Consider the following 72,089-nt stretch of genomic DNA (forward strand, 5'->3'; position numbering starts at 1 on the left):
CCACGTCCGCGAGTAAACGTGCCTTCGAATCTTTGCCATGTGACACAGGAGGCCTGCAGAAATTAGCACAAACTGAAATTACATAAACTTAGAAGAAATTACAGGCGGCGCAGCTATCGCAAAGCTCGAGGCGTATACATCAAAATGCGACGTTAGGCCTGACGTAGTACTACCAGGAGCCTTAGGGCGCGTAGAGGAAGCAGATTCTCGCCGTACGTCGTCCTGTGGGCGACGGCTGTCGACGTTCAACTGAGAATATGACGTTAAGCTTAAGTACTTCGCCTTCTCGCACGATTGCGTCACATCCTTCCTCTGCTACACATCAACCTTTAGCGCAGGAGGCGTAACAGTCCTGTCGCCTAGCTTCCTATGAAAGCGTTTTAAATTCTTTACATTTCACGAACAATCATAATCATCGTCAGTGAATGTTGGTTTTCCCGAAGTGCGTTTTCTCGTAAGGCCATCAGCACGGAGAAGCTGAAAGCTTCGCTTTAACAAATAAATCAAGGAACCTCTTCTCGCCGAAAACAGGGACGCAACGCTAAGCGTCACCTTACTGCTAACCGCAAAACAAAAACGAAAAGCCGTCTGCGGAAATTAAAACGATATGATCCAAACGAAAACGCAAAAACCAAGGATCGACCGAAACAAAACCGTTTCATTTTGATGAGCTTTATCCGAACCAAAAGGTTTAGTTTGCGTAACTGTCGATCACTCTGCTGTTATTAACGGGTATGTTTACGTTTTAATGGCTACCCGCTCTTCGCAGAGCGAACCATGGCCGGCCTGCCCACGAAACGCTAAAAGGTCGATTCCCTGATGAGAGAGATCGACCGCCCCTGCGATGCGGCGGGATTCGAGTGACGACGCTTATTGGCTCCAATTTTGCTGTGATAAAGCGCCACACTTGTGCGCACGCTGCTGCTCCAGCTGCGAACGGGAGCTCCAACAATCTAGCTGTGGGCTCTAACAGAGGCAAAGTCAACATTTTATACTTGGACAATCCGACCGAGTGCGTACCTGCCAAAGACTTAAAAAGCATCATTATCATCCTCATCATAAACGTCGTCGTCATTAAATCAAGTGGATAAATTTGACCATGCCGCTATGCATTTAGACATACGTTACCACCAACGCCGCAAGTCAGCCCATACAAATTAGGCTTGAAAATGCCACCTCCACTTCTCTCCCAACCCAGTTATGCCAGATACGACAGTGCAATTGTTGCAAATGGTGTTCCATAAACTCCATCGCGCACTGTTAGATGCTAACGTAAGGGCGACGTAAACTTCAAAAAGGCTTTTCTTTAGGTCTGATTCGCCAAGTGCTTAGGATCTTCGAATTCTTATCTCTGATTATACGGCATAAAATGGGGGGTTTTGTTATTCTAAAGACTGCGTTGCTGAAATCGCGACGTTCTGTTTTCCTTTGGGAGCACATCCGGCACTTTGTGTACGCACCCTGCGCCACTGACTGGTTGACTTCTAACACTCCTATTCCTTTTATCAGCTGTTAAAAGATCGCCGCTGTTCGGCCTCTGTAACCTCATAAGACAACCTCTGATTTTGGCGTGAATGTTCCATGTTAGAGTCGTGGAGTGCTGTTTTTTAAACAACCGTGATTTCTTTTGTGTGTGTGAAATGTTTAGCTTCTTCGATTAGGTTGGTTTTGGGATGGCGTGCGGCATATCAAAAAGGTAATTGACGTTCTGGTTGGGCAAAGCACCGAGAGTCTCTTCCTTTACCTATTTTGAAACTGTTGCTGTTGTAGATCTTTTAATGGCTGCGATGGCGCCACACCTTGCGGGAAGGGGGAAGGGCAAAAGGTGGGTGGTGTGGGACGTTGCAGCAAGTAGACGCCTTAGAGAGCAGACTGTGATATCACAACGAGTTGAAAGAGGGTCTCGTTTTGCGTTCGTGACACTCAAAATAACGATGATGTAGACATAACTTAATTCTTAGCTTAATGATGATTTCCACTTAGGCATGGTGCCCGAGAATTTCTATATCCAACGATTCCGCCTCAAGGGGTGGTTGTCTTGTCGTTCATATAAAGAATGCTGTATTTGCTTAACCACCGAGACACGAAGGCTGTCATTACCACGACTGGTTTAGTAAGAGATCATACTGGTCGAGCACGGGAAAGTGACCGCCATCAAAAGGGTATGTATTGATTTGATTGTGGGGTTTAACGCGCCGACGCAACGCAGGCGATGAGGCGCGCCGTAGTGGAGGGCTCCGGATTAATTTTGACCACCTGGGGATCTTTAACGTGCGCCGAAATCTCGTACACACGGGCGTTTTTGCTTTTCGCCTCCATCAGAAAAGCGGCCGCCGCGGCCGGGAATCGAACTCGCGATCTCGTGCTCAGCAGCGCAACGCCTTAGCCACTGAGCCACCGCGGCGGGTCAAAAAGGGTATGTATCGCACATTCCGCATTCAAGTATTGAATGATTGCTGCTGCTCTAAAAAGCAGTTGCTAATGTTCTCACAAGGCAGTAAGTAAACATGGCAGGGAACGTAGAGGAAAGGGGATTGGTGGTGTTTCAAATGCCAGGCTATAACGAGAAAGGCTGTGTGAGCATTTGTATCAAAGTGGTTTCCTCCGTTTAGGCGCCAATTTCCAGATTATGGGTATGCCACCGCTTTCGCTGTGCGCCGCACAATAACGCTCCACGAGCGGTCCAAACGGATTCACCTCCGCAGCTCTCGCTAACGGGACGTCTCGTCCTGCTCAGCTGAAGCGGTCTCCAGTCACGGGCACACTACTGTGAGCGTCTGCGATCCTCGTGTGCACGCAGCACACTCCGGAAGCACAACAATGGCAACCGGTGAGTTCTGTTCCCGGCGCGAATGCTTTGCAAGCGGGTGCGAGTTGAAGGGGCGATGCGCTCATGCCCGCTAGCCATAACAATACCAAATGGCAATGTGGGAAAACGTAAAGCCGCGGCTTGTTTCTGTTATAAGAGAGGGGTGTGCGCGTCAGAGAAGTGTCTTCACTTGAACTTCGTTTGACGAGTACTGTGTTTCGGAAGTGGGCAGGGCAGTTCTCGAATTCAGATATTAGCGGTTAACTACCTCGAACTAGCACATTTTTATGCTTGTGGTGCAAGTTACCGCACACTTCTGAGCTGTGGTCTGTAACAGTTAAGTAATCCGCATTGACACAGGGGAAAAAAGACTGCTTAAGTGTGTCTGGTAGGATAAGGCTGTCTCTGGATGACAATAATTGTTAAATTTAAAAGTTCCTCTGCGTGGGCTCTTCTTTTGTACCGGATCGTCCGGGCCCTTTAGCGAGCAGGTGTGATGATGAGTAACAATGTTGTGTTTTTTTTTTCCATTCACGGTCGGTGCTACACTAAATAAAAAAAGTTGTTGTAATATAATTACGCGCGGTGCTTTCCAGCTGATGCCATTGATGAAAGGCTGAATATAGACACGCATGGTTTAAATGATGGCATTAAAATTATTCTGAAGTGGTTCGTGGCAAGCGGCGTTTTATGGAATGAAGGATCTTGTTAAATATCGAGCACGTATAAAAGGGGCGCGGAATGGGGAAAGACGATGTCAAATTTGTTAATGGGGAGCATGGCGATTTGAATACCGCTGCTGAGAACGGGGTTCACATGAAAATCCACTTGTCTATGTTAAGGCGTTAGTTGCTGGGACGTGGCTAGTTAAGCCTTTCTTAGCTAAAGTAAAGACATAATTTGCTCGAAATGAAGTCGTTAATTACGCCTGACAGTATTCGCATTTGTTGGTTACACCGTGCGGGACATAAAAGCGGTCGCTCATAGGAAAAATTCTATTGAATATTTATCGAGCTTGTGCGATATTGTGGGCGCACAACATTTTATCTATCCTGAAAAGACGCATTAAAGTATCGATAGGGTCGTTGTTCCAAATTTATTCGCATGATTATTCTAGAGATCTTGTCACCATTATTTATCACTAAAAACGAAGCGTAATGCGTAGAGGCCATTTAATATTCCTGTGATTTCGCAATTCGCATATGGCCTTCGTATTTTCTCTTTCTCATTTCCCTGTGGCGGTGCACATGTAAGTCACATGCTTTGCGTCAACTCATGAATTCTAAAAAGAGTATTGACCGACGCTGCAGTGCGTAATTTTGAGTGGCGCGAAAACAAAGTCCGCCGAGTGTAAATACGTGCAGTCGTTAGAATCGCCCCGCAGTCTCGTTTTTTCACTCTTCGTCCCTGTTTGGAGAGCGTTTTCAACACAAAGCTCTCCACGAACGCTCGAAGAGAGCGTAAATACAGGAGCGTTCGTGTTGTCCATTTTTTACTTGCCGGGTTCGGTCTTGCGCTGTGCAAAATTAGTGCGTTCCGGCTGCCCAAATTTCTGCCTTGGCTTAAGTAATTTCGCTTCCTTCTGTTTTGATATATCTATTAACGTTTCTAGGCATTGGTCATGGGCTTTTGGGTGTGTTTTCGGAGCGCACAGTTGCAGCGCGGAAGCAGGTGGTTGTTTCTATTTGCATTCGCGTGGTGGCGTGGTAGAATCATAGTCATAGCACCGAGAGCGAGGTCCTAAATTACCGCCCTCGTGTTTGAGTTAGCAAGTCTTCCGTCCACGTGACAGTGGTCATGTGACAAGGTCCAGTGGCTAATGAAATTTGCGGTAGCGAAATGATGCTAAGCCGTCGTGACAGAGAGAGTGCCTGCACACATGTGTGCCGTTTGACATGCTAAGTTATGAGGAGTATTTTAAGCAAAGTCTTCTACCTCTACCAGCCAATGATTCCTTCTTGGCGTGCCGGTCAAGAAACTCCGAACGCGGATGGGGAGGGTAGGGCGTTTTCATTCCTGGGCGCAGTGTAGATGGCCGGGCGATAGGGCGCTATTACCCAGCATTCCCCGCGCGCAGCTGTCTGCTCGCACCGGCGGGCGCGTCGGAGGGACGGCTTTGTCTGCTTTAGCGGCGGCTGTTTTCGGCCTGTTCTGGCGTGCTTCGCGTCCATTACGCGATTCCTTCGTACGGCATAACTTGTTCGACGGCACCTTCAGGGTAACCCGGACCCGACGGAATTAAAGGGACACTGAAGTGATATGTAAACATTGCGGGATTACTAGCGCAAATTGTAGTCCGGAGTCCCCAGGCCATGTTTCGACGACTCTGGGCGCGTTTACGTGATTTTATTTAGTAGAAAAATTAATTCGAAAATGCTGTCCTCCTCTCTTTACGCTCGCCCATTTTCTGTGGCGTTTTCATGTGACGTCGGGAGGAGCCGAGCTCGCAATTGGCTGCGCTACTGCACGGCTCCCCGGCCTTCAGACAAAGTCAGTCGGCCCAGCGTTTCGCCCGCCGGCCGCCAACAGGTCGTCGCAATTCATTCGCTCAGTTGAAACGAAGCCAGGACACGTTTGTGAATGGAAGAATGTGTCTTTCTTTACTTGGTTAGTTTGTAGACTGTATCTAGCTCCAAGTCAAGGTCGCTTCACACAAGCGCTGCACAAGCGCACATGCGACGCTTCGCTGACTGGTACGCCAGTAGGAAAATATAAGGCCTCTTGAAGGCGGAAGAAGAGTCAGCGAAGTCAATATAGGTACTAAGGAAATAAAATCAACTGATATTTTTACCGTACAGCGTAAAACTAGGGTGCGGGAAGAACTTTTTTGCGCTGGGCGAACAAGCACAGCGGCCAGCAGCACGACTACGCATCTGCGAACGCTTTTCCGTCTAAGAAATGCAATTGCTAGACGTGAGATATTGTGGAAACTTGGGGGATGCTTACTGCACGAGCGCAAAACAACAAATAGTCACCTAAGCTGCTTGGAATGCTAGAACTAAATAAAAGTGTAAACTGGTTATACATTATATACCTTATATTTCCGCGGTTGGCAGCGCTCGCCTGTGGCCACTGTACGTGGATTTTTTATGGAGGTGGTGTGGTCATACCGTTTTCTTTCTGTGCGTTTTTCTTTAGAGTACTTAAGCGGGGTGAGTCGGAAGAAACTGTACAAAGATATCGTCGAGAGTGTATTGCCAGTGCCAATATACCGCAGAAAGTGTAATCTAAGGCCTGAGAGAGATGTACTTAAGCGAGTGAAAAGAATGACGGTCCCAGGTGGGGTGAAATCTTTCTTTTTAAACTCCATACTGGAACACTGGAAGTAAAGACCTGGATGGAGGAAAAGGGATGGTTTGTGCCATGGGGTGTGCACTGTTTTCTGTATCGAAAGCCAGAAACAATTGAGCACGTGTTCTTGGACTGTTGGGGAGCGGTGTTCTTTTGGGACATCCTACAGCGAACACTCAAAAAAGATTTGCCTGTCGATGCTTACGGTATTAGGTTTTTGAATGTTGAAAATGAGGACGGTGTGCCGCTTGACACAATTATGCTGTATGGACTACATAGCTTCTGGAGAAACAGGATGGCGGTACGCTACTCCGACCCAGATGCCAGGCTCATCAGACACTACTTCAAAGAGTCAATGGGTTCCTTTGTACAGATACAAAAACTTCAGCCCTCTAAACCAGAGTGGCTACCCACAATTGAAGCATTGTTGGTAATGAAAGAATATTGAAATCACCCCGCTTGCCCAAGAAGGGCTGCAGTTCTAGTGTTTGTATTGAGTATTTAGTGTACAGATTATCAGTTACGTGTGTCTTTGTTTTGTCATCCTGTCAAAGAAGGCAATAAAGAAAGAAAGAGTGGTTTGGAGCGCTAGGTATGTCATAGCAAGTGTTTTGCAAGTCACAAGTTCGAATTCCCGCGGGTACGTGCTTTTTTTTTTGTAAGTTAACTTTTTCGTTTTTCGCCGATGTTTTCTATACTGAGTTCACCTTTTTTTGGGCCGCAACGTTCATTGCTCCACGAACTAGTTCACAGAACGCGCGCAGGCTGGCACTGGCGCGCTAGCGAGTTCTCGTTGGCATGCTGTTGCCATAAGCACCGACTGCTTGCGGGCAGTGGGCACAGGCCAGAATCAACAGACCCTTGGCCTGGTGCGAACACGCTTTTTACGATACAGGCATGAGTGAGGCAAGCTCCAAATATGGGGGAAAAGCGCATGGCATTTGAGCGTCTGCGGGGACGCGGAGGACGTTCATGCACTGCGTAGGCCTTGGCTAGTGAATGCTACGATTCCAAGCCGTCCTGGGAGGCTTATCGTATGCATGTTACAGCCGACAACATGGCAGAAGCACGGTACGATGGCTACTGAGATATTGAGAATGCCCATCCAACAACGCCATCGGTTGTTTTTTACAGAACCGAAACCGAAACCGAAACTTGTTTGATTGCTAACCTTGGGTATCGTCCAATCACGGTGCCCCCTCCTCCCAACGTCACAGCCTTAGTTGGTGCGGCCACCGCAAACCGCGCATGGTAGTTTTTCTTCTTTCGCGCTTTGTAAAATAATTACCGATTTGTCAACCGGATAAACGATGAAAAGTGTGCTAATTTGAGCGAGTCTACGCAGTGCAAGCAAAAACGGGAGCTTGATAAATTCACTTCAGTGTCCCTTTAAGGGGTTGTACGGAAAAGATAAGTAAGGATTGGTTTGCAGCGCGGGAAAACCAAATGTAGAGACCACATACAGGCATTTGGCCACTGGAGAAACGCTGCCTTTCGCGCACTGCTTCCCACGAATGGGACTCCGCTTTCTAAATTGGTCGTTCATGCACTGCGTAGGCCTTGGCTAGTGAATGCTACGATTCCAAACCGTCCTGGGAGGCTTATCGTATGCATGTTACAGCCGACAACATGGCAGAAGCACGGTACGATGACTACTGAGATATTGAGAATGCCCATCCAACAACGCCATCGGTTGTGTTTTACAGAACCGAAACCGAAACCGAAACTTGTTTGATTGCTAACCTTGGGTATCGTTCAATCACGGTGCCCCCTCCTCCCAACGTCACAGCCTTAGTTGGTGCGGCCGCCGCAAACCGCGCATGGTAGTTTTTCTTCTTTCGCGCTTTGTATAATTACCGATTTGTCAACCGGATAAACGATGAAAAGTGTGCTAATTTGAGCGAGTCTACGCAGTGCAAGCAAAAACGGGAGCTTGACAAATTCACTTCAGTGTCCCTTTAAGGGGTTGTACGGAAAAGATAAGTAAGGATTGGTTTGCAGCGCGGGAAAACCAAATGTAGAGACCACATACAGGCATTTGGCCACTGGAGAAACGCTGCCTTTCGCGCACTGCTTCCCACGAATGGGACTCCGCTTTCTAAATTGGTGAATACCAACTCGGTTGTGTTTTAAGAGATATTACAAAATGCGAAAGCAGCAACTGTATCTGATATATAGCGATTATAAAAGTTCCTTCAGCTTCCTCGCAATTCTCAAACTTACTAAACTAACTAGTTTAAATCGGTATAAACGGGAACCACTAAATTCACATGCCTTATTGTTTTGGTGTATGCGCTTGTGTCGCGCGATGGTGTATCCCCAAACAAGCACATCAGCATGGCTGGGTTCCGCTGTCCCACGCTTTGAAAGACGCTCCTCTCTATTTTCTCTCACTTCCGTCTCACGGCCGGGCTACAGCGGTGGCGTGGTCCGCCACTCTAGCCCGACCGTGGCCAACGCTCCTGAGTTCGGGACCCCGCCCCCGCGAATTCTAGGCAACAGCTGGGAAGATCTCTGGTTTCACTATTTGTAGAGCCACGTGTGTGAATCAATGTCACGTCATATGGGCAATTGTTGTGGGTGTCGTTTAAAGCTTTGTTTTACAACCACCTTCCCAGCGTGCAATAAAGCCAAATTGTTTTCAGTATTTATCACATGTGAAATTTTAAACCTTATTTTTTAACACCTATAATTTTTAAAAACTGGTTTCATTCACCAACCGTCATGGTGACGTTGAATTCATTTTACTGTTATTCTGGCTGACGGGTTTTAGTATCTACTTGTTTGTTAACCACTTCTGTTTGGCGCTCTTTGCTCTAGCTGGCCTTCTGCGTATAATCTAAGAATTATAATCACGGCAGGAATGTCACTTTTTCTTTTCATTTGACATGAACGCGATACTCAGGAATGCCGAAATTATCTCGATGTGACCTAAAATAGCGTGACGTGAAAACGTTGCAAGATCGTAGATTATGGCATCATGAATTTGGTTTAGCGCTCGTAAAGATATGGAGAGGTTGTGGCTGTACGGAGCGGGGCGGCGGTAACAGCAGCCTATGACTAACGTAGGTTCACCGACAACGATGGTTCCAAAAAACCACTGTCGAGGTGTCTGCTCTGATTAGCAACCGGAGGCGGACTCACTTATGAGCTTACTCACTAGAACATTTGGGCTGAAACTCACGCGTGAGTTTCCATTTGAGTGAGTGTGACAGTAGTGTGGCATCACGAATTGGAACCGAAGTGAATTTGAGTACGCGCGACCCCGATTCCGTTTGATCGCGAGTGATCCCGAGACGGCATGAGACCGCTGGATACTATGTAATATTAAGTCTCTGTGAGACCTGGAGAGCTCAGCCGGCGTTCGTGTAGGTATGGGATTCAATAAATTTGCTTCAGCATGATAATGGATCGCAGTTGAGGATATTGGGTTTTTTAAAGTCGAAGTAAACCTATCATGCCAAATAAGCCAATCAGATTGCCACTGGCTAGCCTATGGCTACCAGCTGACCTTGTCTATTCTAAGTGAATGAGGTCAGTGTTAACCACAAATGATTCTGTGACCCTTAATGCTGTTATGGCTGTGAGCGTTGCGTGCCTTCCTGGACACCCCTGTAAAATTTCGGCAGTATAATGAAAATGACTAAAGGTATCGTGGCTAACAATAGTATTTGCTTAGAGTTCTTAATTTGTATTTTGCGTAAGGGGTGGCGGTTTATTTAAAGGCGTCTCTTTAAGGTTTCCGACACGATATGATTGTGCTAGGGCTGGAGACGAAAAAATTAGGCACGCGGATTCGTTTTCCTTTGTCGGTTAGTTACATGGGTTGTGTATCTGGCTTGATTGATTGGCAACTGTTTGCCTCAGCTAGGGGACAGCTATAGAAGTTGGCTCTTAATTTTCATGAGTTGTTTGGCGCGCGGCACTACGGTTACGTGCGGATGCGGCAGCATTCAAGATGGTGGTTATCTAATGGGGTGGTGCCTGACTTTCGACATATTTTTTCAGAATTTTTATGGCGATCGTGTTTTGCTCACTGCCACTTTTAAGGGGCTACACCTGCGATAATGGGCAGGTGGTCATAACAGGATACGTATCTGGCCTTTCCTCCAGATGGATCCTCCAAGAAAGTGGGGGAGAATGGTGGGAAGGAACACGGCGCCGCTTGCTTGCAGGTTCTTCGCCTGCTTCTGGTAACCGTGGATGATGTCATCCTCCTCATCAAGATTTAAAAAAAAAAGCAAGAAAAACAGCACAATCCAAGAAAAAATGACATAAGTAATTGGCCGTAAATGCATACCTAGAGGAACGCAAAATACAAGATAACGAGCACTATATCTTGCGCGAGAAACAACATTGCGCAGATTCAACATAAATAGCATACAAAAGTAAAGAGATACTGGAAATGCAAAAATTGCGAAGACACAAAATTCGCATGAAAGAGATAACAAATTGGTACAATGTTACGAAAAAAACATCACCATGGAGAAGGTTACAGAATGCGTCGCGCTGGATTAGGGGCAAGGTTATCAGGAAGGGCGTTACAAAGTTTGATGGCCAGGGGAATGGCAGATACGTGAATCGTATCTGTATGGCCAGACTGGCGGGAAAAACTGTTAACCAGACGTGAAATGTTAGTCGGAACTAAGAATTAGGATTGAGTGTGCTGCATGGTAAACATATTTGTGAAAAAGGCGTCAAAAAGAAATGTTGAGTCAATGATCTAACGGGTGCAGTGAACGATGTAGATTAATTTGTGATATACTTGAGGTGCCCTTGTAACTGCGTGAAATAATCCTTGCAGCTCTATTCTGGATTGCTTCAATCTTCTCAATCAAATATTGATATGGGGACCAGATGGGTGACGCAAATTCGAGCTGTGGTCAAACGAACGTTGTGTAAGCTAGTTTACGAATGTTAGAAGGAGCTTGACGCAAATTTCGAAGCATGAAACCTAGTAACGTAAAATCCTTGACGCAGATGATATCGATATGGTTACTCCAGGAAATGTCTTCTGAGAGTGTAACGCCAACGCATTTGCAGTGTGAAACGCGATGCAGTTGGCTGCAATCAGTGTGATAGTCGAAAATTGATTTGTCATGTCTACGGGTACAGCATACGATATTGCACTTCGATACGTTTAGTGACATTAACCGTGCGCTACATCAATTAAAAATTATGTTCAGGTCATTTGGAACAGAGAGGTGATCATTAGTACTGCAGATTGATTGGTATATAATGCACTCGCCAGCGAAAATTTGCAATTGGGTAATATGTTAGCGGGCAAGTCATTTATGTATATTAAAAAGATTAAGGGGCCAAGAATGCTTCCCTGTGGTACACCGGAGGTAACGTTACATGTGCGAGCAATTTTAATTATTAACAGGTGTAAACTGTTGTCGCATTGACAGAAAGCTGCGAAGTGTTCGAACTGGCCTTCCGCCGCGGTGGCTCAGTGGCTAAGGCGTTGCGCTGCTGAGCACGAGGTCGTGGGTTCGATTTCCGGCCGCGGCGGTCGCTTTTCTGATGGAGGCGAAAAGCAAAAATGCCCGTGCGTACGAGATTTCGCCGCACGTTAAAGATCCCCAGGTGGTCAAAATTAATCCGGAGCCCTCCACTACGGCGCGCCTCATCGCCCGCGTTGCGTCGGCTCGTTAAACCCTGCAATCAATCAATAAATCAAGGACTGGCCTTCCCAGCGCTGTCACCACTTTTGGGAATGGGCCATCTTAACGCTGTCACCGGTGTAGCGACGTTGCCTTGCTCCGTCCGCTATAGACGCCACGCAAAGCAGAGAGACGAAGTTTTCGAGCCGACGAACAGTTTAAGCAACATTTATATACAGTATGTACAAGGGTAATAAAAGCATTGCAAGGCTCGCACAGAGGCGGCAGCACCTTTCCACTCGGTTCCTCCAAAAAGTGCATCCGTAAAGTACCACTGCAAAAGTGCCGCTACCGCTGGGCCTCCGGGCCGGTTTTATACTCCCGGGTTTCTGTTGAAGCCTCGAGTGGTACGAATCGCTCCAATCAGGGCTCTCGCTCGTCGGAGTTTGGAATCTGAAGAATGGAGGCGAAGCGGTTACGTCAGCCGAGCCGCCAAAACAGGGAAAGGGAAGGCGACGCTGTCGCCGCCTCCGCGGAGCTGTCTCCAAGCATGCGGCGGCATGACGGCCAGCGGTTCTTCGCCCCATGCATGATTCGGGTGAGCCGCCGCGACGAAAAAAGGAGAGGTGACCCTGCGAAGATGCAATTTGGGCATGTCGGCCGTGGATGGTTCGGCCGAGGCGCAAATCGGCCCCGCTGTCGGCGCGTCGCCCCGTGCAGCGAATTCGGCCTGGGCGCTCGGGCACAACAGCACCCCCACCGCCAGACCATGCTCCAGGAAGGCGAGCTGCCTCCACGTGGATCGGATGCTGGGCGCGCTCGTTAGCCAGGCTCACCCAGGCTCACCTCCCCTACTCCAGAAAAAGGGCGGGTGGAAGCCCCTTTCCAGGAACAGGCACTACCTGCCATGTCCATATGACAGGTACATCGCCGTGCTGCCCAGGTGTCTCGACCAGCTTCGCCCGGCTCTTCCAGCCTCGTTTCGCAGCACCGGTCGCTCATCGTTCTGCAGCTTGAAAAGAACCGACCGACAACAGGCAACACCCAGCTGAAGCAAGCACCCTCCCTCCGTCAGAACATCAGACTCTAAAAATCGTGATCAACTCTCCTAGCTAAGTGTCTATCCCACATTTGGACCCTATACATTAGGAGGCCCATGCGGGACGCAAGACTCTTAAATCAGAACTCAAAAGATGTGTCAAAGATAACACACAACATGTAATGATAATAACTAAGGTTGATATCTTGAAATCACGTGGTGCGCAAATAATCAACTGGGACAGCAACTGAGGGCATAAATTTTGCTCCCATTTACCTGCTAAGCTAAAAGCTGTTCACATTTGTTTCCTTCACTAACGTTTTATTGTAGTTTTCGCTTCCACTGCTGCTTCTGTAACCTTTTTCGTGTACTTCACCATCGAGGGTCCCAGTGCGGTCACTGACTTCGGGACCCTTGTCTGTAAAGTTTCCTTGTAACCGTTTACTTTTGGTGAATAAACTTCAACATGACTTCACTTGAATTTAGGAGAGAAAACGGCAGACACGGAGAGGATGAAGGCAGCATTACTCAGAACGCACGGCTTAGTGCGTCTGCGCTTGCGTTCAACTGTCCTTTCTTATAGCGGACTAAAAGATTGTGCCGCTGGAGTATCATACTCCCCCTTAGCAAACGACCGCTTTTAAACATGGTAGTTAGCCAGTTTAGTGGACAGTCATCAGTTTCTACAACAAACTGGGAACCTGCTACATAACACGCCAACTTCTGCACTGCACCCGACACAGCCACATTCCTTTTCGGATGCACTCTACGCGTCGTCCCTTCCAGTTAGCTTGTGCCTTAAGTACAAAACTGGAAGTTTCCGGCCGCTCGCATTTTCTTGGCATAGTACAGCTCCCACGCCATGATCGCTTGCATCGCGCTGATTAACGAACCTTTGGAAAAGCCGGGGGCTGTTAGAACTGGCTCCCTGCTGAAGGCTCGTTTCAGCGTTTGAAACTCGTCCTCCTTCTCTGCGTCCCACTCCCCCTTTACTGGCCTCATCTTTCTGAGAACGTCACTCAGGGTCTAGCAAGTGTGGAGTAATCTTTCACGCAAGTCTGATAATATCTATTAAAACCCAGAAAATTCTTATCTCGGACTTACTAGTTGGTCGGCTATAGTTCACGACTGCGGCTACTTTAATTTCTGATCGTCTGCGTCGGCCACGCTACCACCGCATGCGTTAGATACGTCCCTTCGGCGCATCCTATGTGAGAATTCGGTGGTTTGACTGTTACGCCTGCTTCTTTGAGCCTGCTCAGCGTGATTATAATTACTCACATGCCCCTCCCATGTGCTAGAAAAGCTGGTGGTATCGTCGAGGAAAGGGAGCGCGTACTCATACAGGCCACGAAGCGCTTGATCCATTTGTTTCGAGAAACAATACTGCGTCTTTGAGACCGAAGCTCAACATGCCGGGACGGACTGTTCCGAACGGGGAAACGCACGCAGCGTTAGAACTGGCTTTTTGGCCCCGCCTCGTCTCGTCATTTATACGCGTTATATGGAAAACACTTAACTGACTCTTGCGGCGGGGGAGAATGCAAGAGCAGAATAAGGTAATTTTGCGCGAAGCACGGATGCATACGGGTGAATCTATGGTGAATATATTCAATTATTTCTTTGTATACAGGTATTTTACCACAGTGTCGATCACCTACAAAAGAACATTTGGCCCAGAGAACTGCTCTACACTGTTCTTACAACCAGCGACGAAATGATACTTTGTTTGACTTTCTTCAACCTAAAAATTCGCATAGCCTCGATGCGGATGAAATAAAAATAAAGCCTGTTAAGTACGTAATTTATATGCTAAGTCCAGGGTTAGTGCATATTTTTAATCCCAGCATTTATACGGGTGTTTCACCATTAAATATGCAAATTTTCCGTGTTACTGGCTTGTACGAAAAAAGGCGACAAACGTATTTCAAATTACCATCCTGTATCCATCCTTCCTGTTCTCCAAAGGGTTAGAACAGACCGTTTTAAAAAAATAACTGATTCCTGACAGAAACATAATATTAAATCCCTCCCAACACGGTTTTTTAAAGTTTGAAGTACATCATATAGAATAAAGAAGAATACGCCGACCACAAGAGAAAATAAAACAATGACGTTTCGGCACCCCGAACGGGAGCCTTGTTCACACTAAAAGCAGACACAGAAAGCAGAAAGCTACGAGTTTAAGTAGTTTTTTTTTGCCTTTAGAAAAATGGTGTTGTCTGATCAAAAAGGATACATACTCTGGGAGATTCAAGATAGGCAGGTAATAATGGACATTTATGGCGATTTTACACAGGCCCTTGATTACATTAGTCCTTCAATACTTTACGAAAACTTCACCACTATTGTATTCGCGGGCGACCTTTTCAATTGTTGCATAGCTTTTTGTCTAACGGATACCATTTTTTATTGAATGATTTCAGTTCAGTAAGAAAACAAAAATTCCCCCACATTTCCCCGAAGGGGAGCATGAGGAAGTGCGAATGCACGGGTGATGCTATGAGGGGGAGTTTGTTGAAATTTGGTGGCATTTGCCCGTTAGTTACATTAACACCCCCGCGTGATCACGTTCGGGCCGCGACAGCCTCGCCTTTAAACCCTCGCGCAGCGCGACGGCAGGCGAACGAAGCGGGAGAGAAGGCGAGAGCGCGCAACGGCAGGCGAGTGAAAGGGGAGAGGAGGCGAGATCGCGCAAGCGGCAGTAGCCACCGTCGCGGCAGGCGAGCGAAGGGGAGACGGAGGCGAGAGCGCGCAAACGGCAGGCGAGCGAAGGGGAGAGGAGGCGAGAGCGCGTGACGTCACGGCGAGCGGAAGGGGAGAGGAGGCGAGAGCGCACGACGTCACGTGGCGTACTACGTCATGGCGCCGTTGCTACGCACGCTCTCCCCTCCGCTCCGCGCCGTTGCTAAAGGCGAGGAGGCGCGCGCGCGATAACACCTGCGGCTGAAGACGGACGGCGGCAGAAGCGTGACTCAGGGTAGCGTAAGAAGTGCATTCGCACTTGAAAGTGATTTCAGGAGTCCAACAAGGATCTATACAGGGACCAGTGCTGTTCATTCTCGATATTATTGACACTGTACATGAAATCTATACATATAAATATAAAAATTTAGTATCTACGCAGATGACACGGCTTGTAATTGGTTATAAATGCGGGAGTTTAGATGATGCGGTCATCGTGACTTAAATCGACGAACTCTTGTAACCACGGCAAGTACGTGACTCCCTCGGTAGCAGTGAACGCGCACATTAGAAATAAAAAAGACCGCGCCAACCGCTATCCAAAACCAACTATAAGAAATTACCAGGGCACTTACACCATCCTTTCCATGAAGGGAATGCGGAAGCATTCTTGTTACGTTTTTGTACGTGTCCTCCCAATAAAATCCTCATCCTTTTTTATGGCAAGTTTTTTTTCTTTTTGCAAAAAAATCTCTGGTTGGGCTAATATGTACGGTTAGCATAAGTCTAATTTCCTGTACACGTAGTCACTGCGTGTGCAGTTCACCTGGTCAAATTACCCATGCAAAGCTCATATTGTCACCACGATGTGACACTCTTAAAAAGGTCGTGGCACTTACTAACAGAGCACTAACCAGTTCTTGTCACATCCACTAGGTACCTAGTGCTTTTACTAACTGGCCATGCTTAACCTAGTAAAACTATTATTGATTCAGCGGGTGTCCTTAGGTAATTTGTCAGGTAAGGCTAAAGGACTGTTAAAACACTTCCCCATTTTTTCTCGGTCACTGGCTGTTTAACCGGGTTGTTCTGTCAGCATCTGTTTAACCTGTTTCCAGTGATATGCCACAAATTTGGGCTTCAAAGACCTGACGTTGTAGATAGGTGGGAGGAGGAACTAGAGAAACGAGGAAAGGGGGGACGCAGTATATTACGGAAAAGGCAATTTGACCTATAAGACATGGAGAGGTAATGCAGGAGGGAGCTAATATAAAAAGTTAACAAAGTTAATTCCGTTGTTAAACACAAATCTGTCACACGGGAGGAACAATGCTTATGTTGCGCTAATAACGGAGTATATATGCATAGCTACCTTGTGCTACAGTGGATTTTCACCCGATACACCCGATAATACTACGGTAACTTCAGTGGAGAGCGGTGCGTCTGCATTCGAAAATTTAGGTTGTAGCCGAACTCTACAGTTGCCGAGACCGGCGAATAAGGTATGCTTTAGCCCCAGTCAAACCGTGTCTCAACCATCTGTATGAACTGCATCAAAATCACCACAGCCAGTCGATGAAAATGATCGCCTATAAAGAAAAACGTACATCAATATGTAAGAGGAGTAATTGAACAACGAAATCAAGTCAAGTTTACTAAATTGACTAAATGAAAGCTGAAGAAAATCGGGGCGCTTTAGAATCAAAAGAACAGGAGGAGTTAACAGTGAATAGGTTTTAACGGATCATAGAAGAACGTATCCATAAATAATCGGTTGACGCGCAAATACAAATACTAAAGTCCGCAAGGCTATATTTTATGAATAGGGAATCGCTGTGCTGCCGCGGCCATACAGAAATGAAGTTTGTGTCTGCACCTACTTGAATTACGTCCTTGTAACAAAAAGTGCCCTTGGGGTTCTCAGGTAACTATAAAAATTACAGCTGTTCCACTCAATGTGAAAGGTGCCGGAAGTTCTTTTTTTTTTAATTCGCATTTTTGCCATGCGGCATATAAAGAAAAGATAAGACATTAGGTAGAATAAAAATACCGGGTACAAAAGCACAGGTAGTCAGTAAATTGATGACCCTGTACAAGTCTAAAGGTAGGCATGGAGTCCGGTCTCATGTAAAAAGTCATTTTCCATAATGGGCTGTACCGCCGTTATCCGCTCACTGCTACCACCCGATGTAATTCAAATTTCCCGCCTTCGCAGTGCTCGCATGCCCCCGGCCTGAAACTGCGCCAGCGGGAGTTTTGTTCTTTTTGTGCTTGTTTAATTTCGTATGATGGAGCTGTTTTGCGTCCTTTCGAACGCGTAATTTTTTTCTTACGCGGCTGGAGCCTTTGTGAGTTACTTCGAACGCGCCATTTTTTTCTCACGCGACCGGAGCCTTTCAGCGGCATTTCGAACGCACCATATTTTATTTGCACGGCCGCTTTTTTCGCCTAATATGATAAACACCAACCCAACGTGCGTTCGTAAGTAAATGAACGCGGCCGCTGCCAGTTTATTACGCATATTTTGCCTCAAATGTACCTACAGTTTTCTTTGCGCTAAACAACTGGGAGATGTAGGACAACCACCAGCGGTTCCCGGGTTTCGAACGCCATGTGTATATAAACCGGCTTTCGAAGCCTCTAGTGTACGCTGCGACGACAGCGCTACAACAGAACGCCCTGTTGCTCTACTTGGGTCCAGCGAGCCAGCTGCGAGGAAAAGTCGAGCGCCAAAAGTGCTCTGCGCTTAAAAGCTAAGCTTGAGAATGTGGATCGGCTGAGATCACAGCACGACACAGACGCAGTAAACACGTACTTATAGCACTTAGGCAACAAAAACATTCAGAAAGAAAACCAATGGGATGTACGAGGAGAGCGAGTATAACTTAGTAACATTGGAAATACATCTGCTCTTGCTTTTACAACCAGCAGCGCAATGGCCTCTGGGCTTGTAGAAAAAATCAAATATTTTAGCGATAATTTTAGAATTATGCGTTATAATGTGAGCATATAAAAGTCAGCATGTGGATTTGCAGACAATTTTTAATCGTGATTTGGAATGGGAAAGTGCTGTAGTCTTGGTCAATATTTCACGGAATTTTGTTACTATCAGTGAATGTTAGCATCAAACAAGCAGCAGTCACTAAGTTCAGGGTCTAGACTAGTAACGATAGTATTTAGGTTGCATATTTTCTGGCAGGACCTACGTACCGTTCTTGTACCTTCAATCTTGTACCCTACAATCAATCAATTACGTACCGTTCTGGGAGTAACAATGTCGCTGAGGAGTTTGTAAATATAACCCGTTACTACCTTTTTACTCGAATGTTTATTAAGAGCTTAGCCCGAATCAACAACCCGCTTACTGGGTCTACCTCTCGTCAGCTAAAGCCTGCGAGCAGTCTCGGTGTCGGGAATGTACGATTGTCTCTCATTCCCGAGGACTAAAATTAATTGCCATTTGCACGCAAAGTTAGCTAATTATCATTTGATCACAAAATACCTTGGTTTAAGGAAACGTCCGGAAGACATTTGTGGTGAATCGGGTGATTTTCTACTTGTATGTTCTTTGCGCCATCGGACATGTTCTTTCCGCAACATGGACCATTTTTCGCACGAGATCTGGGCTAACAGAAACTCAAGCTTCCAATCTACGCAGTAGCTAATGCTTCCGTAGTATTAACTCTGGACTGCGGAACGAATACAGCTGAGCCGTGCAGCTAATTACCAGGACTATCCTTAAAAACGGTCAATTTAGAGCAAAAGTGCACCTCTTTTTGCGAATACAGACAATGTTGCGTTACCCTAGCTATGAAAGCGGTCGAAGCGATCGGGTAGTTTAATCTACTAACCGAGGAAAATACCGAACTTGTGAAGTGCCATGTGAAAGATACGTCATCAGTCCGTGAAACCGCTGCTTGTAACCTCACAAAAACGTCTTTCAGACTCGTTTCGCGTAACTAATGAAAAAAAAAAAAAAATTGAAGAAAACAGAAAACAAACGAATATTCCCGGACCAGCAAAACACGGCTAACTCAAATTTCCACTTTCTTATTTACTTGCCTGTGAAAACAGCGTTGGCAGCGCTATATTAGCCCGTGATGGATATGAAAGAACAATTTACACCCCCAATACTGTCGTCTTCAAGCCGATGTGTTGGAGGAACGTAAACACAGTGGATAGAGTTTTCGAAAGCCTTTTAGAATATCCGCCAGTTCCTGACACAGGGTGGTGGATATGTGAGGAACACCAGGGAGTACAATGTTTCCAGGTGTACCTGTGAAACGTCTGGTTCCAAAGGCGTGCTCTTGAGATGCCCCGCAGTATACGCTACAAATAAGAGCCACAGGGCGAATGAAACTGTACATGGATGGAAAGCTGGACACGCTAGTACTTCTCGACATACCAGATCAATATGAGCAAAAACTGAAAGCTCCTTCGTTTAGAGGATAATGGTTAAGACGCGAAGGTTCCTCGCATGCGACCTGAGTTCAAGCCATAGTCTAAAATGGAAACAGTTTCCACCATGTCGGATAGGCGCCATCGCATAGACGTTGGCTTTATAAGGTGAGGGACCCAGGTCCGATGCTGCCCACCTGAAGCGTTTATTTTTGAGGCGCTTCATGTGCCTTCGCTTATCATCATCATCAGCGTTTTGAGAAACCAATTGTGTTGTCTTTCCTGCAGTTCGTTTTTACGCGGACGAGCTACGCCAAGAACGAGGCATCAAGAGCCGTCGCTTTTAACGAAAACTTTACAAAGATATTTTTGTGTGCCGTCTGGGCATCGGCCATTCTCAGTTGTGTGCACAAAGACACGTGCACGGGTTTTCTTCTCATGCATTTGTTCCCTCTCGTTTGCTCCACGGCCAGCTTTCCTGTCCAACATGGACTGAGAGAAATCGCGGGACAGTTTGTGCCTAACCTAACCTATACATAATGCACGTTTCCGTTAGACAACGGCCAGCTGACTTGTTCATTTGAACTGCACGTCGGATATTTATTCTAGTGCTCGAAAAAAGGTTTTTTATTTTTTGGCATGGTAGTACGACACCATGGTTTGCGTTTACTTACCGCAAGTAGGGCAGTGATATTTTTGCTGCTCGAGCGGAGTTTTGCTTGTTTAGAGGTTTTGTCCTCACTCGTCATGTTATACTACGTGAAAATGTTTTCGCTGTGTAGACTGGAGGTTGTATGTGCGACGGGGCAATGATAAAATGCAGTGTTTATTCTCTCTCCAAAGCATGTAAACCCCAGGGTACTAAAAGAAAAACATTTTCGAAATACCTTATTTCCGCGCGTATAACGCGCCCCTTCATACAATCGGTACCCCCACTTTTAGCCAGCCGGAAAAAAAAACAATAGTCTCGTATTGTCCGCACACTTGTTACAGGAGAGGCTGCACCAAAGCAATTGCTCAAACAACACATCACATACTATCCATACAGAAAAAGCGTATACTTAGCAAGTAGAATACACTAACTGCATGCCGAAAGTGACACTCTAGTAATAAAATTCAGCTGTTAGACTGTGCTCATCCGTGATTTTTCTTCCTTGTCCTTGCATGCTTTTCACAATCGGTGCCTGGAAGGCTGAGTCAGTGTTACTGCGTAGAAGCTTTACGGCACAACGCGCACTCCCGTGAAGCTGGCCTAAAAAAAACACCCCGCGTATTAATCGCACCCCTACATTGCCCCTGAAATTATTGCATTTTTGGCGCGAGTTGTACGCGCGAAAATAGGGGTTTGGCGCCTCTACTGCCATTCTATTTTTATATTTGCGATGCGTTCTGCTGGTACGCATTTTTACCAAACATTTATGCACAACTTTGGAAACGTGCTGTGCATATATCACGTTTTACGTGCTGTGCTGATAATCGAGAAGGTTGACAGAAAAAAAAAAGCAGTAAACAAGAAACCACCCCTTCCACTTCTGCGGTGTCCTCCCCTGTAGCAGAGCCCGTGAAGTTCTGTCGGCGATATATGTTTTATTTAATTGCACTTGTTTGCTTCCTAAATGCGCGAGGGCTTTATATACAGGGGGGGGGGGGGAATGGGGGCATCCTCCTGAGCATGGTAATGAACACAGCGACCGCCCCAGAAAGTGAGAACACAATGAAAACGGAAATCCGCTGATCCACTAAAAATTTGTGTGAACATGAACTGAAACGAAAGCGCCTGGGTACTGCTGAATACAGTGAGAAAAACAGTAAGACTGAAAGACTGACCGCAAAATAAAATTACTGCTCAGTGTTTAGGGCAATGTTTTCTGTTTGGTGGATCAATATATGACGTTACGGAAATTTGGTGTCTATTTTAGGAGGAAGAATACAAGTGCTCATTGATATTGTGGAGCACTTGATTCTACCTAAGCGTATTTGGCACCCCCCTCCCCCCCTCTCACACACACACACCCTAGGTGCGTGCTGCCGTGGTTGCCCTTACTACAGGAATGGCCAACTTTGTGACATTTAACCTTACTTTTATGGCAAGCGAGCCAAAGGTCGAATTTTATTAAATCCATATACATACAACCTTAGAATCACCACCCGCTACTATCATCCCAAGCTATGTGGGACTTGGTTCTGTGGCAACAACGACAGTTTTCAGTCTTTCACAAAGCTCAAAGCATAACATAAAATACTGTGGTGATAATGCTCTGCATTGGCGGGTCGTATTGATTTTCGCAAGAATGGCACAAGTTTCGACATTTTCTCTACGTGTCGGTGCGCTTTGTTAAAGAAGCCATCGAGGGCAACGTCTACTCTATAATGTATTGTTTCATTTTCTGTTCATCATAGCTTAACGACACATGGAATAGCGAAGTTCGACTACCCTTGCTATAATACACTTTTACCCAGCACGATTGTGCTGCAGCTTAAAACGGTGCCTCGAAAAATCATAACGCTTACTTGCACCACTTTGGAAATAAATACACTTTGCAAAGTAAGGAACAAAAATGGCTGCAGTCTACGCTGTGAAGGTGGTTGGAAAGCAAAGCTTTAGACGACACCCGCAACAATTCCTCAAGCGACGTCACTTGAGTTCACACACGTGGCTCGACAAAGAGTGAAACCAGAGTTTCTGCCAGCCGTTACAGGGAGTTCGCGGAGGCGGGTCTCCGAACGCAGCAGCGTCGGCCCCGGCCGGGCTAGAGCGGCGGACCACGCCACCGCTGTAGCCCGGCCGTGAGTCAAAATTAAGAGAAAATGGAGGGGAGTGTCTTTTCAAGGGTGGGACAGCGGTACCTATAGCCATCCTGATGTGCTAGCTCCGTGCTACACCACTGCGCGACAAAAGCGCAGACACCGAAACAATTTTGCACGTGAGTGTAGTGGTTCCCATTTATATCGATTTAAACCAGGGTATCGAACCGGAACCGAACCGAACCGAAAACCGGAACGGAACTGGTATTTTTGCCATAACTGAACCCGAACCCGAACCGTTATTTTTTGAGCATGCTGAACCCGAACTAAGGGGTGAGACAGCTGCGCATATTGCGCAGTTTTGATACAAATTTGTTTTCCTGCGCCAGGCTGCTCCAAAAGCTTGAAAATCGGAAAAATTGCGCCAAACTGCTCCAGAACAGTATGAGAGCCAAGGATTTGAACGCTCCCGTCAGTTTCAGTGGGCGAAAATGCTTTCTGACGGCATAATTTTTCAGCAACCCTAAGGTGATGGTGTTTGTAAAAGTTTAATTTATTGATCAATCAATACAAAACGCATAAAATTGTCCCAGGAAGTTTTTTCGAAAGAGACAATGTCGTGGTGCACATGTTATATTCTGTACATTTTTAAAGCTTTTCCATCGAAAACCATCGCAAAGTCCTATTAAAAATACTAATGTTTACTGAGGCGACAAAACTTGTTCAAGCTGATGAAAAAACGGCAATTTTTGGAGCGCCATATCTCCGGAACGACATCACTGGGCGCCGCATTGGAAAACATGATCGGCGTGCGAAGCAGTTACTCGTGGTTCAGGCTAGTTCACTCTAGGTCAGGCAGAGTGCTATTTGAAGATTTCTACCGTGGTTTTGGTTATGGGGGTGGGTACATTTAGTTGTTTGATCTGTTACGGGAAGTTGCGCCGCTCGGAAGACGGAGTTCATCAAAAACAACGCGGTGCCCGCGAATTTGCCATGTTTCGGCCTTGAGTGTGAGGCGCGGTGCGTGCCTGAAGTGAAATTTCGGACTTATTGCGGTGTTATGAAACGCTGTTATTGCTGCCTTTGACAGCGAGCTTCCTCTGGTACAAGGAATACAAGGACTCTGGTAGAACATACTTTATCGAAAGGCTATTTCAGTGTTAGTTACGTTCAAAACCGATGAAAAAGTGCACTCTCCACCCCCCTCTCGATTTGCCAAAAATTTGATTTTTTAGCCACATAAGCTGACATAATAAATGTCGTTCACTGCTCCAAATCAAGGTTCTTCTGCTCCAAAATCGAGATTTCGCTGCTCCAAAAACTGCTCCCAAATCGGATTCAGCTGTCTCACCCCTGCGAACCCGAACTGAACCGAAAACAGAACTAACGGTTACCGGTTCATGCCGAAACGGTTCGACCCTCCGTTGGTGATATTGCACAGTCAATGCAATTCTGGCCTTTTTTTCTTTCCCGTGCCATCAACTTCATACCAGCTCCCGCACTTTCCCCTCCAGAAAATGGAGTATTATCACGCTCTATGTAACAAGAGGGAAATGAATGAGCACAATAAAAAGAGGAAATGAATGAGCATCAATGTAGCAATGGTCTGTTGCTGCTGGAAGCGCGAGCGTAATGCGAGCTGACCAAACAAAATGCCATTCCCGGCAGTTTGCAGGCGATATAAAACGACTTCGCCCTTCCCTAGCTGCGACTTTATCGGAGCACTCAGGCTGCAGGAGTGCTCCACTGCGCAACAGCGAAAGCCCACACCCGATGTGTGCAAACGTTTTGCATTTCATAATTTATTTAAAAGGTCCGACACCTGCAAATTTGTAATACTTGACAAGTGTGACCACAGGAGCTGCTCAGTGGCTAAGCCGTTTGCTGCTGACCACAAGTCGCCTCGAACACTCTTCCCCACGACCCTTTTTCTGAAGTAGATGGAAATCGAGAACCTCCGTGCATCGATATTTTGATTCTAGTTTATTATCCCCAGCTGGTTAAAATAAGTCTGCCGGCCGGCAACAGAAGCTGCGCCTCGGAGCAGAGATATAGCACGGGGCATCAAGCGCCAGTTTTTTTTAATGTGTTTACTCGGAAAACAACAACAAAAAAGGTGAATCACGTTGTTTTAAATGCTACGCAAAAAGTAAGTAAAACCGAATAGCTAAGAAACACCTAAACTTGGATATTGCTCTATACCTTTCTTTGCCCTGCCTTTCACAACCAAACGTGTCATCAATGCGCAGGAAGTGAGTTCCGTGGTCAGTTTTTGAGGACAGTACAGTGGAGAAGTTCCATTTTTTACAGATACAAATAACAACAGATATGTAAGGAAAAATTGTTAAGGTGCGCACTTAATCCCTTGGCAAGAAACTGTAGCCCTCGACCTTGTCTTGGAATCAGAGACAGTAATAAAGCACATGACACGTGCAGAAAGGCAGGCCGGTACCTCACACTGTCCCGTTCGCACAGCGATCATCTTTTCTGCTTGTTCTGCAGTTTTGTATCTTTCAGGTCTGCTTTTTTCGGAGGTGCACTTGTACTGTCTGCCCAACTCGCTACATTACTTCTACTGCTACTCATTCCGGAGAGGAGTACTGCTGTGGACGAATTAAAGAGCGTTTACCCAAAAAATTTCCATCTCATGCTGCGCAGGTCAAATTTACCTTTCATTTCGTAACAGCATAATCTCTCATAACATTCCGCAATGTAGCATTCGGAACGATTGCCGGGTGTCAGGCGATACGATTACAAACTGATTGTAACGCACAAATCGGGTATAGCTATCGCAAACGGAATTGCAGTGGACAGAGCAATAACGCAGTGACTGAGCGTTAACTTAAGCTTGCTTTAAACAAAAGTGTGGCTAACACATTCGAGAAGGTGACAGCTAACAAATTATTCAGGGTGACCAAATATTCTAATTTATTGGTGGTATTTACGTGCCTGCTGTAGGATTTTTCTGTTTTGTTACAAATATAAAAAAAATGTGTGCCATTGGTATTAGGCGCTGGTATTTGAACGCGCCAGTACGCAGGCCTAAATTTACGGCTTCAAGGTTAGCCTGATGGGCGATTTCATAGCGACGATTGCGATTGCAACAAAAAAGTAAAAGGCATAAAATATATCCAACCGTCATATCTGCTGGCGGTGGGTTTATGAATAGTCGCTAGGTCAATATAAAGTCTTGGTGAGAAAGTAGGTGGTAAATCGCCGCCACTTCATCTGTTTTTCTAATATCTCAAAATCGTTTAAAGTTTCTTTGCAATTGCGCCACTGCCCTTGGGGAACAACAGCATTTTTAATTTTCGTTTGAATTTTGATTTGACAGTCGTTTTACACTACCAAATGTTTTTTTTTTTAAATTTCTGCGATAATTCAAATCATCGAAACGGTTCGCGAACCACTCCAAGGTCCCGAACCGGTTCGCGAACCGGTTCGGTACGGGATTTTGTCGAACGAGAAGTGAGCCGGAACGAAATGATTTCGCCTGAAGCAGAACCGTAACCCAACCGGTGTTTTTTTTAGTTCGACACACTGATTTGCACTATTTATTTTAGTAAGTTTGAGAATTGCCAGTAAGCTGAGGGAGCTTTTATATTCGATATATATCAGATACAGTTGCTGCTTTCGCATATTGTAATACTTCTTAAAACACAACCGAGTTGGTATTGACCAAATTTGAACACGGAGACCCATTCCTGAAAGCAGTACGCAAAAGGAAGTGTTTTTATAGCGGCCAGATGCCTCAACGTGGCCCCTACATTTTGTTTTCCACCCCTGAAAACCAATCCTCAGCGTATTTTTGCCGAACGAGGAATTTATTCCGCCGTGTCTGCATTACAAAGCAGGTGTTGTTGAAAAAAAGGACTCCAATCCACGCATGAAGGCGGTTGCAAAGCAATGCTTTAAACGACACCCTCAACAATTGCTTAGGTGATGTCACTTGAATTCACACACGTGGCTCTACAAAGAGTGAAACCAGAGATTCAGCCAGCCGTTACCTGGAATTCGAGGGGGCGGCGTCCCGAACGCAGCAGCGTTGGGCACGTCCTGGCTAGAGTGGCGGACGCCGCAGCTGTAGCCGGGCCATGCGTCGGCAGAAAGAGAACGGGGAAGAGCGTCTTTCGAAGGGTGACCTTAGCCATCCTAGCCATCCTGATCTGCTCGCTCAGTGCTACACCACCGGGCGACACAAGCGCAGACAGCGGAGCAATCCGGCATGGAGCTTAGTGATTCCCATTTATACCGATTTAAACTTGTGATTTTATCATGTTTAAGCATTGCGAGAAACCGACGGAAGTTTAATAACCGGTATTTATCAGGGGAGTTTGAAAGTGTAAGAACTTACATGACATATTTACTGGTGAAATTGTGAAAATTCCCGCAGCTCGGCCCGTACGCGTGAGCCTTGAATGGAAGGTTTCCGAATGTTCTAGAGCACATTTATACCATATTTGTACCTCTTAGCAGAAATAATTTTAAATCTATGAAAATGTCAGGTGCGGAGCACCTTAGGACCGCACAATGTCCGCCCGCGTCCATGCGCATAGCATTTACAATCTCAAAAAATCCCCAAGGCACCGGCAGGATTCGAGCCTGTGTCTGGTAGACCAGACAGAGCTAGCGTCAGTCGTCTTACCCATGGGGGTACGACCGTGAGTTAGCACCCGAGAGCCAAACGGCTTACTCCCTCGCCTGTAACGGTACGAAGTACCTTAGGGCTTCCCAGTGACCATCTGCGCCCATCCGTGCGCACACCACCACCAAGCGAAAATCAAATGAAATTCGATTTGAGACGTGATTTGAAGTTTCATTTAGGGAATAGTCAAGGTGCAACTCACGGCTTAAATCGAATGACAGCCGGGGCGCAAATCGGATGTCACTCTGGGCACCACTTTGATGTCATATCGGGTCCTTGTACTCCGTACTCTCGCCATTATCCACGGAGTGAGATGCCGCCATTTTTTTCCATCGGTGCTGAAGGAGGAGCGCGCATATTTAAGGCACAGGCAAGTAAAACAATTCAAACTTCCGCGTCGACGTTACCCTAGAAGGTCATGCTCGCATAATGCGTTGCTGTTAAGATAGTTTGATAAGTGAAATCAGCTCGCCAGGCAGTTTTGGTAATGTCACAGGCAGAGACGAACTGTAAACAAACCATCACCCTATGTTAGAGAACCTTCCATTAATGGCAGACACGCTTAGACGAAGCGGCAAGAGCTGAGCTTCAAACCAGCCGGCTGAAGATAAGGTGAGATGCCCAGCTTCTCTTTGGCTAGCGGAGCTTCCAACTAGCCATTCTTTTGTGCCTATACACTTTTCATGGGAGTAATTTATCTTTTCAACGGCTAGACATCAGTGAATCGCAACAATAAGCCTGCGTGTCAGCTTACTCCTTCAGAACCGCGCGTGTAAAAAAGCAAAACCGGCAAACGCTTACTCAGTATCACTACGGGCTTGCGCCACAGCGCCGTCGGCGGGAAGCTTCTCTCGCTCTCTGTTCGGCTCTCTGTGTGCGGCCCTCTGTGCCGAACACATGCAGGTATGGAGTGCTGCCTGCGCCGGAAGTAACCATGATCCTGGATACCCAAGGGGCTACACTAGGAAGGTTCTACCATGCTCGGAAGTCTCTTAGTGACACAAACAACACTTCCTCACCAGACAAGAATCTGGCTACCCTGGTCTAGTATTTAGCCGCCAGCGCCAGCTCCTATGACTAACCAACACAACTCTCGGTCCTCAGTCCCCAGTAGCTGTAGAGCACCTGTCTACGGCGGCGGTTAGAACTGCGATACAGCATAGGGTGATGAGAATCCCTGGGTCCGGACAGGCCGTTATTGGAACTTGACCCTGACAACGTTCAACGCACGCACTCTATCTAGCGAGGGAAGCTTAGCTGTACTACTAGAGGAGCTCTCGGACGTAAGTGGGATATAATAATGTTAAGCGAAGTGAGAAGGACAGGAGAAGGCTTCATGGAGCTCACTAGCGGGAATATTCTGTGCTACAGAGGACCCCAAGAGAAGAAAGAACACGGGCTGGGATTGTTAATCCGCAGAGAAAAAGCAGGAAACTTTGAAGAGCTTTTCAGCATTAGCGAGAGAGTCGCGGCTATCATGATCAAGCTAAACAGGCGATACAAGTTAAAGATAGTGCAGGCCTATGCGCCAACAACCAGCTATGATGAGGAAGCCGTAGATAGTTGCTACGAGGATGTCGAATCAGCAATGAAGAAGTCAACAACGCAGTTCAAGATCCTGATGGGAGACTTTAACACAAATGTCGGTAAGAAGCAAATGCGAGAAAGGTCAGTGGGAAACTTCGGTATAGACAATGGGAATAGTCTAGAAAATACACTAATGGGATTTAAAGAGAGAAATAAACTGGGCGTAATGAACACATTATTCTACAAAAGAAATTGTAGGAAATGGACTTAGAAAACTCCCGATGGTACAACCAAAACGAAATCGACTTCATTCTAAGTGACAACGAGGGCATCGTCCAAGACGTAGAGGTGTTAATTAAGATTCGGAGTAGCGATCACGGAATGCTTCGATGCAAGGTAATGCTGAATCTCAGAAGAGAAAGAACGAAACTCGTACAAACAATGAAACCCCGCGTGGAATCAGTCAAACCCAGATGCAACAGTTTAAAAACTCTTCAAAACAAAATCTCGCTTTTGATAGAGCAGGAGGAAGTCAGTGTAGAAAAGCTAAATGACGACCTAACATCGGCGCTCAGGAAATCAGCAGCAGCTGTGGGAGAAGCAATATGTAGAGAACAAACTGGAAAACTAAAAATTCGAAGGAACTAATTCCAAATTTAACAACATGAAATTGTCAAATACGCAGAGCGGATTTAATTGGCGCAGTTGTCTAAACTTATTAAGAAAAATAAAATGACACATTCGTGCGTATAACATGACAGTGTTCGATGAAACACTGGAAACAAACAAAAAAAAGCCTAGCCACCGCCAAAGACAGGATGTACGCACTCAGGGACTAGCAAGGTAGCATGACGAACCACTTGGACGAGATAATAAAGGTAGCAGAACGATTCTACAGCAGACAGTATGCCAGCGACATTATACAAGGAGATACTGCTGAGAATACAAGCTTACCTTGCGAGTTGCCACTAGTAACTAAAGAGAAGCTAAGAGACGCTCTCAAGGTCATGAAAAGAGGGAAGGCAGCACGGGACGACGGTATAACCGTAAATCATTTGAAGGAGGGAGGCGATATTGACCTGGAAAAACTCGCTGAAATATTTTCGGAATGCTTGAAGATTCAAAAAGTGCCCATGGCCTAGAAAATGCCAACATTATTCTGACACATAAGGGAGATACCAAGGACCTCAACAATTACAGACTTATCCGCCTACTCTCCTTAGGAGGCTTAGGATTGGCCTACAAAATTTTGACAAAGGGTTACCTTACATGGGAAAACTTCCAGGCTCGTTCTTGCTGCTGGTCACACAAAAATCAAATTGCCACCTAACAACCTCGCTAATTTTTTTTTTTTGTTTCAGAAATGAGCTCCATGTCTGAGATAGACCAGCCGACGAGTGAGTTCAAAGATTTTCATGGTTGTTTGGCAATGCCACTACAATAACAGCATCGCACGCGTTACATAAATGTGACCAATGGGCAAATGACGGGTAAGAAAAGCAACGTCAGCTGCGGAGCTGCCGCACTCTTCTCATTTTTTCCACAATGACAATAGTGCGGCTGCTTCGCAGCAGTCAGAGGGTGCACCATGTTTATGGGAACCAGAATAAAATACATATATGCAATTGTTTACCGTTACGCTGTAAGGAAATTTGGCTGTTTCTCTGAAGCGTGGTTCAGGGTTTTATAGAAAAAAAGGCAACTTAGACATAGTAATTAGAGGTAGTTATCATCATTCGTTACACCTGAAAGAAAGGCCTAACTCCGCGGTTTATTTTATTACGTCTGCTTATTGTATTACTTTGCCGCGTATTTGTCAAAGTTACCTATACGAAATGTTGAAATAACGCCGGGTTTTTGACAGCCCAGCAAGGGGGAATTATATCACTACACAACACAGCATACGAATCAAGAACGCCATTATCGTTACCAGCTAAGAGTAGATTGAAATCTGTATTGTGGTGCACTGAACAAAAATAATGTCATACATTAAATAACCATTTACATTTTATGCGTACATCTAATTTGTGCCGCAAAGATAAGAGAACCGGTGCCCTGAGTTCTCACAATGAGCGATACATAAAGAAAAATTGCGGAGAGTTTTTGCTTTTTGGCGGGGTTTAATGCGCTGAAGCTGCAGATGGGCTCTGATGCGCTCCGTAATAGAATGCTCCGGACTAAGCTTGAACACCTCGGAAACTTTGACGTGCGCCACAATCTCGACAACCGGGTTTTTTCACTTTTTTCATCTACCAGAAAAACAAGACAACGTTTTTGGGGTCGGACCATCGTACTTGGCCTCAGTAGCTCAACTCCCTAGCCACTAAGTCGCCCAGGCGGATTAATTCTCCGGGAGAGAGGGACAATACTTTATTTCTATTCAAAAGGGAAGGGATAACGGGGTGGCTGAGGAGTCTATTGGCCGCCTTGTTTCTGACAGCTTCTGGTGGCCTTCAAGGGGAAGTCCGCCAGGCCCCTCTGCTCCTCCAACTTCGTTGCAGTAGTCACCCACTCTCTAGTGTGGAGGACCCGCTTGGCATAGTGCTTGGGCGACCCACAAGATGTGGGCTTGATCCTGCGGTAGCTTACACCATGCACAGTTTGGGGGGGGGGGGGTTGTCTGTATGGTTTCTGTACAGGTGAAGTAGAGCTGGTGTGAGAGGCATGTTTGTCTGTTTGTGACAAAGGGTAACCTGTTCCTGCCGGGTCAGTATGGGGTGAGGTGACGGCAGAAGCCTCTTATCGGGAAGGTGAGGGTAGGAGTGTGAGGGTAGGAGAGCTAGGGTTCTGGACTTGGTCGCTGATGTGTGGCGCCCGGAGAAGGGTTTCGCGGGCAAGCAAATCAGCTCCTTCATTGCACTACATACCAGTGGGCACAGGGATCCAATTTACCCTACATTGTCCGGGTGGATGATGCTCTGGCTCAATTTCGGAGTTGCATAGACACCTGTAATGACCGGGGCTAATATTAAGGCGGCAAGTACCAAAAAAAAAATGCCATATCAGCCAGGAACATACACGTGAATAATGCAGGAAAACGATGTTATAAAGTCACAGGTAGGGAAAAACTTGAGAGACCAAGTGTGTGAACTGAGGTGCCCTATGTCACACATGTAAGGTCATTATATCCATCACAACCACCCCTACGTCACAAGTGCAGTGAGCGGCTTTTGATGCCACGCCTTTCACATACGTGTTCTTTTACAGCTAATTCAAACCAACGTAAGTACATGTTCTCGAGAAACATGAAAGCAAGCAACGTTTGCTTTGTAAGACTTCTATAGTGATATGGAGGGGTAGCAGTGCCCAAACGCTCATAATACTTGTAGCAAATGTAAGGAATTGCCTCTATTTGTGGTATAAGTGTTCTGTGAAGTTTCAGACATTAAACAGCCTGCTGTGGCAAGTAGTTCCTATGTCAGTCATTCACTTACGTAGTCACTAACAATAAGTCTGTGTGCAAGGCAGGAAGGCTGACGTGTACGGTACTTTCTGCGCTAACAAGTTCCAGACATGCCGTTTTTGTTTTCAGCGTCCGCATCTGCAGTTTGAGCAATGCGAAACTCTGAACAGGGGTGATTTCTGTTATACCATAAACGTTTCACCAGTGGTTGAAGGGAGGCTTTGGTGTGTGTAAATATTATCGTGTTGTTTCCAGTTTGTATACCTCGATTCACCTAAAAAGAATTTCAGGTTCGTTACGTCGAATGTCACGTGGAGCCAGGTGGCCTATTTAGGCGCCACGATAGTTTATTGTAGCTGAAGAGTACCGCTGGGAATTTCAGCCGTAAATGTTTTCTACAACACAGGCAACTATTACAAAAACAATCTTGTTTAGGTCCGCTGTTACTTAAAGAAACTATTTGAAACTATGGTCGGCAGTTCACGGTCGAGACAAAATACCCGCCCTAAGCACTGTGAACAGCGTGGTCGTATGTTACCTTACTTGTTGTCATTACAAAGAAAGTGACCATCCTATACGGGTGACGCGTTTCTCCCTTGTTGCCTCAAACTGCCAGAACATCTCTCTAAAGTCTCTTCCAAATAGGTAATTTGGTAAATTTGAATCAATAGAGCTTGTATTATGGCCCCAATAGGGCTCGTAGGCCTCCTTTCCCTGCATTCTGCCCTTACACTTCTTAGAGATGTATTTTCTACAATTGATTGATACGCCCATGGTAACAAACAACATGGAGGCATTCAGGCTTAATACATGCAATTAATGTACACGTTCATTCAATTTAAAACGCCATGCACATTGAACACTATGTACATAGAATGGAGGCACGCAGCAGGGCACGCGCTGGCGCCAGTGCGTCTGCCGCTACTATGACGTCACTCCTCTGGCGTACGCAGACCTGCGAATGTGCAGACCCAATTATCTACACACCCGTACTCCAATTGGATTGGATTCCCAATCAAATCTAATATAATCTACTCCAATTCACTACAATTACAATACAATCCAATTCAATGCTTCTCGCGCTTGTGGAGCACGGCCCTTCAAGATCCAAGCGAAACTGGTCAACCTCAGCCAGTGTAACTTGCGCCAGAGAAGTGGAGCAACAGGTTTGAAGAGGATGAGGCTCTAATGAATTGACTAGAAAGGGGGCGCGAGCCGGCGCAGCCATGCGAGCATGCGGCAGCTCGTGACGAGTGTAATAAATGATGATGACTAGCGTCGTCTGCTACAAGGGGAACACATAAAGTCTCAACAATAATGATGATTGTTGCTGTCAGCAGCCCAATTAACCCAAATGTAATATTTAACTTTTGAGTACAGTAAGTGGGTATGTTTGTATTTAAAATTAGAAGCAGTCGTGTTTCTACATGGTATAAGTTGGAAGAATTCTTCTGGCGTCTCTGTGCTCAAAGACTCCGTCTTTTAATTGTGCTCGCATGATCACCCATGTATTACATAATCGGCGCAAAGGTAATCCCTGATGTGCCTACAAATTTGTCTTGAATTTAGTAGTATACCGATGAAGGGCAGAAGAAAGGTTTATGGTAGTAAAAATGTGCTTGGCATAGTGAATTTTTTCCTCAAGTGTAATATTTCAGCTCACGTACTGAAAACTGGCGCTCGAAAATAACGTATGAGGAATCTGCTGATGTCAGAAGTTCTCATTCCAAGTTGAAAAACCGAGGTTCTATAGAGCAGGAAATATCACCCCGCACAATGAAAGCCTTGTTCACCAAAAACATCATTAACACATCTCTCATCGTCTCTTGGGAATGTTGCATTATCTGCATATAAAAATGAAAGTATACGCATTTTCAAATGTTTAGTAGCCAAAATACATTTGTCTAAGGCCAGAACGGGTGCGTTGTATACCTCAAATTTCCAATTTTTGATACTGTATGTTATCTTTAAGTGCAAGCAATACAATCGTACTTCGGTCTTTTCTGTTTCAGAACGAGATGAGTAAGTGTATTTTATGTTTACCATGGCTCATTAGAGGTATGTGATATTCCGAACTGCTTTCAAGAAAAAAACGCAAGAGCTACATATATCACGTGCCGAGCGAGACATCATCTCGCTGCGAGATGCTCGGCTTTGGAAGCAGACATTTCTGTCCTCTGATGGAGGAAAACAATGTTGCTGCTCACGTTATGCAGAGCTGATGAGGCACGCATGGGATTGTTTTTTACACCGCAGAAAGAGGCGCAGAGCATAAAAGAGACCGGAAATAAAAATGCCCAGGTCTACATCCTGGTAGCAAGTGGGGACTTTAGTCAGAAATGAAATATAGAGCAATGGTGATCACCCTTATTAACTGACGCAAAAATACCACAAATTAATCAAGAAACTTAGGTCTGTCTGCGTACTTTGACGGTGAAGCCTCGTGATGCTTATTAAAAATTTAACCTTATCACCATCATAATAAACCCACTCCGGGCCAATGCAGGGCGAAGGCCTCTCCAATTAACCTCAAACCGCTCCTGTCCTGCGCTGCCCAAACCCACAGCGTACCCCCGATGTTCCGTATGTCATACCTGGATCGCGTTGCTGTCCTTCTCCTTTTTGTATACTCATCTCCTGGTATCCGCTTTGTTACACTAATTGTCCAGCGGCTGTCGGTTCGTCTCACAAAATGGCCAGCCCAAGTACATTTCTTTTTTCTTAATTGAACTATTATATCGGTAATTCTAGTTTGTTCTTTGATCCAGGTGGCACGTTAATTGTCGCTGAGTGTTTTTCCTAACAATATTCCTTCTATGGACCGTTGAGCCCACCAGAGTTTGCTTTCTAGTCGTTTAATAAACGTCAAGTTTAAGCTGCATACATCATCGCCGGCAGTATGCACTTGGTCGTGAATATTTCTTTTGAGTGGCAGAGGTAGCTTAGTTTTTATTATTTGGGTATGCTTGCCAAGTGTTACCCAACCCATACCAATTCTGCGCTGGAATTCTTTCTTGTGGTTTGGGTCAGCCCTAATTATCCGCCTGAGGTAGTTATATTCTTATACGTATTCAAGCGTTTTGTTTCCTAAGCTGAAGAGGACGTTTTTGGCACGCTTATTCCTGATTACATTAGATTTATTTACATTTCTTTCTAGTACTACGGCCATGCTTTCTGATTTTTGTTGCTCAATTAAGCATTGCCTTCAGGTGTTCTGCTTTCTTTCTCACTAATACTATGTCGTCCACAGACCTCAAATCGCTCAAGTATTCGCCGTTGATCCTTGTTGCCATGTTTTTCCATTCGAGCGTTCTAAATACCCACTCCATGCAGCGCTATCAATATTTAGAGAGATGGTGTCTCCCTGTCTTACTCCTTTTTGGGAGGGAAATTTATCGCTTTGTTTGTGGAGGGTTATTCTGGCGGTGCATTCCTTATATATAGCGTCTAGAAATGTAATGTAGGTTTCCTCTTTTAGTGCTTCTGAAAGGGCTGGGGTGAGTGCGCAATGAAATGCTTCCTCGTAATCTATAAAAGCCATGTAAATGGGCTAAGGGTACTCCGCGGATTTTTGTATCACTTCGCTGATGACACGGACGTGATCCATGGTTGAGTGCCCTTTCGTAAACCCAGCCAGCTGTCTAGGTTGTTGGGAATTCAGGCTGTCACCTGTGCTGCTAGGTAGAAATTTGGTAAACAGCTTGGAAACAACTGAGGTTGGGCTGATGGGTCTGTAATTCTTTGTTTCCTAGGGATTTGCCTTCCTATGAATTAAAATATTGTTCTGTTTTTCCAGGCTATGGGCACTTTTTGAGTCTTCAAGCATTCGGAAAATAGTACAGCATGCTTCTCCAGTACAACATCTTCTCCCTCCTTCACAAGATGTATGGTTATGTCATCGTCACCTGCAGCTTTGTCTATTTTCGTGCCATTGAGAGCCTTTTTAACTTTCTAACTTCCTATTTATATACTAGCAGGACGTCGCAAGTTGAGGTTCTCCTGGTCAAACGTTTCTGGCATACAGCCTTGTGTAGAATCCTGCTACAGTGTGCATTGGTGTGCATTGGTTCTCGCGTGGCTCCTGTGTTGAGTAACATTTTTCTAAGTGCCATGAATGTCGTTCTTGAGAAAGAATTGGAAACCTTGATTGTGAAGGCCTTCAGGTATGTCGATGATTACCTTTTGGTTGTCCGGGACAGTAACTTTAAGCAAAAAATGTCTCGTATCATGTGTGCGTTTGAGGATAACGGTCATGGGTTGGCCTTCACCACCGAGTGTTCCAAAGAAGGCGTTATTCAGTTTTTAGACTTGTCACTCTTGTTCCAGGATAAGCACGTGTGTTGGACTTACCTGCCTAGGTCAAAAAAACCTCTATTATGTTTTTCTTCTTGCCACTCCAAGGTGGTAAAATTGGGAATAGCTGTAAACAGCTTGAACTCGTCCATAACGAAGTCATGTGTGCACAGTATGGGTGCCAGTTTTGCGTCCCAGGTTAATAGACTAAGGCAGGCTGGTTTCCCGGATCGTTTTATTGAATGTGCTGCTAGGAAGGTGCTTTCAAAACTGAAAAATTCTGGAAGGTGCACTCAGTCAAAGGATAAGCCCCAGCGGTTTGCGGTTATTCCGTACATTCACGCTCTTTCGCACAGGGTTAAAAAAATAGCCGGGAGATTTAATGTTGACGTTGTTTTCTCCGCCAAAAATAAGCTAGAAAATCTTTGTCCCGCAATTGACAAGAAGGCGGAAAGAAAAAGTAAGGCTGTGCAAAAGGGGTGTGGCGTAAATCACCGATCACAATTTGTTGAGTGCAGAAGTAACGTCGTGTACTGCATTCCCTTGTCGTGCGATAAGATATACATCGGACAGACGGGGAGATGCATAAATGAACGTTTGCGGGAACATCGCAACTCTGTAAAGCGCATACCTTCTGATGTAAAGGGCAAGACTTCCGATGTAAAGGGCCAGCCTTCGTCCCATCTCTCGTCACATTGTTCTAAGCATGGATGTTATCCGAAACTTAACGGGACAAGTATTTTGTTTTCACACAAAGACGCGCGCACAAGGGAGATATCCGAAGCCTTCTTTATCAAAAAGAATGGTGATGACTGCATTAGTTCCCCCTCGGTGTGCTTGCTGGATTGTGAAGTTGATTACCTTGATCGCGCATGAGCTTCAACTTTCAGTGTGTGCAAGAGTGTTGTGCGCATGGCCTATGTCACGGGGTGTTATTACGCAGGCTTCTTTATATGTTCTTCCAATTTCTAATAAAAACTTCAATTGTTAGTAAGCGCTCGTGTTGTGTCCTACCCTTTTGTCCTGTCTAGTTTGCGCTGCTCCCTCAGAATGAATGTATACCAACTGGCCCAGTTCTCGACCTTGTTATACCTAGCTCTTCAAATTTTTAATCTTCCGTCAGGGAATTGCCACTCAAGTTCTAATCCTTTCGCGCTCCTTTTTCACCATGTTCTAGAGCACCTTTGTACCAAATTTGTACCTTCTATCACCAATAGTTTCGCAGATAAACACCTTGTCTTTTCTCGGTGCGGGTGCAGCCGCGCACGTTGTGGAGAACGCAAATAAAGCAGACCTATTTAACTTCCGCGACCGAATGACCACCTAAAGGCTATACTCGCCTCATTACATTGCTGGTCCAATAGTTTGACATGTTAAATCAGCTCGCTAGGGTCATCTTCGGTAAAGTTACCGCCAAAAGCCGTATATCAAACAACGATGAGGGCTGATGTTCCAGAAGCTTCCTGTGAAGGCGAAGCCTTTGTACATAGCTGCGCAAGTTTTCAAAGTTTCTTTAAAAATCTGCTATGTAAGCTATAATCCTTCCGCATTCCTCTTTCACGAAGTTCTAGAGCATGGCGGTACCAAATTTGGACCTCCTAGCACCAAGCGTAGCACAGATAAAAACTTTCCTTTTTGTCTCCATGGGGGTGGCCGTGGACGATCAGTAGCAGTTGGCTAGGGGCAATTTTGGTAAAGTTATAGCGAAATACCAGAATGTAAACAACCAGGCCCGCCTATGTTCTAGAAGCTTCAACTCATTGTGGATGCGTCTAGACTGAGATGCGCGAAATTTTCAATTTTCGTTTTGAAGTTTTCATTCTTTCGTTGGATAAACAGTTTTTGGGTACAGAACAATATTTCAAAGGCGAATGACTCCAATATAATAACAGCGGCATTTTTGGCCATTTGAGTTTCGAAGTACTCATTTGTTTTTAGCTATACAGTTGAGCACGGCAGAGGCTTACCTTTCCAATGGCAACAGGTCTGTTATATCATCAGTAAGGAAACGTGTCAGCTTATTTCTTCAGAACCGCACTTATAAAAAGCGAAACCGACAAACGCTGGCTTGTTATGACTACACGCGTGCTTGGCAGCGTCGTCGGCAGGAAACTTCTCTCGCTCCCTCGCTATTTTTTGGCTGGCTCTCCATGCCTAACCAATGCAGGAAGAGAGTGCTGCCTGCTGCGGAAGTAACCATCATCCCGGATACCTAAGGGGCAACAGTAGAAAGTTTCAACCATGCTAGGAATACTCTTGTAAACGCTAGGAATACTCTTGTAAACGCAAATAGAGGTGATTCACAGATTATCGTTTAAAGCAAAGCCTAGCGGATTCGAGGTGCAGTTTGTAAGGCGAGAAAAAAGGGACGCCTTTATCGAGAAAGCTGGGAAACTGCTCCAGACAAATAGAGATTTTGGCAACTCTTCAGCTGCACCTGTTTTTGTAAATGATCACCTTTCTCCCATCCTGAAGTTCCTTCTGGGCATGGCCGTTGCTAAGAGAAAGGCGAGTGAGTGGAAGTATTATGCGCAAAGAAATCGGATGACTCTGCAAAAGTTATTATCAAACATGAAGGCGGCCTTAAGAAGATCCAGTAAAAAATCGGCCGCTCGCACTATCTTGACGTTGCCTACCCTTCGACACCTAATCCCGCCAATAAAGGCTACCAGAAGCAGTCCTCTTATAAAGCAAGCAGATACGCCGATCTTTTTTTCGAGCCTATCGCCTTTATCTTTTCTTATTCTGCAGCACAAACAGCGCCCAACATCCGACGTCACACCAACCATCCTTCATCCCAAATCTAGCGAACTAAATCGTCCTCATATCTTCGCACCAATGTTTCGGCCCGTGAAAGCTAATTCAGCTTAGTATGAGACAAAAATACGCAATAAATTCCTCCATGAAACAGCCTCTGCGTGGTTGTTGGCCGCTGTAGCGTTGTTCCGGTGTATTAAATGCTTTATTTCCACTTGCCTTCACCTTGTTTTAGGTTAGCCATGATGCGTTCGCATGGCGAAGAATTATTTGTGTCAGAATTGAAAAAATACATAACAGTTGTATTAGACGTCGGTTTATTTGTATTAAAAAAGTACAACCAATTGAAACGTATTTTCACTAAGGGTAACATGTTTTTTGATACCATAATGCTTTCTGAAACGTTGTTCACCTCGGAAAAAGATGTATTTGTGATCCCTAGATATGAGCCATTTTATGCGAAGCGTACCGATAATTGAGGCGGTGGTGTATCTATGTTGGCGTCGAACAGATTGAGCTGTGAACCACTATCTCAGTTTTCATCAATCACCCCCATATATAAAACGCTAGCGATCAAGACTGGCTCTTGCATTTTATGCGTTTGTTATCTTCCACCTGACTCATCTGCTATTTTTTTGTGAATTTATAGAATCTCAGAGTTTGTTACTCACCATAAGTAGGGAATAATTATGGGTGGTGATTTCAACATTAAAATGCTTGATAAAACAACATCAGGTGTGAATTTAAAACTATACTGAATATGAATTCCTGTCAAAATATCATAACATCTCCTACTAGAATAACTCCAAAATCTGAAATGCTACTTGATTTTTCATCACTACTTTTGATACTGGTAGCTTAGTCAGTGGGATGAGACAATGAGACTCGTCTTATCGGTTGATTAAAGCAAACACCTTGGATATATTCAGAGAACACGTAACGTGGAAAACAAGCAGGCTTGCTACTTTTGTAGAAAGTATAGTTGTGTTCGGTGCATTTGCGACGGTAGGTGAAGGTCGCCATCTGCGGTATGATTAAATTTTGCTTTATTTAGGGCGCCGAGTTGCAGCAGAAGACCGCCTTCTAAACAGCCTACTCCATCGACCAAGGCTGTTGTGGTCTTTTCAGATGTGTCATTTCGGAAGTGTAGACCGTTTTTTTGTAAATTTATGAGGGAAAGTTTTCTTGGCCGGTAGACTGGTGCCCCAGGCTTCTTTTTATATACAAGCTTTCTTCTTTACGTGTATTATGAAGCCAAGCAATATAAGCCGTAGTGCAATAATTGCCTTAGAGTATTGAAAGAAATGCACAGCAACATGGCGGCATGCTGACGTTGTCGGGTTTACGCAGAGGTAGGCGAAAATCTTCGTTACTAACTTCTTTCTGGATGGTCCTAGAGATATACACCTGGCATTCTCCTGTACTTATTGCAGTAATGTATTCGCTCAAGTAATTGAACCTCAACATGAACTGCTTGCAGTCCCATGGAAGAATAGGAAAAGGGCAAAAAATTCAATGCCCTTTAGGCCTTTAAGCAAGTCCTACCCGCGCACTTTCCGACGAGTACCATGATATCAACTACGTCTGAACAAAACTGCGGCTCATCCCCTTGTTTGTACGATTCCGTAAATGGTGCGCCAGGCGTGGAGTTGCGATGGAACAGCGTGCACCCTTGTTCATAAAGCTGTATCCTCACGCCCGTTTATGGTAACAGCCCTCCTGGAGTTACTTTCTAAGAATGCCACGTAGCAGTCGTGTGTTTGGATTGGCCATGGTACTCAATCGGTGTGGTCTTTTCGTCATGCCTTTTTGGTACACTGTAGGACGGTGTCGGGTGTGCCAGAAGGAAAGTAAAAACACTACTCATTTAAACCTAGCCATTTCTTGCAAGAGCAAAGGCTTTCGCCACGGTGTTTCGTGAAAGTGTTCCTTCGAATGAGCATTCACAGCTTGCAGTCTAACTACATCTACTGGATTATGGAATTCTCTGTATCGTTTGTGCGGAAGGGCACTCACAGACATCCAGCCCGCGCGAGATCGATGGCGAGACTGAGGAGCCGCGCGCTGGTGGAGCATCGGGCAAAGCAGCGCTTTTGTTATGGGGCTTTGTGAGCTGCTCTAGAATTTGTTCCTTTAAAGTTCGCAGCGCAGTTTTTTCACATATCAGTCGTTTAACCTTCGCCTGGTGACTTGGTTGCCTTGCGCTGAAATGCACGCACAGACGGTCCAGCCGCCGCTGGAAAATGGGGCATTGGCAGGAGAAGCGACCGTTTTACAGTCACCTGGTCACGTAGTACCGCAAAAAGGGAGCTCCGGATAAGCGAAGCATGCGAAAAACAAGCGAAGCCTGCGTGCCGAAGTCTAAAATTTAATTCTAACTGATGAATGACCTCGAAAGATTTAGCGTAGGCGACTGCTTGATTTAATCATAATTACTTTGATTTGCATCGTGTAACAATCCGTGCCTCCCCAAGCTGCGTCACCTAGTTTACCTGGCGGGTGCGGGGAAACGTCTTTATTATATTTCCTAAAGGGCACGGCGGGCATTTGTTAGAGATGGGGATTGGGATTGAATATTAGGACATGTGATGATGCTTGCAGCGACTGCATGGGTGATTTCGGGGAATTAGCAAACCAAGTGGACAATGGCAAGCAGCCGGAAAAGGTCATGAATTAAATATTGCGCTAGGGGTCACCCCTGGATAGGTGGTCAAGTTTACCGACGGGGTAGCATATCGGCCGCGCATTCCCTAACAGGATATCATCGTAGCGAAGGTTTCGACATGATCCAGGAGAGAGAGAGAGTAAATGTTTATTGAAAAGGAGAAGAGGTCGGCCTGAGAAATTGATCTTGGGCCTGCTACTTCCCTCTGGGGGGAGGGTACTGAGGACAGAAAGAGAAAGGAATGAATATGGAAGGTATGGGAAATGACACTGAAAGCAAAAAATGAACTATGTACAAGCAGCAAAACCAATAAACGTCTCACGTACAACGGGGCGCTGAATGAGATGACTACAGTTCACTTTTTAGCACATGACTATCATCCATGAAAAAAAAAAAAAAAACTGCTCAGACATTATTTCGCAGTCTGTTCAATTTTGTCGCAACCTAGAGGCGAGAATCCAAAGAAGAGTCACCAAGAAATGTAAGCAGGGCTTTAACGGCTAGGCTTTGCTTCCTGTTGTCAGCCCACGTGCCCAAAATCTTTTGTTCGGACAGAGGGCGAGTGTCCAGGCGTAGTAAAGCTGTCTCAAGGTTCATTCGCTCACTGGAGTACTTTGGACAAGCACTAAGCAAATGTTCGATAGTCTCAGGACAACCGCACAGAAGGCAGTCTGGGCTGTCCTCTCGTCCGATTGTGTGAAGATACTTCCGAGTCAATGCTACTCCAAGACGCAGCTTGTGTAGCAATGTCTCTTGACTTCGGCGAAGACGAGGAGCATGACTGACCCAGAACTTTCGCTCTGGATCGAGATTGTGTAGGCGTTTATGTCGATTCTGCGGGTCCGACGAATGCAAGGCTGCAGCTTGTTTACGTGCTCCATAGAGTATCGCGTTAGCATCCTGCCTTGTGATCGGTATAGACAGGAGAGTTCCATTGTGGTGTGCCTGCTGTGCTTCTGCATCCGCCAACTCATTTCCAGCGATGCCACAGTGACTTGGTATCCACTGAAACACCACCGTGTGGCCCTTTTCATTAAACTCTTTAAACAGGATAGCGACATCAGTGGTCAGCTGATCGTACGCGCCTCGCTTCATTGGGTACCTTAGTACCTGCAGCGCTGGTTTGCAGTCACAAAAAATAATCCACTGCTGTGGCCTTTCACAAGAAATGATGCGGAGCGCTTCGCGTAAACCGACCAGTTCTGCTGCAGTAGACGACGTCCTGTAAGCAATCTTGAAACGTTGGGTCAGGTCCAGGAATTTACAGCGTGGGTGGCAGACGAGGCGGGGGATACGGCCGCATTGAAATTTGCTTATAATTTGGTGCCTTGTAGGTAGTAGGAACCTCTCGTCAGGTGGGTGCAGTACAAAAGTTCTTGATAGTGCTTGTCACCCCAATATTGGGCCAAGATGGGGCCGGCTCAGGCCAGCGATGCTGAGTTTTTCAACAATTCCTTCCGAAACCTTCGCGCTAATCTCTAGGAAAGAGGCCTTTTTTAGACTGGCAGCAGTGGGCGTAGCTCCGGTATTCACTCGATGTTTCTGGCGGATGAACTCTTGCTGAGCTCACTCGATAGCCGTGGCTTCTGATTAGACTGTTTCACTGAGTGTGGCAGGCGGCACCCACTTGCTCCGCGACACCGGGAATAACGCAGCGAAGTTTGTTTGATCTACAATTCTACTGATCGGTGCGGCACAAAGGGGGCGCCATGTCGTCTGTAAAAATGAGGACACCCACGCCGAATTTTGTAACTTGAGACAACGCACTGGTTTGTTACGGCTATGTGTGATGAAAAGCATTCACGAGCGCTGTGGACGGATGAAGCTACAAGAGCGGTTGATGTATTAGTTTTGATATTAAATACGAAACCTGTAGTCAAAACACGCAGATCTTGCACACTTTCTGCGTATCATCCCGTTGGTTGTAACTGGGGATGCGCTTGCCAGTTACATGACCTGGTTTTATGTAATCGAGGGCTTTGCGTGACCTTATGAGGTGTGCATGGGTGATGAGATGTCATCTGATATAAAGACACCACATAGAGGTTGGGCTGGTTCGAACCTACTTTGAAATCTAAAGGAATGGCCGGATAATCGGGTATTTGCAAGAAACGCAGCCCGTGCTGACTGCACCCATGGAGCTTAATGCAGACGAGGTGAGGCGTTTCTTGGCTGGCAGCCGTCAGATACTTATGAATTACCGCCGCATCACACAAGTGTTGCGTCGTGATAGACTCACGCGCAAACTGCAGATCGATGAGATATTGATGTATTACGCCCAGTGCTGAATTGTAGGGCCAAGCGATCGCGGCAATTGCACGGCTCCGCTCATCATTGAGTGGCTCGACAAGTACCTTAATGCCCTGGTATGCTCGTGCTAGCGAGTGTTTTTAATACACGGTATCTATTATTCACTGAAAATTAGCACCATTACCGGATACTCGCTGCCTATATTTTTTAACGCGTTTCATGCGAATTAAATAGGGACAAACGCGGCTGTACCCTATTTACGCATGAAATTCATTCCAGTGGTCGCTTTGAAACGCCATACCAGTACTAGTACATAACCTCCGAATTTAAAAGTGTCACCATCGTTATATTTTCTGCTTTGGTCAATCATAACTCAGCTCCGCTCGATCAAAAATGACGACAAATGGAATTGAAATAAATTTTCGCGTGATGGTTTTAGGTCAACATCAACTGAATAGAGTTTCCACTAAACTAACTCCCTTTAATTGTTACGTAAAAAAAGTTTCGTACCGCTAACAAATAAAATTTTAACTTTTGGTTGTACGAATAAGTGATGTTGTTTAAAAACTGTAGAACATGTTTAGTTAGGACTTTTTATGTGATTTATGTGATAATGCGCCATAGTAAAATCCAATAAACTGTAATAAAATCCCCAGTGCCACACTTAACGTTTTTGTGTAGAGTAGAAGTGTTGTTCTAGCCATGTTCGATACAGAATAAAGTATGACGCATGGTGTTTATACATTTTACCTCGCAGTGATCGGAAATCAACAAAGGTAGCCATCATTGTGGGCTGCCTCATCCTCGCCCTACTGCTGGGCGTGTTGTACTTTTTGGTCAGCACTGTATTCTCCGGAGGTACGTATTTACACGTAATTTTTTAAATCAATAAATTCTATATATGTTTTTTGTTCACGAATTCATAAAAACGATGTAGATATGTACAACTTTTACTACAGGCATGTACAGAGTGTTATCAGGCGATCAGGGAGCTGTCGGCAGGTACAAAGTTGGGTAAAACACAACGAGGGAACAGGGGAGAGAGGTCTGGTTCAAGGTAAAAGCAAAACGTTTGCTGTTATCTCCAAAGTGCTACAATTGTCGCATTGGTTAAAGTGTGTCGCTTACAGGTATGGCGTTCCTACGGTGTTTTGGGCGCGCATATACATTCACTTCTCTGTCCCGCAATTCAAAAGAATAAGAATCTGGAGCACTGCAAGAGGAGCAGGTGCTGGTCAAAACATTACGTTTTTTTAGGTATCAGCTTAGGGCCGTCAATTGCCTAACCCTGCCCGGTGGTTTGCTGTACAGCGGTCATACCAGCCGGTACCTCAACACGCGCCTGCGGATGCCACGAAATTTGCAGGGCGAAAATCCCGGGACGTCTCCACTAACGTGGAAGCTGCAGAGGGGCTAGGCATGCAGGGTATTAGTGTATGCAACGATTGTATGTCTCTCTCTTGTCGCATGGAGCGCTCTGGTCGGGCGCACGAGAAGCGCCGGTGAGAGGAGCAATCGTGCGCTTGCCTGGGCGGTGATTCCCTTTCTTGCGTCGAACCGGATTTAGCAATTTCTGTGCCCCATCAGCCCCACTTTGAGGTAGTGGGAGGGGTCAACGCGAGCGCAGTGAAATGCCCGTGCCTCGCACTGGGGGCTCTTCCTCGGTGATCAACGAGGCCCCGGCACCAGATAAAAATGCCTTTCTTTTCTTCGACGGACCATCCGACCCCATCAGGCCTAGGGTCCAGGGCCGGTGGGTATTTGAGTTTAACAGAAATAAAAGCCCATCTAAAACAGCTCCTGCTTGTCCTAGACGAATACTTAAAATACAGGGAGCGTTCCAAAAATATTTAATTCATGTTTGTTGATTTTGAACCGCTTTTCTCCATATGCACTTTTCCTTTAGTACGCGTTATGTTGTGGCTCCAGGCAATCGAAAACGAGTGTCCCGTAGTTTTATTGGTACCGTGACTACATCATGTGCTGACCACTACGAAAGGAGAGCTGACCGCCCAAGCCTGTAGGGGCTTCGCGCCTAAAATATGTTACTATACGCGCACTTTGGCCCGTGTGGATGTGACACTTTCGAATACGACACGTGGACACGGCACCATAGTCAAAAGCCAGCAACGGCGACAGATAAAGGAAACTGTTTCTTGCAGAGTAGGCAAAGAGACGCAGATAAAAAAATCACCCGCCTTCACAATTGAGGTTGCAGGACTTAGAAAACAGTGAAGCTGGTGGTCTTAACTACCTTTACCTTGACTACTTTTACTTAGGCTGTCTTCCCCCGGAATTCAGGATCGCCTCGACACCGCTCGACACGCTGACGACCGGCTTCGCGTTTTCTTCCATGACGGTCCTCTTCTTCCTCGGCAGAGAGCGCTCTTATGTCTGCCCATCATATCGGTCAATCGAACATTGATGCCGCCAAGCACACGCTGTTGCTCACAACAAGAAAAACCCTTGTACAGTGCGCAACACCCCTGTCTATAACACTGAGTTCAACATGAACTGGTTACCTCTCAAAACTGCAGGCTCAAACTTGTCACAAGCAACGTTTAGGTCAAAATATATGATCAAGACTTCGGAATGACACAATAGTTTCCTTCAAATGTTTTTTGGTCGAGGCAAGATAAGGCTATAAGTACGAAACCTGTGTCATAGACAAGGGTGTTGCCCTCTGTACGTCATAGCTTACGTTATCACTAAGCCAAGCCCATCCCCGACGCGCGGCTCCACACCGGAACATGCGCGGCGCGACGCCCCCTCCCCACACCTGCTCTTAGTCTCCTTGCCTCCTTGCAACTTCCTAATACATCTTGGCCCAGCGATTTCGTCTTCTCTGCTTTGCTGCACCGATATCTGAGTTACCTTAGCCATGGCAGCAGCTCCGGCCTAAACAGCTCCACTGTTGAAATGGATACATACCTTAATGTTGGAAAACGGATACATAGCACTTTACGCGAAAAAAAAGATGGAGCCAACGTGGTGCGAGACGAAGAGGGCGATGATTGGCAGTGTTGAGCATAGGTGGAGATATAAGTTGTCCGAAATGTGAGGCTGTTGTTTTCTATTACCTTGCCTTCCAATTATTGTGAGAGATAAACCGCCTAAAGCGTATTCCCCACAGGCCTTCTCACTTGAAGTTTTCGCCACACCCCAAAAGCCCCAAGATGGTGCCTATAATAGCACAACTGGCATCGGCGAGCGGAGCCTTCTTTAACATTTAGAAAAGTACGACACGGGCGGTTGTACCAGATATACGAGTGGGAAGTGATAACAAAGAATTTAAAAAGTTGATCGCAGCTTGAAGTCAGTAAAGCCTTAGGGATGCTCAACTGTGCGAATGGGTTCAAAGCGAGCATGTCTAAATGAGAGAATACACAGCCGCCGAACGCGAAACGAGCAAACTAGCAGGGAAGTGCACTGCCTCATACCGCGAAAGAAGCAGCAGAGCATCAGGTGGTAATTTTCAAGTTTAAAATTATAGTGCAGCAGAGCGGTGAAAGCCATAAGCAAGGCACATTAGCTCAAATGGTAAGCTGCAGGACGATCGTCCTGTAAGAACTGATTCTGCCGTTCGATTAACGAATAGACGGAGGTGCTTGCCTTACAAAATTTGAAAGAATTTGTTGTCCCCAAGAATGGGCAGAAGAGGAATGGGCCGTTGTTTGCAAGTGGCTTACGGGCAAAGCCTTGACCATATTGGGAAAGACGACCCCCGAGGACTCCTTAAGTAAGATAATTTCTATCTTGCTTTTATGCAGCGCTTCTTAGTTACTGCTTATAGGTAAATGATAAGTTTGGATAGGCGCAAGAAAAAGACGGCGGACCAAGAGTTTTGTTCCGCCTCCCACGGTTATTGGACCGATTCATTGAGACGGCACAAGTAACACGAACATAAAAGGGTCTACGAGGTGAAGTGAAAGCTGAACAATTTCTAAGGAGCTGTCAGCCCAAACATATGACATGCGCCCATTTTTAAGAGGCTTTGTCAATGACCAACCTTTGCACAAGGCAATAGAACAGGGAAGAAACGGCTTTGAACAGAAATACCTCAACAGTAAAAAACGGCCAGACATGTTTTCTCTGTGAAAAATTTGTGCACCATGCATCTGACTATCGGTTATCGGTTAACGTGGCTTGGATCGAGTTTGGTAACGATGGGATGAAACTGAAAACTGCCCAACTGAAGACTTGGAAGCAACAGAGCTTTAAGACTGCATGGCCTGCAAGCGTTTGCAGACAAACGTACTGATCTAATAGCCCCACGGAGACCACACTGAACCCAACCAATAGGAGAATCAGACCACCAAAATCAACAAAAATAAGCGCCATTCGTAGTTGACAATCTACGTGTGGTTGTTGGAGAGCAACACAGGAAATGAGGTATAGTGCTATGAGACTCCGGTAGCAACTAGTTATTGTCCGCGGGCGCTCCGGTCCCAATATATGACTTACTGGACGAATGGAAAGTGTGCTCTTTCTAGAACACAGAAGGCAACGGCTTCAGAGGACGTACGGTAAAGTACACACACCATACTTCTGGGGAAAGTCTAAGCGAAGTGCATGCCATAATCTCTACGATGTAGGCCTGGGCAACATCCCATGAGAGAGAGACCAAGGGAAACCGGAACCTAGTTAAGAGCAGCTCTGGTTAGAAACAACTTTTTTACACCAAATTGTAGAAGCCTCGGATGACAACGGAGAAGCCCAAAACCACCGTTGGCTGTCCAGTTGTGGCCGATGTCAAGAACCCCGTACTACTAACAGGAGATACCGAGGTAGCCATTGTCACAGAAGAGGAGCTGAAGACATTACGAGAACAACACAGAGTGGTGACCGAGTGTTTCAAAAGAAAAAAAAAAAACGTTCACGACATGAATCGGTGGAACCCTTTATGTTACACCACGCGTTTCTGCTTCGGAAATACGAACTGTCATCCCGGATGTCCTCAAACAAGTGTGTCTAGCCTGTTTTCTGCAATTAGCGGTGCTCGAATCGGAACACGATCACCTTACGGCGCACCACCAATCTATCCACAAGACTACCAACAAAATTCTTGAGGCCTTTAATGCATTCTCAGGCGAAACATTTATTATATCCCGTGACGTTTGCTAACGGACCAGGATTTGGGGAAAGTACGTGTTGCACTCTTGGGCAGTATGCCGATGATTAGCACACCATTGCGGACAGCCGCGGTTGATCGTTTCGGTAAAATCCGGCCAGCTTAAGACTATGGAAACGAGTTTATTTTAACAGCAATTGACTTGTCTACCCGGTCCGCTGATGCAGTAGCATTGTTCCTTATCGACCGTGTCCAACTCGAATGACGATTACTAGAAAGGATTTCTGAAGTCGGTCTGCCGAAGGACATTTTTACTGACCGAGGTTTTACGTCAGGACTGACGAAAGAAGGGAACCGACCTCTCAAAATAAAATTTCTGCGGGCAAGTCCATACTACGCAATCAGCACCCGGCTTGCCAAAAAATGATATGCAACGCTAAAGACCATGATGCGCACGATGTGCCACTAAAAGCAAAGATCGTGAGATCATTGCCTGGGCCGCCTTCTTTTTGTGTACGGGGAGGTGCCCCAATCACGCCTGCATTTCGCACCTTTAGAAAATATTAATGGCCAACACACCAGCGGCCCACTGACTGTACTGAGGGAGCTGTCGTACACTTTTCTCATTAACTAACGTCAGCTCCTTGAAGATACCTGTGGGCCTGCACACGACTAGCTACAGAAAGCCGAAAATTAGGCAGAAATTCAGTTACGATGAAAACGCAGTTCCACGACCTGGAGGTTGTGTCCTAATTTTGCTCCCTTTCGAGGCCAACAAATCCAGTGGAAGGCATCCTTCACCCTTCTACGCAAGCACAACGAAGTAGATAATGAATTTGACCTCGAACAAAAAATTACGTCCATCTTCCCGCTAGGGAACCCTGATGTGATGCGACGCATCAGGGGGTAGCGTTTGGACTGACGCTGATATTGGATTGCGTCAGTCCACTCGCTGAAGGGACTGTCGCTTCCATGACGTCTCCATCGGAAGATCTTGCACGGAGGTATCGTCAAGCAAAGTAAAGTCAAGTGCGAGAGCGAGCGCTAGACTGATCCGACGCCTTGCGCTCCCCCGCTTATAATCCGCTTTTGAAAGGAGGAGCCGGGGGGAGGGTCGCGCGCATGCGCACGCTTGCACGCCGGAGCAGACGCGAACGTAGGCGAAGCGCGCACACACCAGCTGTTGTTATGATAATGAGACGGAGCGAGAGCGCTGCGCACAGCTGTCGGAGAGAAGAACGGAGGAGAGTTGCACATGTGCAGTGAGCGTGCGGACGCCTCTACAACCGAGGGACATACCCGAGAGCAAGAGATGCGTCGCATCTAAAAGAGCTGTATGCAGTATAAACAGCGTGAAAAATTACGTGGAGCGACGGTCAGCGACTGCTTGTGCGGCCAGTACACCCGAAGATGACATCGGCGGTGAAGAAATTTCATTTTCACCGGAACCAATAGCGGACATTGAAACCCGTATGTTTCCTAATCCTTGCCAAATGAACACCAACCGCAGGGGGGACATGTCTGCGAAGAGTACCGGGATATCTGAGCGGTATGCCTGACAAAACCGACGATGTTCAATATCTTCAAACAACACCATCACCACGCCTGCTTACGTACAACAGTACCACATACCTTTGCGCTTGAAAAGCCTATTGAAGCAGAACTACAAAAGATGCGGTTGTTGGGTGTATTCAAGAGGTCATCGTCGCCCTCCTAACATCCTCTGCTCCCCGTTGGACACCGGATGTGAAAGACCGAGTGCACTCTAGCAGTCGACCGGACAGGCAGTGTGCCAAACCGATGCCACTTGTAGTCTCCAATTAGAGGCCCTGCATTAATGAAAGGATCGACGCAGTGGTCTGAGTCCGCAAGTGAGGCATGGCTGAAGGACCTTCGCTGTGACCAGCTTCAGTTGTTCCGCCGCTGTTTCGCTGCCTGTTCCCGGGCGCCGATCACGTGCGTGCCCTTGAACTAAAAAATGTGACACTGCTGTTTTTTACCCCTATTTCTTCCATTTGGTTTGAGAAATAAATCGTTTAACGTGGATTACCAGTCGTCCGCTTCACTTGAAGATCTAGCGACACCAGCAAGGCCCCCACATCCTTCGTATGGCATTGAAACGTGTTTCGCCAAAAGTAAAGTAGTTTTCAACACAAAGACTGGCTTACCCGCAAAATAGAGGCGTTTATCACTCATCTAGAGGAATGGCATGTGTAATAGCCGGCACTGTATCAGGCTGGCCGACACAAAGGTTGAATTTCAACCAGCGACCTCTGCCATTTGTGCCTCCTTGCCTGTATGCGCCGAGGAATCCGCTTTCTATAAATTTTAATTTTTGTGTGTATATAATGTTTTGCTTGTGTGCGTAAATATTTCAGTTATTCAATAGGCGTCCGGTTTCGCCCTCACTTTTTTAAGTGCAATGCACTTCTTAAGCGACCCTGAACCTGCGTCCACCGGCGATGTCCGCGCACGTGGAGATGGGCGCGCGCAGCCTGGCCGATGACATAGCAAATACCCATGTGGGGGATTGGCCAATCTCCTTGTCTTCCTTGGCAACGGGGGGAGATGGGCGCGCGCTGCCTGGCCGCTGACATGGCACATACCCACGTGGGGGATTGGCCAAGAATCGGGCGTGAGAAGGGCTAATGCACCTGCTTAAAGGAGTACTGACACGAAATTTCAAAGCTGAGATCCGCTCTAGCAATCAAGTACAACGACAACACAAATAGGTGTCTGTGAATAAATGCATCGTTCTTTCTTTGTAGTTGTGTGTGTGTGTGTGATCTCTCTTTCGCGAACATTACCGAACCGCGCAAGTTCAACTCGTGCATTCGCACTTTCACATTCTTCCCCTCGGGGAAATGCGGGGAATTTTTCTGTGGGCGTCGTCTTTGCGCTGTTTGCATGTAGAACATTGAGCTGATATGGTTGAAGGCTTCCCTACTCGTATCGAACTTTACAGGAACCTTGGCTGAATCCCACCCGGCGCTAAATTTTGGTGAAGCTTTTCTGTCTTCTGATAACCTAGAGCACAATGCAGAAGAGGCACCTTTCTCTGGCGATGATGATGATTGTTGGTGAAGCGAGAGAAAAAAACGCTTTCCCTGGGCGGAATTGATCCTGGGTCCCTTGCGATAAGAATTCAACTTGTATTCGATATCGCATTTCGACGCGGTCGAAGCAGCTTGGATTGGGAGAGTGGTGCATAGATGTGGAGGATCAAACAGAAAAATCATATAATCTTCCACGCATCGACGACTATGTTTGAACGCGAAGCTTTTTTGTGCTAAAGTAAAGAGCGAGGGGTCAAAGTCAAACCACTGTTACCAGACGTTAAGACTGCGTGCGAATTAAAGTCAAATCTGTGCGGGTCGAAACCCAAGCTCAGGCGAAAACCAACGAATCCCTTAAGAGAAACCTTCGCGTTCAACCATCGTCGTATTTAGACGGAGGTGTGCAAATGCTCTCCTACAAAAGGATGTCTTTTTGTATAGACGCCTCCCTTAGTAATCTGTGATCCCTATTAACACTAATTTACATTAATTGAATAGCAGTATGATCATTAAAATGACTCAAGGCGACATCTTCTACTGCTGTTGCTGTTTAAAAGGAGAACCCAAGGTATCTTCACTGCTCAGGATGTGAGTAGGCCCGTGAAGTGCAGTTTTCAGCCGTGAAAATCAATATTAATAGCTCTTGGCACGGCGAAGTTCTACAGTGGCAGCGAAAGATGGCACTGCGCGTAAAGATTCTGAATGAACGGTAATGTTTTCAGATTTTAATCTTCAGTGCATTTAGTTCTTGACCAGTCCGCCACGGATTGTGCAGCACTCCACATCCTGTTCGAAACGCACCATGACCTTTGCGGTAACAGCCTACCCGAGGTATACCGCACGTGTGGTGCCAGCATACTGGTTGTATCAAAGACCTGCATTCGGTTTACCTGCGAAGTGCCGTACGCATGGTAGAGAGAAACAACGCAGACCTCACAGCTGGGGAAACAATTTCGTTATGAGCGCGGTCAATGTATGCTTAATCTTCCGTCATGCGGGGTCACTAGTGGCAGTTCTTATTCCGGTGGCACACGCAGGAAATTTACTTGAACGCATCGACAACTTATCAGCAGCATATCGGGCCCAGTTTATTGGGCAAAACCGAACACACTGCAGCCATAGCCAGCACCACTGAAAACAAGTGTCCATGGACGACAAGTAAAAGACGCGATACCGAAGAAAGAGACGAAGGTAATGGGGAGGTCTGGCCAAAAGCGATTTAAGCACTCACCTGTCGAGAAGACCGCCAAGTGGAAGACCGCGGAGCAGAGACCAGAAAACAAGGAGAACTGCACTCAAGCGGCCGCACTTGTGCGTCAAGCCAAAAAATATTTATCGGCTTGCAGTCGGAGCGAAAATGAAAAACTTATGAAAATGGTAAGAATGACTGCTTCGAAGAATCTAACGAAAAGACGTGAGAGGTGCTAATACGTAGAAGCGGCACCAAGCAAACACAAAGTAGTTGTTGGATGCCGAGCGGGAACGCGGTGTTACGCATTCGGTAATAGGAAGAAGACAGCCGCGCTTGGTGTCACGTCTGACCGACGCAGAGTTGGTTGATTTGATTGATTGTGGGGTTTAACGCGCCGACGCAACGCAGGCGATGAGGCGCGCCGTAGTGGAGGGCTCCGGATTAATTTTGACCACCTGGGGATCGTTATCGTGCGCCGAAATCTCGTACACACGGGCGTTTTTGCTTTTCGCCTCCATCTGAAAAGCGGCCGCCGCGGCCGGGAATCGAACCCGCGACCTCGTGCTCAGCAGCGCAACGCCTTAGCCACTGAGCCACCGCGGCGGGTGACGCAGAGTTGGCATCCCGATTCGCAGGGTATTTATACGGTTATGAGTGTGATACCACACGCACCTCAGGGGATTGGTAATACTCCCGCAGCCTTAGTTTGCACGTCTGCCGCTAACAAGTACATAGGCACAAACTGCACGTCGCTGCCTAAGTGTATGAAAGTTCAACGCTCTGTTTTTTAGTTCCGCCTCTCAATTGAATGTCAGAGTCTTAGGATCTTATTCTGGTACCAGAGAAAAAAGGATTAAGAAGGTAGTTGCGCGGGCGTGCGTGTTGTTTTTTCGGCGCCTAGAAAACTTAGCGGTATGTGCGGCCGGGTGAATGCGTGGCCGGAAAACAGCAAAAAAATGCAGCAAGAAACACGCCACTCCCTTCAGGGAGTGTATAGAAGGTGGGGTGTACAAGATTGAGCTCTCGTGTGGCAAAAGCTATGTCGGGCAAACTGGCCGCTGCATTAATGACCGGCTCAGGGAGCACGCAAACACGATACGGACAGGCACTGGCAGCAATCTAGCTGCACACTGTGCAAAGTGCCAGCAATGCAAGATATCCCCACCAGCATTTGTCTGCACCGTCATCCTGAAGCGTTATCGCCAGCAACGCACGAGGGAGGTTCACGAGGCTTTCGTCATCCACGCATTGGGAGATAGGTGCGTGAGCACACCCTCTATGGAGTTGTACGACAGGGAGATAAGATATCTAGGATCATGATCAACGCATTACACGTGGCTGCTTTCATTTCCACAATCAACTTCTATTTTTTTGTGTTTGTGGTATGAATTTCCTTCTCTCCTCCTTGTTTTTGATTCTAGTATATATTCATTGTTCTTCTAAATAATCCTCAGTTGGCAGTTCAGCGCAGTGTTTGTTTTTACTCCCTGTCGTATCGTTTTTTGGCGCTGTTTTTTCTAAGTGGCATCATGCACCAACTAGCCCGTCTCAGTTCACTTGCGCATTGCAGACGCTGCTAGCGCAGAGACCCCTCATATTCGTCCCATAGTTGGAGTGAAGGGTACGGCTGTATTGGAGTTACTGGCTGATGCGGCGGCCATGGCGCCTCTCCGACTTTCTACTGTGAGTCGGGCATCAGAACATGCGGATCCTGTGCGTGTCTCTGGCAAAACGCGGGTTCTTTTCTTTTAGAGCACCTCACTATGCTGCTGGTTTGAAAGGCGATGCGACACTTCTGCCTGTTAGCTTGTAAAAAGTTATTAGAGCTTTCAACCTCGTCTGATTGCCCTGTCCTGCTATTTTGCTGTTGTCCTAATTCTACAGCTGCAGTGGCAACGTGGTGAACGTGTCTTGCTCCAAGGCGCAATGCAGCTGGTCCGCCATTAAACGTTCGTGTAGGAGCCTCTCTTCGCATGCTTTTTTGATTATGGTCTAACTGCACAATCCACTGCAGGTCCTGAACGTCGGCGTGCGACGACTTTAGAATAGTTAGGTATGTGGTGACTGGGCTCAGAAAGAAGGAACGCGGCTGATGTCAGTGCTCAGGTACCCGCGGTTCGGATGAGGACTCGTGCTTGTTACAAGTTCGCTAAATCTCTTCTCATGGGACGTGTTTAAACCTTCCGAATGTGAATAAATAAACTTGATTCCTCGAGAAACCGTGGAAGCCGAGCGGGGCGTCACTGCCGCCTGCGAAATAACCAATGAGGGTTCAAGAAACACTTCTCAATATCCAAACCTGACTTTATGTCTGTAACATAGACCCTTGCATAGGTTCCTCAGGTAAGGTAATCGCTCTTGCTTCTAGTGGTGGTTCAACATGCACAGCTTCTTAACTAGCTCCGATCTTCGTAACAACAAGGCGACGAAGGTGGTGCTCGTAGTGGGATACTGATGTAGAGAACGCAGATTTTCATTATTTGAGTTCCTTCGGTGTTAATGTTAACCATGTAAAAGTAGAGTAGACTTCAATTAAAACGAACTCGCCTAAAATTAATTTGTTGGTAAAGGAACAACACTTTCGCTATCTTGTAACGTCCGCAATGCAAAAAAAAAAAAACGCTAAGGACAAATTTGTGCTAATATTCAAGAGAATTTCACGGTTCCTCCCAGTTCGTCCTAATGGAAGTCTAGTGGACTGCCTTTCGATATTTTTTCTGAGTGTTCGACATCCTTGAGTAGGTCGTGTGCAGCGCCGGAAATCGGCAGTATAGGCAGTTAATGGTTTTTATGACCCATGTGTTGCTCTTGCGAATATGGTTTGCAGCGGTAAGTGTTTGCGATGAGGAGTTGACAAAGGATTCGAGGCACAAAGCCAGCATGGAAGAAGCACTGCCTTCATATGCAGGCATGATTCTGCTCATATTCGTCGGTCGGAAAGGTTTGACGTGTCATGAAGTCTCGGAAAAAAATGTGTACTTGTACTGGTGCGGCGAGGGCTCAGCTCATGTTTGTTACGAAGTTCGTGGTACTCTTGATTCAAATCTCAATGATCAAACGCAAGTTATACCCGTCTATTTTTACACGCTCGTTTTTCCCGGCTGGTAGGAAACTGTGGAATGGTCTCGGTACAATATAGGTCTAAAAACGTTCCCTGTGAATTGGCAGAACGATATCCAATTTTGATAAGTGGGTCTTCGAGCCCGCTATTTTAGACTAGGCAGCAGTAATCGAGGAGGCCCCAATATGTGCTACATATTGCCTCTTCGCTTTGAGTTGCTGCGGAAATAATGTCCGTAAAACCCTGCCGCACACCACAAGCTCGACGTAAAATAATCTACCTCCTGACGTCACTTACGCGCCAACACGTGTACACATCGAACTTCACCGTATGCAATACACCCTGCACTCTTTCAACGTCAATCTCAGTTCTGTGCATACAAATCCAACAACTTGGAACACATGGTTCTGGACTGCCCCAACCCGCCTAAACCAGCTTCAAGGCCACTATCAACACCATACCCACCCCTCACAAAGGAACTAATGTCCAACCAGAAGCTATGTGCCACTCTGGCTATTTATCACGGTGGCGCGGGCAGCTGAATAACACGGTTTCTTGAAATAAGAAAGCCGAACAGAAATGCCATTACATGTTTTAAATTAAATACATATTCTTGCAGGCAGCATCTTTTTTTCGGCCCTTGACGCAATCTGTGAAAAGCGCTTTTGAGAAGTGGAATCGATTATTATATAAAGCCGCCTGCTTTACTTTCTCTAAAATATTTATTTACAGGCATATTTTGATTTCAGGAACGGTGGGTAACCAGGATAAAATTTCGGGTTTATCACAAAGAATAGATATTAATTTTGAATAGGCTTGTTTTCAACAAATGCCGAGCGTGCGGTTCACCCCGTTCGTAGCAGGTTTGTGTTATGTATAGTAGGCTGGACATGACGTGGCGTGTTTTTGTCTGTGAAAGTTGCGTGAAGTGTTGGGTTTTTGTCCACTGGAGGGTGTCAAGCGGAATTGTCAATGGTGGGTTGATTTGCAGCTCTTGGGGAATATTGTAGCCGGGCTTTGGCATTGGTGTCCTCGAGGACTCCGGTCGGAGCAGTATCGTCACCGTCGGCTATGGTGGAAGTTGGGTGAGGGTGAGACTTCAGCAAATGGTCGTGGGTGTCACATCAATGCAGCCCTTGCATCCTCGCTGCTCTCCCGTTCGGTCGCTGGGCTTCTTGGGTTTCATGCCACAGAATGTTACTGCAGCAGGAAAAGGTCACCAGCGCTTGGAGTTATCGCCGACCTTATCTGGTGCTGGTCGTATATCTTTGATGACACGGTTGAGTTCACGATGGTGATCGCGATAGCCAAGGCAGTGGAAGAATTTATTGACTAGTAAAGGCAGCAACAACAGCTCACTAAAAATCAGTCTGTCGTGGCAGCCAAGCCATTAGTTAGGGGACGACAGAACACGCAGCCCAAAAATGGGCGGTAAGCCGTATAACGGCAAATAATGTAAACGGCAGGAAATCTGGTTCGTGCAACAGCCGAAAAACATTACAGTCAAGCCAAAATGTCCGTATGCCATGCCTTAAGCCCAAATGACAAGCCACAATCTCGCACAAAGACGTGCGGCAGTCAAGAAGCTGAAACGTCTGTCGTGAAGCGGCTTAGCGAAAAAAATGCCTGTAATGGCATGTAAATGAAAAGTTCTGCCGCCATTGCCTTTGTACACAAATGACGACAGGGCGAAAAAACGGAACTTAAGTTTTTCATGCCGGAAGGGTAGTTATTGGTGGTAGTACAGCTGTTGGACAAGGAGAAGGAGAAGCTTCAAAAACTCCTGCAATATAGATCAGCCATGGTAATTTTTCAGCACGTGGCGTGTCACGACAAATAAGGCCTAAAGCTAGATTCAAGGTGAGAAAAGCCAATGATGAGCACAAATCGGCCACCTAATCGCAGTTGGCATGTAACAAAAAATATCAAAAAGTCAACAAATAAACTGGAAGTGCATAGTTAAATAAGTCCAGCGCCTTGTTACATATGAACACACCAAGGGCCATCATTCGATAAGGTCTTGATAGTAGTGGATCAGTTGAATCGAAAGACTTCTAGAAATCTGAGATGTAAAATAAACATGCAAGAAAAAAAATCTAGAATGAAGAGTATGAACAAATTTAAGAGTTTTTATTCGAGAGATACTGCAATATTCTGAAACCAGCCTGGTCGACCACAAAAGTGTGAGGAAGACGTCAAGCACCAACAGTTTGCATTGGGCAACACCAGGATCGGGCGTAATGGCAGGCCAGTTGCTTCAGCCTTCACGATAATGTATTCCGCGACGTCATCTAGCTGCACCATCTAGCCTACGTCGCTGGGAATCATGTGACCTTACAATGGATACCCGCTGTTGCGTCTTGTTGCGAGTTGTAGCGACCGCAGTCTGCTGGTAGCGGGGCCGGTCGCCGTCGCTTCGTCGCGCCAGGACTAGGGGAGAGCTTAGAGCAAACTCAACAGGTTTATTTACATTTTTACAGTGAGTTGTCGAGATGAAGACAGAAGACCGCTCTTGGCGGGCCACAGCACGCCCTTTTTGTTGACCCCCGATCCCTAGTTCCCTAGGTTGGGGATCCCTATACAAAACAATGCGGACCAATGGTGATGTGTACGTTCCTCGCTGTGAAGCACCGCCCTCGGGTAAGGACACGCCTTTCAGGTATGTCGGCAGATGCACAGCACACGCACACACACACACACCCTTGCCACTCGTCAGGAGCCTGCAGTAGAGGGGAAGAACGGAAGACGCGCGAGCGCCTCGTATCTTTTTGGTATCCGCCGCGCGCTGCGTTCCCACGGTGGGGTTCTCACACGTACTTCCCAGGGAGCTAACAAGGTTCGTGGAATCACTCCGGGAAGGGTTAATGGCTTGACCATTGCCACTGCCTTCTTCGCTGTGCTGCCGCCGCCACGGGGTCCCATTGTCCGGTCGTCGCCGTCTGGGCTTTCACGCGCACACGCGTTCAGTTGCTCAGGCCGGGGGAATACCGGCGGCTCCTTAATCCCTTTTGGGGCAACAACACTCAACGCCGCTCAAAAGCCGCTGTCAATCAGTGGCCGCCGCGGCGTCTTGTCGGCTTCCTTTCGTTTCCGTCGACAAGCGGTGGGGTGGTCGACCGGCGGGCGACTGACCCGCGCAAACATGGCGCCAGTGAGTCATAACAGCTCCTCCACCGACGGGAAGATCTCGGACGTCGTGTAGTATCAGCTGCTCGACGGGAGAGATCACAGTAGCAGCATTCTTCCAGCACCATTGAAACCACAAAGACCAACCTCCCCGAACCAGCAAGCGCCGGCAATGAGTTTTCGGCAACCAGGCTGCTCTTTCAAAGGTGCTACAGTGCACCTACGCTTTTTTTTACATATGGCAACCACACTAATACTCTTGCTCACAGCTAAAAACTTAGACTGAATTACTTAAAACACTACTCAAAATCACTACAAAAAAACGTTCCTCAACTGAAAACAAAAGAAAGCAAAAGCGAAAAAACTAAAAGGCTCTGCTTAATGTGTCAAAATTGGCGTTGGCGGAACCCTTCTTATACTTCACAGTGAAGTTAAGCTCCTGAAGCGCAAGGCTCCAGCGTAGTAGTCGCGGATTCTTTCCCGACATTTGCGACAGCCACGTCAGTGGGCAGTGGTCAGTGACGAAGACAAAAGAAGCTCCATAGAGGCAGCAGGCCAATTTTTGGGTGGCCCACACATTGCAGGTACGTTCTTTTTCTGACGCACTGTAGGCCTCCTCGCGAACCGAGAGTTTCCTGCTGGCGTACAGCACAGGGTTCTCGTTCCCGTTCTCATCCTCCTGGCAGAGTACTACTCCTAAGCCTCTGTTGCGGGCATCGCATTGCACAGTAAAGGGACGATCATAGTTCGGTGCATGCCGTACGGGCGAGCTAACAAGAGCCGTTTTGAGGCCTTGGGAAGCACCCTCCATTTCTGGTTGCGGGAATTCGCTAACCGCCTCTACTTTCAACTCGTCAGGTCGCCTCCTGCCCTGCCTTACCACGTGCCCTAGGTACCGTACTTCGGCGCGAGCTAGCTGGCAGTTAGCCGGCTTCGCTGTCACTCCAGCGTGTGTCAAACGTCTAAGGACAACACTAAGATGGTACAGGTGGTCTTCCCATGTATTGTAGTACATAGCAAGGTCGACTAAGTAGGGAACAGCGTATTCTTCAGCCACCTGCAGAACTCGGTTCATCAGCCTTATCCCGCACTTCTCCAGGAAGCCCGCAGTCAGAACGCTGCTGAACACTGAACCCTGGTAGCACTGTATCTCCTTAGGTTAGGCCACTCCAGAAAAAATAGACAGTAGTGCGTTGACTACTTCTACCGAGCTCTGCTCCTTCATTGGGATCGCCTCTGGAAATGTGGTTGGTGGACAAACAGCGGTAAGGAAATACCGGTAGCCTGATTTTGTCGCTGGGAGTGGTCCCACAACGTCTATTACCAGCCGGCGAAAGGGCCTGAAATGAGCGGAAGGAGCTCAAGTGGCGCATTTCCCTTCTCGTGCGGTTTTCCCACTCTCTGACAGGTTTCACACGCTCTTAGGTGGTTCTCAACCTCGGTGAAGCATCCTGGCCAATAAAACTCCGGTAGGAGCCTATCTTTGCTTATTCGAGCTCCTAAATGCCCCAACCGACCAACTCCGTGACAAAGATCAACAATGTAATGCCGATACTTAGTCGGAACTACAATCTGGTCAAACGTGCGACCTTTTGCCTCCTGGTAGTGGCGGTACAAGATGCCGTTTTTGACGGGAAAACTGACATTCTTCCTCGCCACCCCTTCCCTGATGGTGTTCCAAATCTCCTTAAGGCTGGGATCGCTTTTCTGCTGCTCGATGAGCTCGTCTCCTGTCACTTTCCCCTGTACATTGCCTAGTGATTTGGATGCAGGCAACACGAGCAGCCCCTCTTCCGATTCCCCTTCAGCTATATCAGCGCGAGTCTCCTCCTCTGACCCCTCTCTCTTTTTTTCAGTAGGCGACGGGATAGTAGACTCCGCTGTGCTGACTCCAGCTGGTGTTGCTGTACTTCCGGTGAAACTCGGTTCTTTCCGCTCTAGTTCGGCTGCTGGCGTGCGTGCTTTAGCTCTAGTCAAGGCTTGGACTGTTCCCTCGTGAAAACTTTTCCCTTGCTCTCTAAGCAGACGGTCGGTCCGATTCGAGAACAAGTAGGGGTATTGCGAGGGTAGCTTGTCTGACACCGCCGCTTCCGTCTCTACTTCTCCGAACAGCCCAGTGATGACTACTCGAGCTACCGGGAGACAAATGCTTCCATCTTCCAAAACCGGCTTAATCCATGCGCACTTGCCATTGTAGTCTGCTTGTGCCACATAGTCCGGGTGCACCAGATCAATGGTTGCCCCACTGTCTCGTAAGACGCGGCATGGTTTTCCATTCACTGTTAGGTTAAAAAGGTACGGACTAAGTAGCTCCTCACTAGTAGCAGAGTCACAAGTGTACGAAAGGGCTGGCCTGGGCCTACGATAGCCTATGGCAATGTGACCGACCTCCTTGCATTTGTAGCAGGTAGGTGGTTGCCTAGCGTCAAAAGGACTCTTTTTGGGAGAACTATTCGAAGCCTTTCCCTCCTGTTTGTTTTGTGATCCCTGACTGCTTGCAGCGAAGTCCGCCTTTTTTTGTGCCGTCATACCTGCGCCAGCCCCCTGCTTTCCCGTCCAAGGTTTTCCTTTATCTCCCGCTTTTGCTGGAGCAACCTCGTCCCTTTCTCCCCGGCGTGACGCGTACTCATCAGCCAAGTCGGCAGCTGCCTGCACTGTTACTACTCCGGCTCTATCTTGGATCCAGAGCTTCATTGGCTCGGAAAGCTTAGAAAAAAAACTGTTCGAGAGCCACTACTTCAAGAGCCTTTTCGAAGTTGCCAAAAGCGCCGGCTCCCTTCATCCATTCTACCAAGTTGACCTTCAACTCGTAGGCAAACTCAGAATACGTGCGGCCCTGCTTCTTTGTCAGATTGCGAAACCGCTGCCGGAACGCATCTGACGAAAGTCGGAACCTCTTTAGGAGGCTATCCTTCACTTTGTCGAAATTGTCCGCCTCCTCCACCGGAAGCCGCGCGATCACATCCGCTGCTTCACATGGCAGCAAACTTAACAAGTTTCGAGCCCATGTGCTACGGCCAAGCTTCGCTTTTTCACAGGTTCTCTCGAAGTTCACAAGAAAGAGGCCCACATCTTGCCCTACTTTGAAGGGTTGCATTAGCTTAGATAAATCACAAAGATTTTGTCTGCCTGCTACCTCCACTCCTTGAACCTCAGCCATCTTCCTCGCTTCCACTTCCAGGCGCAACTGTTCTACCTCCAGTTCTTTTTGCTTTAACTGGTACTCCTGTTGCTCCCGTTTTTCTTGGCGTTCATGTTGCTCTCGCCTTTCCTGACGCTCCTGTTCCTCACGCTTTTTCTCGCGCTCTTGTTCCTCTTGCTTTAGAATCTCGTTCCACGTTTCGTTGATATCTTCACTGCTCAGATTCAAGCCCTCGATAGCGCGAACAATTGCGTCTTTCTTCATCCCCGAATCTACTTCTGCTCCCAGCTCCTCCCCCAGAATCAGCAGCTGATTCTTCAACAAACGCTTCCAATCCATGACAGAGAACTAGTGTGGTGCGGCTCACTCTCTACCCAGAAGTTCCGGAAACAACTGCTTCTGTGGTAGCCTCTACCAGCGAAAAGATTGCACTTCTATCTTATCAGCCTGGCAAGCAAAAAACCAAAGCCAGCACTCACCAGTCCACAGCTGTCAGTCTCCGTGATCTCGGCGTGTTGATCATTCTCCGTCCTCCAGGCTCAGATCCAACCGCTTGCCATCCAGTTGTTGCGACCACAGTCTGCTGGTAGCGGGGCCGGTCGCCGTCGTTTCGTCGAACCAGGACTAGGGGAGAGCTTAGAGCAAACTCAACAGGTTTATTTACATTTTTACAGTGAGTTGTCGAGATGAAGACCGAAGACCGCTCTTGGCGGGCCGCAGCACGCCCTTTTTGTTGACCCCCGATCCCTGGTTCCCTAGGTTGGGGATCCCTATACAAAACAATGCGGACCAATGGTGATGTGTACGTTCCTCGCTGTGAAGCACCGCCCTCGGTAGGGACACGCCTTTCAGGTATGTCGGCAGATGCACAGCACACGCACACACACACACACCCTTGCCACTCGTCAGGAGCCTGCAGTAGAGGGGAAGAACGGAAGACGCGCGAGCGCCTCGTATCTTTTTGGTGTCCGCCGCGCGCTGCGTTCCCACGGTGGGGTTCTCACACGTACTTCCCAGGGAGCTAACAAGGTTCGTGGAATCACTCCGGGAAGGGTTAATGGCTTGACCATTGCCACTGCCTTCTTCGCTGTGCTGCCGCCGCCACGGGGTCCCATTGTCCGGTCGTCGCCGTCTGGGCTTTCACGCGCACACGCGTTCAGTTGCTCAGGCCGGGGGAATACCGGCGGCTCCTTAACCCCTTTTGGGGCAACAACACTCAACGCCGCTCAAAAGCCGCTGTCAATCAGTGGCCGCCGCGGCGTCTTGTCGGCCTCCTTTCGTTTCCGTCGACAAGCGGTGGGGTGGTCGACCGGCGGGCGACTGACCCGCGCAAACATGGTGCCAGTGAGTCATAACACCGCACATTGTGGCATTCTCGCCACGAGAACGCAGATGAGACGGCTCGCAGAGGGCTACAATTGCGCAATGTAAGGAAAACATTCTTTACAAAGCACGAGGCTGCAGGGATAGCGAAGCAGCTTGCCTTAGAGGAACGATACCGCCTCTGGTCCTTTCACGAAACTCATCACCATTTCCTGTATCATATAGACTCTGACCTGAGAATGAGGCCCCAGAGCAAATCTTACGTCGACTTGAGACGGTCTACCATCGGTTGCGCCTCAATGCAGCTCTTACGAACTCCTACCGACATCGCCTCCGTCAAACCACAAACCCCCATTGTGATAACTGTGGTTTGCCAGAAACTTTTCAACATATTTTATTAGAGTGTCCGGCGTACAACTAGGATAGGAATCACCTCGCCAAGAAGATCGAGCGCCTCAACAATGGGCTTTTATCATTGAAAGCTCTTCTTGGGTCATGGTCATCTCCATCACCCCAGCGAAAACTGTTAGATGCACTGTTTGATTACTTACATGACATCGGCGTCACAGAGAAAATGTTGAACTACGCATCGTCATCCTGTAAGACCACCTGGACTTTTATGTAACCCACGGAACACTCCATGTCACCTTATTTTTTATCTCTTTCTTTGTTCCCCTCTCTTTTGCCCTGGTTCCTTTAGGGCCTTTATTCGCTTCACATCATCCGCATTCGCTTCCCCCTGTCCGCAGAAAGCACAGAGGTCTGCAGGCATGTATGAGCCTACATGCGCTATGCGAATACATGTCTGCGGACCTCTCTGCTTTCTTCTAATAAAGAGCTCTCTCTCTCTCTCTCTCTCTCTCTCTCTCTCTCTCTCTGGGGCGCGATGACAAGACTCAGACGAAGAAACCCAACTTCTTTATTCCCTGGATGAATTAAAAACCGTGACTGATGATGAGGCTCTCATGCCGTGTGCCCTCACCCTATTTCCATTTTTTTTGTGGCATTTCCCGTAGTACCTGGTAGGTAAGGCGGCAAATTTAATCAGTACAATTGTTATAGTGAACCGTTTCCGCTCTGACATACTGGTATGCAAACTGAGTAAATTATTATCTCTACTAAGTAAATTCTACCATTGGGCTCTGTTTATTGGTGCTCCAAAAACTGCCGTCAATCTCAGCTGTTATTACGTGGCGACATTGCAATTTGCTCGACAACTCCATGGAAATGCAGGGAAGGCTTACAACAGTCATTGCTGCACCACGGCAGTGATGACATAGGTAGAACTTCCTCGGTGTGGCAAGAAGCAGGTGTCTTCTTAAGTCGTCCAGTATAAACCTCGTACCCACTCTGAAACCTGACTTGTGCTGTAGGACATGCCCCCAGATGTCACTGAAGTACCACCAAATACTGTAAAACAGAGCCATGAGACGGCTTTTCCAAAAGTACAGCTACATATGTGACATGGCCGGTAGAAGAACATGGCTATTTTTTTAGCAAGACATTGTTCATTGGTTCTCCGGGTCAAATATAGTGCAGGAAATAAACGGTTCATAAACGTGCTCAGACAAATTGCGTCAGACAAAACACTGGGACTAGGATAATGAGCACTCAACATCTTTTAACAATGCTGCTTGACTAGGCACAGCCGAAATTAAGGATGGAGGCGTTTAAAACGTAGTCTGCGTTCTTTGTAATGTGTATTTAGGACGAATCTCCATCATTGGTGGCAATAAAAACCGCACCATTTTTGTTGATTTGCAGGGGACGAAAAAGACAGTAGCGATACCAATCCTGCCGGTTACGTTAGTGGCAATCCCCCACCGAAGCAACAGTCGGATCCGCCAAGCAGGTCAGAACTTTGCAACTGCTAGATCTGCTTGTTAAGCCTAATATCCCAAGCTATTTTCGTAGTCCAACAGCAGAGTCTTAAAAACAACTTATATATATACTACACACACACAAACACACACACACACACACACACATATATATATATATATATCTTGGAAGCATAAAAACTTACAGTGCGTGAAGAAGTAAGGTAAGTAGAGACAGAGACACGAGAAAGACATAAAAATATTTACTGACGTTTCAGGAAGAGGACTTCCTTTATTCAGAATAAAGAATAAGTTGGTTTCAGTATTATATATATACGGAAAATGTAGCAAGGGAGAGGGCAGGGCAAGGGAAGGGAGAGTTTGTACAGTGGGATCATGGTTGTTGGGCAGCAAAAGAATGAGAGAAGTGGAAGAGGGGGGGGGGAAATAAAAAAAATAAGAAATCCATTAAAAGGATATCAAGAACCCTCAGTCACGTGGTACGAACATGAGAAAAAAAAGAGAGCCAAACAAGAAAAGAAACAACCCGAAAAAATAATTAGCAAGGGAATTCTCACCTCCCCCGTGGCAACAGGGTGAAAGAGGGGTCGAAACAAGATATGCCAATGCACGTGCTTGACATCGGCAAAAAATCAGTCACGCGGAACGAAGAAGGTGCAAAGAAGATATGCCAATGCGCTCAAAAGGCGAACATATGTCTATACGCACCCGTTCTAAGAATCAGAGTGAAGAAATTTAAACATGAGACACTTGCCTTCTGTTGGTGGGAGGTAAGGGTTGCGCCCAAAAGCAGTAGGACAGGCAGTTTCGACAGGAAATGAGTGTACATTGGTATAAAAAGAGCAGAAAAAAGCAGGGAAAGAAAAAAAAGACACGTTCAAACAACTTATGAAAACAAAGAAAACAGAAGGCAAGTGCACGCGTATGACGCGGCACCGGGCGGTACGCATCCGGCCGGTCAGCACGAAATATTAGAAAAGAGCAATACAAAAAAGAAAGAAGAGAGGAAAGCAATCTCATACGCTCGCGTGCACGAATTGATTACAAGGTGAGAGTATCAAAGCTAACAATGTTACAGCAGCCTTCTACCCAGAACATAATGTCCAGATTTGAGTGTCAAACTTGGTTTAGTGTAGCCATTGTGCTAAAAAACACGGTTCTAGCACGAAACTATAACCATCTATGGGTGGCCGCCAACTGATGGCAGAATTAATATAACACTAGCCTGAGAAGTGCAGCCGAAATTTTATTCGGAGGAAAGACACGTCAATTTTTCATAACTTTCATTGATGCCAAACGACGCTGACCTAAACTTATAGATGAGGTAAGACTCACGATCCTCGCTGTCGTGATGCGTTTTAAAGCTAGATTCAACAATTGTGGTCTTCAGTTCTTCAAACGAATGACCAGGAGTGTTAACATGCTTTGATAGAGGCAAAGAAGGGCAGGTTTTTGCATGAGAGCGGTGATTGTTAAACATCAAACGAAAGGGTGTTTCAGTCTGGCCGATGTATGCCTGCTGGAATGCACCCTCTGCGGCAAACCAGCCGGTACGTTTCCAGCCGCTAGGGCTCGCGAAGACGCTTCGTTTCTTTTGCATCGTTTCGACCTTTTAGCTGCTTGATCTCAGGCGTACTCAAACTCTGTCGAGCTCAAACTCACTCGGGCTCACTCGGCTGAGACTCGCTCAAGCCCAAACTCACCATGCCACACTGGCCTCGTGCTCACTGAAACTCAGACTCACAGGTGAGTTTGAGTCCAAATGCGTCTGAGTGAGTGGACTGACGAGTGAGTCTGCCGACCTCGGGGTAGACCAAAGAAAATCTCAATAAGTGAATTCTCTGTGGAAAATAGTTTATTGAGGATTTCGTTATTTCTCTATGGTAAATTGTTTCTCTGTGGTAAACTGACGAAATGCTTCACGAACCAGCGATACGCTCCTATTTATTACTTCCTAACACTAAAACAATAAACGCCCTCTGAAGGTACGTCGGACGCACCCTTATTCCAGATACTAAACTTACGAAAGACCTATCCCGACCCGAGCGCTCGAGGTAGGTCGCACTTACTCCGATCTGAGAACATAAAGGTAAATCGGACGTACCCCGCTACCAAGATGCGTAAGATGGGTCTGACGTGCGCCGACCCCCAAAATGTTACCGTACGTCGTACTAAAGTCACTTCTCCTATAAAGTGAGTTCACATCGGTCGTACTCGATACCCAGAGTCTAAGCTAAGTTGCATTTATTTATCACCGAAAACATTTACCAGTAAGCCTTACGAACTGCTTTGTTGAAAAAGTGTTTTAAAATGTGCACTTGTTTGCATTTTAAGTTGCGTACTGTCTAGTGTAATTCTGTAACGTGCACAAAGTTTGGAGATGTTACGTTTTATTTTAGGATCATTTTGTCAAACTTGTATGTTGAACGGTCTCAGAATTGTAAGCCAGTTTAGTGCACTAGATAACTTGTATACTTCCTCATGCAACCATCTCAGCTGCGGGGTTTGTTCGCGGCTGTAGCAAGTGCTGGAGGCGGTAACCATTTCTTAAAAAAGAAATGGGCCTACTTTTAGGCTAAGCTATTATGGTTAGGATCGACAATTCCATCGCAACAGCGTTTGTGCTGTTGAAATAGTGCAATGTGGAAAAACCAGCCTAAAAACAAGCGTAAAATAATATCAACGGCATACCACCGTTCGCACTCTTGCGAAAACGTTACCCTCTCCAGTAAACGTGACAGTAAAAGACCCCTCAGCACACATATCGCCGCTTGCATTGGGACAGAAACTCCTCCCTAATTAGTAAGAATAAATAATCCAAGTAAGCAAGAAGGAGCCAACAAGAGCAAATGCACATATACAAAGCAAAAACATGTAGCCTCCGCAACAAAGCTGTTTACCTATGAGGGGATAGATGCGGGACTTTTGTGCACCCGATCAGGAGTCAAGGGGTGCGGCATTGAAAAAAAATGTCCACTTGCGTGTGACATTAAATGTGGTTAAAAAATGGATGCGCCGTTCCAAAGGGTATTTTGAGGTCACAATTGTACGTCTCATCACCTGTAGTTGCAGCTGGAACGGGTGACCAATAATTAGTAGGCAGCATTCTGAAGACCATCACAGTCTAAATAGAAGTGCGAGTGTGTGTGTACCTTCGTGAGAAATGAACGCTTCGATGTTCTAGAAACTTAACTCTATTCAAGATGTCAGAGATGACACTGAGAAATCTGTGTCCTCTCAATGTCGTGTGCACAAAAGCTTTGAGTGTAATCACTTTTTTGAAGGCAAACATGACGAGTTATGGTTTTAGATGTTGCTCCCCACGAATGCCTGTTCATCCGGCGTTCGTTTCCAGTCTTGCACTTTGCTCAGTACAGTTCTGAGAACACAAAGGCCTTTTTTAAAACATCGGTACATGCAATGCGGTTCTGTCTTCATATATTATTAAACCTAGAAGCATAACTCAGACACCTATTTTACGTTACCAACATCGAAAACTGTCCTACAATTAGTCCGTAAACGTGATTTCAGTACGTACCGTGGTTTACGTAACAAATAAGCACTGATGAGCAAGAGTAATCCAGCTTTGAGTTTCCTGTTGACTGCATTTGTAAATACATTTTTAGGCATCCAGGAAATGCATAATCAAATCATACCGGCTATCAATGCGGGAAGGTTTGTTTAAAAAAGGAAACCGGAAGAACAGCAACAAAAATACTTGTACAATGTGCTGTAGCTGCAGTTTAAAACTGCAGTCTTTCAAACTGAACTTTCTCGAGGAAATAGGCTGGGAAAATAGGCTGGTTTCTCGAAGAAAATAGGCTGGTTAGGATCCTTGGGGTAAAGTGCGCAGTAATTTACCCGCCTCAGAATTATACGCTACGGAGTACACTTCCCGGATATCAGGATAGTATGCATGCGAACCAGTGAAGGCCTACGGCGGGCGGTGATATAAGAGCTGCGCTGCAACCAACGCTCAGTATTGCAACGTTCAATTCAACACACGCGGCAATATGGTATTAGAAATGAAGTGTAAAGGGGTTTATATCGTGTTGTTGCAATGTAATCAATAAAGGTTAACGCAAGTAAGTGGCTGCTTAAGTTTTTTATCGGAAAAATTTTGTACTACGAAGTTTACAAAAAACTGTTTTACAGTGTAGCAGCGATACTTATGCGCGCTGTCGTCACCACTTTTTTATACGTTACCCTTAACCGCGAGGACACGACGATAACACACAACTGCGGAAGTTAAAACTTAAGTGATTGCGGGAAGTAACTGAGTCCACTTCTCGAAAAAGGTATACCTTCTGTCAATAAAAAAATAAGTCCGAACGGACGTATCCTGAGTACTAATATTTATTAGATATCTGAACGTAGATGCCAGCAATAAAAAAGGACAATGGTACGCAAGAATGCGTTGAACCAAACGCCGCGTTATAACTGACTCTTTTCTTTTCCTTCTTACGTCCTCAGCACCAAGCCTCCTACAACAACCACAACTCGTAAGTCCACTCTCATTACGATGCGACAACACTTTTATAAGTCCTTGTACAATGCTATGGTGCAACCCCTTGTGTTACTGTACCATAGTCTTTGAAAGCTCAATACACCACATGACTATTTTGTCAATGAGTATACGAAGGGTAAAGCGAAAGTGTTTTCAGAAGAGGTTTTTCTTCAAGAAAGTTTTTTATTATTGCAAGGCCAATTTTTTTTGAAGGTGACCGGGGTCGCGTGATTTTTCTAGTCGTATTTTGCAGTGTTCAATAAGAGGTTGTAGCTATGATTGTATATTCATGAACCAATTATAGTTACGGTAAGGAGCTAAAATCTGTTTCTATTCCTTGTAGGATGTATATGTTTCGTAACAGCGAAGTGATATCCATGCGGTTGACCGGCGGACAGAACAAAGAAACTCGGTGACAATGTAATTTCGGGTTTAGGTATTACCTTAGTTTGAAAATATGCCTAGGCTCTGTTGTGTGCGTTTGATGTCGAACCATGGTCGTAACGTGACTCAAATATAAGAGGTGCTAATATTATTTTGCACACTTTGCTGCCTGTTGTGTGAACAGGCAAACAAATCTGCTGGAGCAAATCGCGAATTGAAATATATATTGTCGCGAAGACAAGAACGATGCAGTTGTCTTGAATGAGAAACACGTTTATTGGAGCGAACTTGTGCTCCCCTAACAACTCAAAAGAATACAGAGGCGGCGAAGCAGCGGTCAACAAAGTGACTTGCACAGGGGAGTGTCGTCGAATCGAATGCCCCGGCGTCCGCACTGCAGGCTTTTTATCTTTCGGCGCGCGTGGTTCTCGAAACGTCGATTCACATCGAGAACATAGTAGATCCAAGAAGATTATTCTGGGCTGTTCACGTTAGATCGGAATGCTCTCCCTATCACGACAGATAACACATGCGGCACAGAAAGAAAGAATGGAACACGCGCTTCCCTTGGTGCAGAGATAACACAGACCGGCGCAGCCGGGCGGTAAAAGCAAAACACAAATAAACAAACCCAATGTATGGTTCGCGGCATTACCCCCCCTCTAAGAGTGCATCGACCCGATGCTAACATAAGCGACAGTCCAAAAATAAAAATAAAATTCGTTATCGTCCGTAGAAAGGTTTTAAGCGAACCACGTGAAGGACTTCGGGCCGCGTGCGTCGTCGTGATGTTCCGGAATCACCATCGGGGATCACCTCGTAGGTAAGTTGGCCGACACGTCGTAGAATCTGGTAGGGTCCGAAATACCGTCGCAGGAGCTTCTCACTGAGTCCGCGTCGTCGGATGGGAGTCCAAACCCACACACGATCCCCTGGTTGGTACTCGGCGTCTCGGCGTCGGAGGTTGTAGCGGCCCGCATCCACCAGCTGCTGGTCCGTTATACGAACTCGAGCGAGCTGGCGGGCCTCCTCCGCACGTTGAAGATATCCGTGGACGTCGGCGTTGAGGTCGTCGTCTTCTGCGTGCGGAAGCATGGCGTCGAGCATTGTAGTTGGCCTTCTACCGTAGACAAGCTCGAACGGCGTCAGCTGCGTCGTCTCCTGGATAGCCGTGTTGTACGCAAACGTGACATACGGGAGCACTTCGTCCCAAGTCTTATGTTTAACGTCAACGTACATTGACAGCATATCTGCGATTGTCTTGTTCAGACGT

Source organism: Haemaphysalis longicornis, unplaced genomic scaffold, assembly GCF_048455015.1.
Source record: "Haemaphysalis longicornis isolate Haplotype H1 unplaced genomic scaffold, Haemaphysalis longicornis Haplotype H1 scaffold_9, whole genome shotgun sequence".
In the NCBI taxonomy this organism is placed as follows: Eukaryota; Metazoa; Arthropoda; class Arachnida; order Ixodida; family Ixodidae; genus Haemaphysalis; species Haemaphysalis longicornis.